This window comes from Aedes aegypti, chromosome 2 (assembly GCF_002204515.2).
Source record: "Aedes aegypti strain LVP_AGWG chromosome 2, AaegL5.0 Primary Assembly, whole genome shotgun sequence".
In the NCBI taxonomy this organism is placed as follows: domain Eukaryota; kingdom Metazoa; phylum Arthropoda; class Insecta; order Diptera; family Culicidae; genus Aedes; species Aedes aegypti.
In genome coordinates, this window is record NC_035108.1 from 337882243 (window position 1) to 337954331 (window position 72089).

Here is a 72089-nt window from a genome sequence, read left to right on the forward strand (position 1 = left end):
GAAGAAGAAACGAACGTTATTTTCGGCAACCAACCTGGCAATGAAATAAGGACTATGATTGGAAACTCGATACCTGGAACCTTGAATGAACCTGGAAGAGTGAGCCGTTTGGTTCGTGAATTGCGAAAAGTTGGCGTGCGCGTGGCTGCTATTCAGGAAGTGCGGTGGCTAAGATCTGGAGAACGTGAATCCATAGCGTAGACCACGTCGCTAACACCGCATTAAAATACAACATCTACCACAGCGGTGGCGATAAAGCTGAACACGGTGTCAGTTTCATAGTGATCAGGAAGCAGATGAAGCGCGTTATTAGGTGGAGGCAGATCAACGAGCGGATCTGTATATTGAGGATTCGGGGCAAGTTCTTCAACTACAGCCTGATCAACGTATATGCACCGACTAACGATAAACCCGATGACGTGAAAGACGCGTTTTACGAATGTCTCGACAAGACCTATGGAAAATGCCCAAAACACGACGTGAAAATTGTCATCGGCGACGCTAATGCGCAGGTCGGAAAAGAGGACTTCTTCCGCCCTATCATTGGTACAGAGAGCTTTCACTCTGTTACCAACGACCATGGCCTACGTTTAGTGAACTTTGCTGCCACCAGGGGGATGGCCATCAGTAGCACCTACATTGTACGCAAGAATATTCGTAAGCACCCAAATAACGAACTTTGCAACCAAATCGACCATGTTCTGGTAGACGGCCGACATTTTTCCGATGCCACCGATGTTAGAACTTTCAGGGGTCCTAATATCGACTCAGACCACTATCTCGTTGTAAGCAAAATTCGAGCGCGATTATCAACCGTTTCGAGTTCTAGGAATCGACAATCGTTACGTTTCAATATCTGACGCGTCAGCGGATGGCGTAGCAGCGGACTACCATCAAAAGCTCGACGAGCGGATTAGCGAAATCAACGAAAGAGTCAACCTCAGCGATCTGTGGGAGTCAATCCACAGAGCCTTGAGCACAGTAGCGCGAGAAGTGGTAGATACTGCTCAACGAAGACTAAGGAACGGTTGGTTTGACGACGAGTGCCAGAGAATGACGAACGAGAAGAACTTGGCTAGAAGCCGGATGCTGGTGTCTGGTACCTGTCAGAGCAGAGAGCGGTACAAGGAAGCAAGGGCAGCCTAAAAACAGGTCCATCTCAGAAAGAAAAAAGATCTTGAAGAGGCAGTAATTGCTCAGACGCAAGAAGCTATTGACTAGAACGACATGCGACGGTTCTACGAATCCGCCAATGGTGTGCGAAGAAAAACAGCGCCATGTGCTTTGACCGTGATGGAAACTTGCTGACAGATAAAACAATGGTGGGCGCCAGGTGGAAAGAATACTTCGAGTCATTGTTAAACGGAGATTACAGGAGTGGGCCCAGCAAACCAGTGATCATATAAGGATGTTTTTGTAAAATTGTATAGATATTCAGTTTGCGTTGTAATTGGATACGATGCAAAACTGAGTTGTATTAAGTTGCTAAAGGAGCATATTTGAAATTGTATCTTAACAAATGTCATTTGACAAAATATGTAACTTCAAATTGTCATTCCTGTTTCGGATAGAGTAAAGAAAATCGCTACACGTCTCGATAGCAGCAACAGCAGCTTCAAAGCTGTAATTAAATTGTAAATTCAGTTCGGGGGCTATCATATAAATCTTGCAACTTACATTTTCGTGTACTCCTCTCTACCGAAACTCTTTAACCGATTCGTAGTTATCGAATAGTGTGTATAACCTAATAAAACTATCAATGAGCCAGTATTCTTTACAAATTCAATAGTTCTGCATGACTTACTTTTAGATCCAAAGTTTCAATCTTTTTATAATTCACTACTAACGGTGCCGTACTATTAGGATTAGCCTATTATTAAGAAATTAAGTAATAGATAATTAATTTGTAGCAATTAAGTAGGATAATAAATTTACCAGAAAGCAAATAATAATAAATTCTTGCTAATCGAACCAAAATTGACTTTCGCTCACTCAAGCTTTAGCATTACATCGCACTTTTCTCATATTTTTGTCCCATCTGACGTCAACCTTTCTCCGTCTACGCCTTCCATCGCCAGCCGTCAATCGGACAGCTGCGGGTGATACGGAACTCACCAAACGTTACTGAACGCTGCTGCCCTGTGGTTCTTTAACATTCCCCCACCCGTGAAGTTCCGGGGAACCTGCATCAACACACGACTTCCGGTTTGCCTGTACGTCCAGTACTGCCAACTTAACAGCAGGCCTCGTTAACAATCCGTCTTTGGTTCGAACTACTGCCCTCCTGGTCTGTCCGTCCTTCCCCTTCATTACTTCAATGATCCGTCCTCGTAGCCATCCGTTTCGTTTGGTATCATCCACTACGAGCACTACATCTCCGGTTTCTAACGGTTTTATCGGGTGGAACCACTTTGTTCGCCTTGTCAAAGTTGGTAAGTACTCCCGCACCCATCGCCTCCAGAACAGATCCACCAAGTATTGTGAGAGTTTCCAGCTGTCCCGCAATGTAGATCCTTCTATTGTTAATGATGACCTCGGTTGAACCACTCCCGTCATCCCGTAGAGAAGGAAATGGTTCGGTGTTAAAACCTCTTGATCTGCGTCATCGAGTGGAACGTAGGTGAGCGGTCGAGAGTTAATGATTGCTTCAGCTTCTAACACCACCGTCTCAAGCACTTCGTCACTTGGATGATGTGGATGATCTGCTATAGCCGCCATTGCAGTTTTGACGGAGCGTACCATACGCTCCCAGCATCCTCCCATGTGAGGTGCAGAGGGTGGATTGAAATGCCACGAAGTCCTTGCATTGGTGAATGTTACCGCACAGTCCTCGTGAAGGGCTTGAATCTGTTCACACAGCAGATTGTTGGCACCCCTGAAACAGGTACCATTGTCGGAGTAGAATGCTGATGGAGATCCTCTTCGACTAACAAAACGACGAATTGCCATCACGCAGGATTGGGTCGACAGACTATATACGATTTCCATGTGTACTGCACGTATAGTGAGGCACGTGAATAACGCAGCCCACCGCTTCACTAAGCTGCGACCCTGTTTGACGAATATAGGGCCGAAATAGTCCACACCAGTATAGCTGAACGCTCGAATGTGCGGAGTTAGTCGTACGGCTGGAAGCGGGGCCATCATGGGTGACCTCGGAATAGCTTTATTAATTTTGCAACGCTGGCATTCTCTGGCAACCCGTTTGATGATTGAACGTAGTTGGGGAATCCTGAAGAGCTGTCGAACTTCGTTGAAAACTGTATTATTGTTACCATGCAGAAAGCGTCGGTGGTAACTATCAACCAGTAGACGAGTCATACCATGGTCTTTCGGCAAAATGACTGGATATTTCGTCTCGAACGAAGCGGTTGGTGCAGCTGAAATTCTGCTGTTCATTCTAATTACACCTGCATCATCCATGAACGGCGACTCTTGATACAGCTTACTGTTCCTTTCCAGATGCATTGCAGGTTCATTCGGATGCTGCATATTATAATTCAGCACGCTATACTCGTCCGGGAAAGCTTGAAACTGTGTCTGTCGCCACAAAAGACTTTCTGCCTGCAACAGGTCGTCACTCGTTAGCTGTCCATTGCTTCTCTGATCGCGAAACTTCTTTGCAGCGCGACAAACGTACGCAGCCGTCCGTAGCAAACGATTCCAATTGGAGAACCTGTTGACATCAATGAGCGGCTGAGGCAATTTCCGATGAAGGTGATAGACTGCACGCAACTCTTCATCCGTGTAGCACTGCTTCTGCGCCTGTTTCGGCCACTCGGATTTGGACTGGTGAAGGAAAGGCTCACCCACGTACCAACGATTGTTCGGTTGAAAGTCTGGACCACTGCCCCATTTTGTGGCAACGTCCGCCACATTTTGCTTTGAAGGAACGTGGTACCATTCGTCGACGTTTGAGCTGTTGAGAATTTCGCCAACTCGAAATGCCACGTATGGATGATAGCGGCGGCTGTCGGATTTAATCCACGCAAGTGCCGTCGTGGAGTCCGTCCAGAAGAATCGCTCCTCAACGTTGAGATTCAGTGCTGTATTAATGGTTTCCATCAAACGACACCCGATTATGCAAGCCTGCAGTTCAAGCCGAGGAATAGAAAGCGGTTTCACTGGGGCCACTTTCGTTTTCGCCGCGACAAGCGCGCAGTGGACAACTCCGTTTTGCACTATACGAAGATACGCTGCACACGCATAAGCTTGCTCGCTTGCGTCGACGAATACGTGTAACTGGATATTTGCACGCATGCTGCTGCCGGTTGTACCAAAGAAACATCGTGGGACTTCCACTTCCCGTAACCGCTCCAGCAAACGTATCCAGTCTTGCCACATTTTATACAGCTCGGGGGAAATTTCTTCGTCCCATTCTGTCCCGCTCCTCCAGATATGTTGCATCAATATCTTGCCGTGGACGACAAAGTGGGCGATGAATCCATAAGGATCGAAAAGTGACATTACCAGTCGTAGCACTTGTCGCTTTGTTGGTAGAGCTCGCTGCGACAGAAACTGTTTAAGATCATCTTTCAGTACCACGTCGAAGGTAAACAAGTCCTCGGTCGGCTTCCATACCATGCCAAGCACACGCTCGACCTTTCCTGAGCCATCTAGATCGAGCGACTTTTTCTGCAGACTGTTTTGTTCTCCTAACTGGTGCAGGACATCGGGAGAGTTCGATATAAAGTTTCGAATTTCGAAACCACCTTGACTGTGTACGTGCTGCACCTCTTTCACTAGCTGCACAGCTTCTTCCACGGAATCTACACTATCGAGGTAATCGTCAACATAGTGAGCTTTGATGATCGCCTCTGCTGCTCTCGGGTACTTCGTTTCAAACTCCCGGGCGTTCTTGTTCTTAACGAACTGAGACGAACAGGGAGAGCACGTTGCGCCAAACGTAGCCACGTCCATCACGTAGATCTGGGGTGTTTCATCTTGGCGCTCACGGAACAAGAATCTTTGGTATTGCTTGTCCTGCGAAATTATTCGAATTTGATGAAACATTTCGCGGATGTCTCCACAAACCGCGACCGACCTCTGTCTGAACCTCAGTAAAACAGCGAACAACGACGTCAGCATGTCCGGTCCTTTCAGCAGCGTGTCATTGAAGGATATACCATGTACCCGCGACGCAGCATCCCAGATTAGGCGGACTTTCTCCGGCTTCTTTGGGTTCGTCACAACCCCTAATGGAAGAAACCAGTAGTGGCCCGATTCAGTGGATTCCAACTCCTTTTGAGTGATTTTGTGCGCGTAACCCTTTGCTTCATAATCACGAATCAGTGCAACTACTTTCTTCCAAAGCTCTTGATCCTTAGCCAGTCGCTTCTCCAGACATTGAAGTCTACGAAAGGCTAGAGGGTAGCTGTCTGGAAAGACTGGATTGTCGTATTTCCAGAGTAATCCAGTTTCAAAACCTCCTTTAATCCTACGGGTGGTTTTCTCCAAGATTGTGCGAGCTCGACTGTCTTCGACGGATTCGATCGGGGTGGCCACCGCAGCTTCCTCCACAGCAAAGTATTGCTTCATCAAGTCATGCAGCTCACGGTTCCCGATTTGTTGCTCCTCTGTGTGGAGATGAATTCGTTCGATGGCAGAATTACCTTCAGCCGTCTGCTTGCCGTAGACGCACCAGCCTAGTCGAGTCTTAACCGCTACTGGCTCGTTTGGTCTGCCTTCTCGCACTTTCAGGGTTGTAAGTAGTTGTGCATGTTCAATCCCGATGATGAGTCTTGGCACAGCGTCGACGTAACTGCGCATTGGAAGACCACGTAAGTGAGGGTACGTCTTCCTTAGTTCCTCGTACTGAAACGTCTGTCCTTGCAATTGAAGTTTCTGCACTGTGCGCACGTTGCTCAATCTGTATTGACTCGTCATTTCGCTGCCCGATATATTAACTGCTACGCGCTGAGACCCCTTTTCCTCCCGCGAGATGTTACTCGTCCATCCTAGCCAGAGCGATTCACTTGGTCCGGCAATGTCTAAATCAGCAGCCAATCCAGCTTCCATGAGCGTTGTTTGACAACCATCGTCGAGAAAAGCATACGTTTCGACCTGCTTTCCATTCATTTCTAGCGTCACAGGCAGGTAACGAAATAAGCAGTAGTTCAGCGTCGTATGGTGATTTTGTACGGTAAACCTAGATCCGTTTGAATCTGTTGTGCTGTTGGACCTCCTTTGGCTAGTCGTGGCCTCTGGAGATGCCTGCGAATGGAGCAGTGCATGATGGCGTAACCGGCAACCTCCGACTCCGCATTCCTTGCCTGAACGGCAGGGCCATTTCCGATGCGGAATCAAGCATAATCTGCATAGACCCTTGGATCGGATTGCTTTCCATCTTCCATCTAGATCTAACGCCTTGAACTGAGGACAATCGGCTGCTACATGTTCCTCATTAGAACAGTAACAACAGGATTTCTTGCTACTATTCACCTCCGGGATTTGGTTTGATTTGCTGAACACAGTCGATGTCGTTGCTTGCTCCTCTCTTGATTCAGCATGTACGTACAGCTTCTGCTTGTCTCTTCCAGCTTGGCTTGGTTTGGACGGTTGCGCCAAAATGTCCATTGGAAGGGTCACGTCCGACGCTGTGTTGACAAGCTCGTTCATGAACTCCCCAAACGTCTCCAGGTTCACATCTGTTTGTGTACGTTTGTACCACGACCACTGCATCTTTAACTGCGATGGAAGCTTCTCCACCAACTCATGAAGTAGCATAGGGTTACGTAGATGATCCAAGAGCTGCGCAACGAACATGTGATCAACCAGGTTTCTTACAGCCATTCCGAACGTGATGACCGACTGGAGATTCTCCGTCCTCGGCGGTGGTACGCTACGAAGCCTTCGCAAGAGTGTGTGGATGAGTACTTCTGGCCTTCCATACAATTTTCGTAGTGTTTCCATCACATGCGGCACCGATTCTGGCATCAACAAACGACTTTTCACCGAATCGAGGGCATGACCTTTCAGACAACGTTGTAGCCTGGCTAAATTCTCGGCATCTGTGAATCCACACGCTGTCGTTGAATTGTAAAAGGAACTAGAGAACAACGGCCAATCCTGTGGATCACCGGAGAAAGTCGGTAACTCGCGTGGCATCACTTGCCTTGCCGCCAACTGCGCACTACTGGGCGAAGGCTGACACATTGCCGCCATTTGTGACGCATTAGACTGTTGCACACCAGACTCCAGTCCTGTTGGACTTGCTGCTATGTTTCCGGAAGATGCTCGCTGACCTGCGTCTAGATGTGCTGTTGATAACGTTGACGATGTCACGTTCGCGTATGGCACGGATACACTTGGCACTACTGTTGCTTCACTGACGACCGGAGTAATCATCGAATTTCGCGGATCTGGTGGTATTACTGACGACGACCAATTGGTAGATACTGTCCCTGACTGCGGACCGTACAGAATTTGACAGGAGGGTGGAACTATTGCACCATACTGTCCCGAAAAAGTCACTTTCGTATCAGCGACTGACGTGGGATTATAATTTTGGTATAAATTGCCTACCCGGGGAATTTGATAGGAAGCATTTAGGGGAAAAGACTGGCCACCCATATGCTTCGTTGCTAAACTAGACTGTGTTGGGTAACTAATCTCAAGATTGTGCTGTCTAATGTTTGCATTGGAGGAAATGGAGCCTAATTGCAGAGATTTGCTAGTCTGAGGGACGACTACATCTAGGGCTTTTACAGTTTTACCTGACTGTGGTGTTGATGTTGAGGTGGGAGCTCCGTTGGGTGGCACTGAAGTAGGCAGAATTCGCTCCGTGGCATGACCTGTTGACGACGATGCAAACTGCTGGGCATTAGATTGTTGAATGATGACTCCGTTATGTGACGAACTGGTCACTACTGTTTGGCCGCCTTGACCATCGTTGAGCCAATTAACAACCTTCTTCCTGCTTGCCCGACTGCTCAGTCCGCTGCTTCTACTCTCGTTGTCATCTTCCAGAATCAGATCCAGCTTTTGCTTCAGAAAGGCTTCATCTTCTTCAGCTCGCTTCCTCCGGATCTCATCCTCTTCTGCCCGCTGCTGGAGCTTTAACGCTCGTTGTTCCTCCAGTTGTTGCAACAGTAGTTCTCTACGGGCTCTACTACTCGTTGAACTTCTCCCCGACTTGTTGGTGTGCTGACTGGCAACTTCCCTGCGTTCTTCCTTGGAGCAATGGCTACACTTCCACGTACTATCCGGGTTTAGACTTGTCTCCGTTTCTCCGACACATCCAGCGTGGAACCAGACATCGCACATGTCGCATCCTAGCATCTGCCCAACTATTCCTCCAGACGAGCATTTTCCACATACTTTTGCCGGCTGCATCATTCCGAAGCTTCGAGTTGCTTACTACGCAACGAATACCAGAAAATCTTTGAAGATTGTTTCGGATAGAGTAAAGAAAATCGCTACACGTCTCGATAGCAGCAACAGCAGCTTCAAAGCTGTAATTAAATTGTAAATTCAGTTCGGGGGCTATCATATAAATCTTGCAACTTACATTTTCGTGTACTCCTCTCTACCGAAACTCTTTAACCGATTCGTAGTTATCGAATAGTGTGTATAACCTAATAAAACTATCAATGAGCCAGTATTCTTTACAAATTCAATAGTTCTGCATGACTTACTTTTAGATCCAAAGTTTCAATCTTTTTATAATTCACTACTAACGGTGCCGTACTATTAGGATTAGCCTATTATTAAGAAATTAAGTAATAGATAATTAATTTGTAGCAATTAAGTAGGATAATAAATTTACCAGAAAGCAAATAATAATAAATTCTTGCTAATCGAACCAAAATTGACTTTCGCTCACTCAAGCTTTAGCATTACATCGCACTTTTCTCATATTTTTGTCCCATCTGACGTCAACCTTTCTCCGTCTACGCCTTCCATCGCCAGCCGTCAATCGGACAGCTGCGGGTGATACGGAACTCACCAAACGTTACTGAACGCTGCTGCCCTGTGGTTCTTTAACAATTCCCTTACGATTTCTACTTTACTTGATTTGGTGATTATTATAATCTTCAATGAGTGATTAGATATATGTTCTTTTGATGTAAATATAAAATCATACAGGGGAAGATTACACGTCGCCGTATGCTTCTCAAAATCAGGCATAAACCGAAAAGAGTTATTTGTGAACAAACTAACATATTGGATAACTAAACGTCACAAACTTACAGAAACACATTAACATCCCTTTGTATACGAATTTCTGATTTTTCCGTAATCACTTCACTTTGTGGGGCACATACTGCACGTAGAAAAAAGAATTGTCCAGTCAATCATATTTGCTGGTAGATCAATCATATTTGACATTGGATTTCAGTCAACCATAAATTAAAATTGATTCAACAATATCTATGCTAGGTTTAACTATTTGGTATGATTGGTTCAACTACACAAAATTATTGAATCAACCATGGATATGATTGACTCCATATTAATATACAATCATGACAATGGTATTATTGTTGATGTTGTGTTGTCAAAACCGGCACGAATCTTCTTTATCGGCATTGCAAAAATGCGACAAAATATAAATAAAAATGGGAGCAGGAATTCAAACCACTATCTTGAGAGTGAGAGCTTACATCTTAACTTACATCTACTCCAACATCGCTTGTTGGTAAACAGCGGTTTTTCGCGGTACACCTCATAACGTTTCAAGGTAAAAATGTGCGGAAAGCTAATTCAACAATAATATAATTGGAATAATCATGTGATGGAAGACAGAAACAAACGCAAAAGCGATTGGGCAAACCATACTGTCAGTTTAGAATCACCGAAAATATGCTTGTAACAATTGTATCCTGGCATGTTAAAGCAACTATCGGAAAAGTTATGTCAATCATGCAAGAATTTTCTGCGTGTGGGGGAGCGACTGAGGTCCCAAATAAGACCGAATTTATTTCCCATTCTCACAGTGCTGTTACAGCTGCATAATGTTATTCGATGAATATGGTCTATCACACAGAAAGTTTCTTCAGCGTTTCACTGGCTTCTTATAAGATCTCTAGTCGTATTAATTCAAAAACTGATGGTCAGAAATTCGCGGCTTGTCGCCCTTTGTTCTCTGCACTTTGCTTTGGTTTGTTTGTAAAAATTAAGGCATACAAACTGGTTGGTTGTAGTAAACGCCAAATCAACTTGTCTGGAGTTGTATTGACCATGATAAATTGTCTATAATGTATGTATTCTAAACCATTTATTTTTACCCAATAAGCTATCACTTTTGTAAACATATTTTTTGGCTGAATAATGAATATAATTGCTAATGCATCATAATCAAATGAGGAAAAATGTGCCGACGCCAAATTCTTTTGAACGTGGGTGGCCCTGCCACCGTTGTAGTATGGATGTAGTATGGAAGTACGAGCAGATGAGCTATGTTGTTAGATTTATATTTGCCGAATTTCCCTGTCATTCAAGAGCGACTAAACGGCGCAGTGGTAGCCTAAATGATTAGCGATCTGAAGATCATTGCAAGGAGGCTTATTCCTACTTATTTAACCCTTTTTATTTTTTGTTTGTTTGTTAAAACAAAGTCACATAAAATGCAAAACATTATTATATACGAAATCACAGAAAGCACTAAACGAACTGCTCCGAAGTTGTATTTGTATTTACTACACTGAATTTTCGGGATTATACGTATATGGCCTCCACTTTAGGGAATCTATGCATTTTAAACAATCTTCTATTTCTTAATAAGTGTTCACTTTCTTGAGTTGAATCTCAGTTATGTGAATAAGTTTGTTGGCTGGGGATAAGTTTGTTGGCAGAACTCAAATCGATGACGATGGACAGGATGTGGAACCTCCAACGCTAGATGAGGTACAGAAAGCTATCAATGGGCTGAAGAACAAAAAGGCTGCTGGGAAGGACGAGCTCCCGGCCGAACATCTCAAACACGGAAGTGAGAGAATAGTGATATGCGATAATGATGTTACCCGCAAGGTGAAAAGTCGTATTGCAACTGTGAGTCGGGCTTTCTACGGGCTCCGTAACCAACTGAAGTCCCGTAGCCTGCAAACGAAAACAAAACTCGCGCTATACAAGACACTGATCCTTCTGGTTGTCCTAAATGGCCATGAATCATGAACATTGAAGATAGTCGTTCGGAGAGCTTTCGGGATTTTTGAACGTAAAGTGTTCGTAGGAATATTCGGCGGTAAACAAGAAAACGGCATCTGGCGGCGTCGCATGAATCACGAGTTGGACCAAGTGTATAAAGAGATGGATATTTTCAAGCGAAAAAAACACGGCAGGCTACGTTGGACTAGTCACGTTGCTCGTATGACAGAAGAACGACAAACAAAAATAATATTCAACAGAGAACCCGGACGAGGCCGCCGACTTCGTGGTAGACCGCGCACACGATGGCTTTTTGCAAATGAGGAGGACTTAAGGGCACTTAACGTTCAGGGCGACTGGAAGCGATTGGCCCAGGACCGAGCGCAGTGGAGACTCATCCATTGGACAGAATATTGGAGATGGATGTTCCGTTAAAGGTTCCTTGAGCACCTTTTGAACAATTCTGAGTCAAACCAAATTTCAATAGAAATCTCTGTTGAATTTTTTGAATCATTGTACCGTAAAGTGCCGTAATCATGTGTGGATACCGAAATAAAAAAAATGAATCTTTCATTTTTTAAAAGTTACAACAAATAATCGTCAAAATGCTCGGAATTAGGTTATGCGTTTACTTAGGGCTCTTTACGGTAGTTAAACTCTCGAATGAAAAAGTAAATTATAGAAATACATTTTAGAAGAATCTTTAGAAGGGGGAATTAGTTTTCACTTAAATTTTGAATATATTGCCACTGTTTGTTCTACCCACGGTTTTGAACGTGGCAATATTTTGGTAATGCCAACTCTTCATCTCCCGTTTAGGTAGATCAATAAAAAGATTCACACAATCAAAATATTGTGCATGTCGAATATTGAAGGGACCCAGAGTGCTAATAATTAAAAGCGCCAAAATAGCGTTTTCTATTACTACGATTTAAGATTTGCATTTTAGTAAAAGAAAGCGCTATTTTCGCGCTCTTAGGTAGAAACGTCTATGAACAAATGTAAATAACATTACATGCTAATTAATCGTATGATTGACTTTCTATTTTTGACATCAATTTTATCTTCATTTGAATCCTCAATTTTCTACAAGAAAATTGTCCATCTATTGAAAAGAAACGACAACGTGCCCACATGTGTCTCGAACCACTTTACTACATAACCACCCATTCGGATGTAACGGAAGGAAACTGTCGTTTAATCCAATGATAGTCAAAGTTTTTCTTCCTTCAAATATCTGCCGCCAGCTCGGTAAAGTAGCAAAGTTTTACCATCGTCCCACCAAATTTTCCTTCCTAATGGGACCGAAGAAGAAAAAACTAACAAGCGATCTCGGCAAAAAAAAAACATACGCTGTCATAGATAAGCAATATCGTTAGGGACGGACAAACTGGAAGCTCCAAGCCGTGGAAAGGAAATTCCGAAACACTTCACCCTCCTGCAGAAACTACGAACCGAAGAGCGGAAAAAATCGAGCTTTCCACTCGAGTGCTAGGGTTTCAATGCTAGTAATGGACCCCTTAGTAGCCGACATTCATTCTACACGCTTTCCCGCAATGATATCTTAGACGCATATACGTTTTGTGGAGCCTAACAACAAATTCAATGTCTTTACTTCATAGTACGTCTATGAAACATACAAAATCATTCGATTTTTCTAGCGAAATATGCATTTGAAAAACTGTTGTCCGAATGCCTATTATGGACCCTCCCGGGGTCCATAATAGGATTGTTTACAAATTTGACGTTGCGTATTATGGACCCTCCATTTGATTCCCATGTAATCCGGCTCGCTGCCGACGAGCCTATTATGGACCCACCTGGAAATGCGTATTATGGACCCTCTTGTGTGGTTTCATTTACAAAACTGTTCAAATGTCTGTATTTATGCGTCTCAAACCAAATATTTTGCCTGAAACTGCTGACTAACAATGTAATCGAAGTTCCCCCGGTGGATTTTCATAGGAATAAAGTTGCTTTGAGAGTTAATTTTACGTTTTTCTGTAGGGGGTCCATAATACGCAAAGGGTCCATAACCGGCATCGACTCCCTATACCACAAGAGAGACCATTATCTCAGTTCGGAGGGAAGTTTGAAGAACAACAACAAAACCTGGTCCAAAAGTGGTAGGCCCTTAACACACATGTGCTCCATTCCGCACAAGGACCGGGTTGGTCGATGATCATCCCTCTGCAAATGACATGGAACGAATGGAGGGTGCGGATGGTGTACTGCCATCATCGTTATATGATCACACATAAAAGTGCAATCAATGACAACGGGTGACCACTTGAGCTAGTCCCCCTTGCCGTTTCATCGAAATTTCATGGTTAAGAGAATGAAGAAGAAAACCATATTCGTGGAAAGAACGCTGCAATGAAGATTAGTTTATGGAACCAGATACCTAAAATACCAAAAGTAAAAAAATTATTTATCACTTGAAGTAAGTATATAAGTTAATTAAGCTAAGTATGCTGTTCCGCTCAAGAAAAGTAAAAAATTCTGCGGAAGAAATGTTCAAGAAATTTTCTACAGTGAGCTCCATTTGATATGGCATTTCTCTTCAACTGCGTACTGCGATCAAAGAAAAATGCTTCTCTTGACCATTTCTTGCAAGAAATTTTCCACGTATCGAGATAGGCTATTACTTTTCTGTTGAATTGCATACTTCGCTTTAAGAATTTTGTAAAAATAATTCTAAAAATGTAATTCTTTACTAAATATTATGACTGCTGAGAACACGGTTAAAATATGCAACAACATTGTGTTAGAATTTGTGCCGGATTTGGGGTTTGGAGGGCCCGGGTCAGATCTCTTGATGGGGGCCCTTGGTACAAAATAAGCGGGTAACACTAAGCATAGTTTAGTGATATAAAAGAAAAATATCCGAAAAACTAAAATAAAAAACCTTAAATTTAAACTTTGAGAATGTTGCGTAAAATAAATCATCTGTAAATTTTGACTAAATCATTCTCAATGAAATTTAAAATAAAAATGTTCCAAATATAATCAAGACTATATGATTCACCAAGACCTGGATTATATTATATATTTTCGTAAAGATTATATTATTATACTTTTTAAATTTTGTTGCTGTGAACTTGAATGACAGTCGTTATTGAAGCAATAAACCAATCAATTAACTATTTTATTTTATTATGAAGAAATTTTACCTTTACCGATACCTTTGCCGATACCTTACCTTTATTATCACAAAAAAGATCCTATCGACTGGATTAAAAAATATGCTTTTAAAAATTCAATTTGATTTTCGTAACGATGAAGGAAAAAAAACGATTGTCTAATGCTTTAATCAGATATTCAACTAATCTTTGCGGACAAGGAGCAGATACTTTCAGAAAAGCACATGAGCTTAATTCTCGGTCAAATAACAATCTCCAGAATTAGCTATATGGGCCTTCCTCAAGGCTCATGTAGACCATATCTCTTGCTTTATATTTTTTATGCTCTCGATATTGACAACAATTTGAAGAACTAAGCACGCTTAGATGACTTGCAGATGATACGCCGGAGAATTTTTTTTCCTGTTTTGGAGCGTCTTGCTGGGTAGTGCTTCGTGAAGCCCAAGCAGGACAGTTCGGTTTTGCGTCGTCAGATAGATTTTGCTAACGGTTTCGCGTGTGTTTTCGTTGCCGGAGATTTTTTTGCTTGTTTTGGAGCGTTTTGCTGGGTAGATATTTGGGAAGGCCCAAGCAACAAACAAACCGTCTGTTTTCGGGACGCCAAGAAGTTTTGCTGTCAGTGTCAGTTCTGTGTTCAGTCGAGAATGGATTACCAACTGGTGAGTTCGTTTCATGCTTATGATAACACATTTTTTCTTGAAAGCGTAACTTTTATGTAATTTAAAAAAAAAAACTTTGTATGGTTCGTCACTATAAGTGTCGGCATTATGCTTTTTCTTATACAATTTCAATATACATATATTTTTCTCTTTTTGACATTATTAAAAATTATCTTTTTAATAGTGCGACATTGTGAATGTTGACGCATTTCCTAAAACTTCTACCATGTTGAGACAAAATGCACAATAATTCTCATATGTAATTTTCAAACAAACTATTAATGGTTCGTCACTACAAGTGTCGGCATTATTCCTGTTTCATATAATTTAAAATATGTACATGTAATTTTCAGTTTTCGTCATTGATAAAAACATCTTTTGAATTGTTCGACATTATAGATGTTGACGTATTTTTTAAAGCTTGTACCAAAAACTTCTCCAGACAAAAATACAAAACTAGCTCTAAATATAAGTCGTATATTTTCCCCTTGTCCATGGATCGCACTCCCAGATCTTTTCCTCCCTCACTAATAAACACCCTTCCCGTGGTGATTGTGGAGATGCAGAGGTATTCGCGGTCTCTAGAAGCAACAATCATTACACCCTAACATTCGTTCCCCATCCCAACTGACTGTAAGGACTTGGCCGGCGACGTTATTGATCAATAATATTAGAAAATTGCACTTCGAGAGTAAGCGTAAACTCCCATCCCTTATTCATTTGGATCGTAGTGCAATTCTTACCAGTTCCGATCAATCACGGAGTAGCAACCATTGACATGTACAGTCAGTCTATGCTATGCTATGCTTTACCACGCGTAATGAATTAATTAATTTAAAAACCATGCGGCAGTGTTGTTCAGACTCATTTCCCCGAAAATAACATTTTCCGAACTACGAAGCCACGAACTACTACAACCATTCTCTATCCTCCTAAGATAGAAAAGCAGATGGTTAAGCTTGAGTACTGCACACAAAATCGATCAATTTTGATCCCAGAGAGCCACAATTCAAGTTTCGGTGAAATGAAATGAGTGAGTGAGTGAGTGCGAATCATTTCACCGAAACTTGAATTGCGGCCCACCGAGATCGAAACTGTCGGATCCCATGTGCAACACTCAAGCCCAACCACCTCCCCCTCCATCTCAGTAATACAATGCACAGTTATAACAGTTCATGGCTTCACAATTTGAATTTCGGGGAAATGAGTCTGGTCAACACTGCCATGCGGTAATCCAATACCAAATAGCTCAATATATGTGTCAACATGAAAAAATCAGTTAAAAATTGCACGGAATTTATTACTAGCTTCTTCTTCTTCTTTCTGGCGTTACGTTCCAACTGGGACAAAGCCTGCTTCTCAGATCCCGAATAGCCTTTTCTCCGAAAAATTTTTGACACTCATAATTGTCATAGCTTTGAAGGTAGTGAACGAACTGGTTATCTGATATGCACCCATCTTTATTTGATCGGCGGTTCTTTCGGGTTTCACCGTTCGCCACATTTTTAGCAATATGTGTTTAGTCGAAAGAGGGCCGGATTTACAAATGTGGGGCCCGGGGCTAGGGTTCTGAGGGGGCGTTTTTCCAGATTTCTTGTCCGATAAAATTGAATGTAAGAGTTTTGGTTATTGGCAAATGAAGTGAGGGTTAGATTCTATCTACCAGAAATTAGTTTTAATCTGCTCTGTGATCAAAATGCTTATAATTACGGGTTGCTATTAGCATTAGCATTAAGAATTTTGCACAAATTCGTAGGTGGTACAGTCCTAGACCACTGTATGAGGGTTGCCTCCTTCCAGTCTGTTACCAAAACCAGAAATTTGGGACTTACGTCTAACTCTAAGTTAAGATTGACGCATCCTCCAATAATCAAGAGCTGCCCTGGCCACGTCCTTGCGAAAGCTGGGGAATTGGAAAGGATGATTGATTGAACATCTACTTAAGAAAGATGCAGAGAACTCTACGAACTCTCATAGGTGTTACGGGATGTTGCGTGCCATAGGATGCGTTCGGTAGACGTTCTGGCCAACAAATGTTTGATATTTACGCATAGTGATCATGCGCTGTTGATCAGATCAAACTCACCAAATTCCTTTTTCGAAATTCCTCCGCAATCCGTCGGTCCTTTAATAATTAACAATAGCGTAAGCCAACAAACTGTAGTTCATAATCCATCCCGAACCGAGCATTCACGAACCACATTCAATTTTGAATCAACACGTTGAACACACACAGGAGATAAAAAAAACGAGTCGTGCGAAACGAATTCAATTGCTGGTGTCATCACAAAGCACTTTTGAGCAAAACTCCTCAAATCATCTTCCGATATAATCTCCGAAAAAGACACTACAATCACTTAAAAAAAAACATTCCACAGAACATATCGCACATGTGGAACAGCAAAATGGCGTTGTTGGCAGAGTTATACAATAGATCAAAGCTCCTGAAATATCTGCAAAACAAAAGTTATAGTTTTATGCTCACTAGTGCCACCTAGCGGATGAATGTCGAATTAAATAAGGTATCATTCGATAGCGTTCCAACACCAGAACAACTTTACTGAAGAGCCCAAGTTTCAAAATCATCCGTATTTTAAGATATACTGTGCGACAGCCCAAAGGTTAAATAAATGATGATGATATGCATTATCCTTGCATCATTTATGTATTTATTTATTTATTTATTTATTTATTTCGTCAACCGACGTAGACTAGTACAATTTACATATACATATTTTGTTTTATTTCTTAATACTAAAATTATGAAATTTATAAAAAAAAATCAAAAAGAATGTGTAGTGTAAGCAATGTTAATTTCATTTTGTTTTATTTTATGTGTTGCGATTTCTAATGGATTTGAAGTATGTTTTTAGATTTTGCCGAGACATGGTAAAGTCAATAGTTTCGCAATGTTGATTGTAAATGGCCATCATTTGATTTAGAGGCCCGTTTTTGGCATTTCTTCGTGTGTGATTGAGAAAGGAGACCATACAATGCTGCAGTATTCCATGATTGAACGGTACCTCATGCAAACCATCGGGGTTCATTTTTAGTTTGAACATCTAGTCACCCTAGAAACGTGTTTCTGGTCACCTCTTTCACTGTTTTGTTTTGATTCTGCGCTCCGTTTTACAGCGTTCCATTTCACTTTACTCCGTTCCAGGAGCTAAATGACGTTTGAACCATTTTTAATCTGAACGATGTGCAAATTAGCGGGGTACAAATTAAAAAGTGTTCAGATTACATGTGGTCAAACCAACGGGGGTACCCGGTATAGAGTTTTAATTGTGTATGGGTCATGAAAGTTGTAGCAGAAGCGTTTTATGAACCCTAGCATGTTATTAGCCCTGTGAATTATTGTATTGTAGTGGTCTACGGAGGAAAGCTTAGAGTCTAAAATTACTCCTAAGTCCCTTAATCTTTCACATTTTTCCACATTTTGATTTCCTAATGAAATTGAAATTCGTGGTGTTGTTCTTTTTCTGCTAAATGATATTAGGTTGCCTTTTTTTTATTCAGTTCCAATAGGCTTTTTTTGCACCATATGTAGAATTTTTCTATTTCATTGCGGAATACATTGATGTCTTCTTCATTTCATATTTCCAGGTAGAGCTTCATGTCATCGGCATAAATTAACACTTTGAGTTTATTGCGAAGGAAGGAAATCGAGAGGGATTCGCGATAAGGGCCTATCTGACAAATCAATAACAATGAGAAAATAACCAATGAAATTCTCATGTGCAATTTTTTATCCCAATTGGAGAAAATATACTCAAACTTTAACCTTTTCACTTTAATACACATTTCATAAACCTACTTTTAAAATCCTCATCAATACCACACACATCTCCTACAATTTCCCTAGCTATTTCGTACTAAAAATATATATTATAAGGTTTCGCCTTAAACGCACTCAAGGATGCCAGTATCGCCCAATGTTATGAGCCTGTAATCGATATTATTTTCAGTGTCGCCTATTACTTTTGCGCCGTGTTTACATCCTGGTTTCAATTAAGCCCGCCATGTACGCCTTGTTTATTTTTTGTTTGCAGTGTCGCCGTTTACTCTTGCCGTGTTTTGATTTAGATTTCAGATGCGCCCATCACTTTGATAAACAAAAACACAGGCATAATCAATAAAGTGTTTGGTTTGGCATGAGGTGAAGTTTCGTCTTCTACAAATTTGCGTTTTTTGAATAGTTCAATTACACAGCGTAACAAAAATGACACTTTCGCGTGTCTCAATTATGTGTTTCTAGTAGATTTTGGGTCGCTGAATCTGATGCCGTTCTCAGAAATGTTCCAGCACGTCACAATTTTTAGCTACAGGTCGCCAAAGTTGTATAAAACACTGGTTTTATTGATTTTCACATGAAATTTAAGGTATGATTTATCAAACTTTTTTGTGATATAATCTACCAAACATGCTAAATAGGACTTGAACTTTCAATTTAGATACAAAACGGTTGAAATTTTACGATAAAATTTAGGTTAAATCGATTTTTTTCAACATGTTTGCAGTCTTCATATAAAATTCTTCGTTTCTCTTATATGGCATAATACAATACTTTTCTGAAACACCAAAAAATAAATTTTACCATCGAAAATATTATGAACTTCGTTGATAATTATTGTCTTATACATAAAGTTTGAATTCTGTGACAAATTGAGCAAACAAATTGCCGTACAAGTTGGAAAACTTGCATGCAAGTTGGCTGAAACAGTCAAATTTGGCATTTTCAACAGTCAATATCTCAAAAACTAGACGTGCCATGATATTTCTGAAAACGGCAATGGACTCAGCAACCCTTAATTTAGTAAATAGCGGTATTTTGGTTCTTGAGACAAAACCGTGTTCCGCAGTGTTATCAATAGGGGAAAAGTTCAAGTGTAGTGAATAGACAATCGAGCTATAATTTCAACGCTATAATTTCTTCAATTGTGTACATTTTGTCATTTTCGCCTGATTCGCGAATCTTTCTAGAAATGTTTTTTACATACATAATAAAAAGAAGAGGTCCCAAATGAGAGCCTTGAGGGACACCCGAAGTGACTTGAATTGGTTTTGATTTGTTTCCTTTGAATTTTATTATTTGTTGGCGGTCAGGTAAATACGATTCAAGCCATTTCAGCAGTCCTGGCTCGATTCCAATTTTTTTAAGTTAAAATAACTTCATAAATTGTCTTAATATATAACCTTCGAAAAAACAAAACGCTTTTATCACTTTGATAAAGATGTTTCCACCTTTCCACAGAACATTTGCACGTGGCATAGCACCATCCGCCGATCCTTGTTTTCACCAGCCGATTTGAAAAAAAAAACGCGTAACGAGGAAAACGTGATTTAAAACGCAGCCGCCCGCGCGCAGCTTGCTACGATCTCCAGCTTATAATTACGGATAGTTATTAGCTGGGAGGGAGAAACCGATACGAAATTTCTGTACGTCATAGTGAGCCGAGATTCTGCTGTCACGAACTGTCACTGTGAGCCCGGATCTTAAACAACGGACAAACATGGAAAAAGCGCGTGTTTGATCAAAACATATTTTTGCATTTCATCAAATGTGACAAAAAATCGATTGATAAGCTATTTATGCCTATTCAAAAGTAATGTCACGATAGCACCTTTTATTCTGATTGAATATAAAGTATTCAAATACGCATAATTTTACTTTTACTAATAAAACAAAAATAAAATGCATAGGAAACTTTGGCCCTTTTATCATGTTTGTCCGAAAAGTTCGAAGGTACACGACCAAAGAAAACTAGCGATTTTCATCAAGTCTGCCTTGATTGTCTTAGGCAAGCTGGAGTTTTCTTGCAGTTTGAAAAATAAATGTGACATATTTCGTGTGTAGTATCGGTGCCTCCCTCCCAGGTTATTAGCATTAAGCATTTCGCACAAATTTGTAGGTGGTACAGTCCTAGACCATTGTATGAGGGTTGCCTCCTTCCCGTCCGTTACCAAAGTCAGAAATTTGGGACTAACCTCGAACTCTTAGACAAGATTGACGCATCCTCGAATAGTCGAGAGCTGTCCTGGCCACGTCCTTTCGAAAGCTGGGGAATGGGAAAGGATGATTGATTGAACACCTACTTAAGAAAGATGCAGAGAACTCTATGACCTCTCATAGGTGTTACGGGATGTTGTGGAATGTTGATTGAAATGGTAGTGCCATAGGATTCGTTCGGTAGATGTTCTGGACCACAAACTTTTAATACTTACGCATTGTGATCATGCGCCGCTGATCAGAACAAATTCACCAAATTCCTTTTTTGAAACTCCTTCGAATTCCGTCGCTCCTCTAGCAATGAATACGGATTAACATTCTGACTTCTGCCATCACAAAAAACTCGCTCTTTTTTCATTTTTACCAAAGATTCGAATTGTTCCACTAGCTATAACTTGAAATCACAGTAATCACTACACAAGAAAACAAAAAAAAACCGGGTGACGTGGTGCCGGTCAAACTACTATGAATCTCGTGAGAACCTGGCCCGCAGAACACCACAAAATTAATATTTTCAAAACTAAAACCAGTGGCGTAGCACCATCAGCCGATTCTCGCTTATAATTTCGGGTAGCTATTGCTAAAAATTAGATTTAAATTTTAATTTGATACAATATATAAAATAAACATGATAGTTGATAAAGTTCATGATTTTTTCTCGGAATCACAATAATGGGATAAGCATACATTTTTTTTCTATCTTAGCCTGAACTAGCTGTTGATCTCGGGACTAACGGCTTCACTTCCATTCCGAAGGAAGTTGTCACTATAACTTCTTACGTCATGAGCGACTGCCGGGAATGGAATTCGATCCCAGGTTCTCGGCGCGATAAGCGTGAGTTCTAACCACTACACTAGGCCCATCTCCCTATAATCATACATGACCGGCACATTTTTAAATCATTCAGATTTCATTATTGAGCCAACTAAATCCCATTCATAAAAATTTGAATATTGTGTTTATTTTTTTTTTAATTTCAGTTGGTTTTGTGTAAATCTTGACTAATGTTTCGAACAACTTTAAATTTATGGAATCACCTCGATGTGAGCACCCCTCCCATAAATGCGGCCCTGGTCGAGGATGACCAAATATATTTTTCTTTTAATTGTTTTTCGTTCTTTCCAGTTCATCTTACTGTCATTGAAAACTTTTCTTTAACCTTTCTGTATTGCATCACTTTTCGGAGAAACGGATCAATCAGGAAGAAGAATCATTCGGGAAACTCGTGTTCGAGAATATGAAAGTCGGGGAAACAACATTCGGATTCAAGTAGCACAATCTCAGAACAGTTATGTCATTATGTCTTGCGGAAAAAAAAATAGAAAATTTCATGGAGTAGCTCAAAACGGATTCACCGGGGAGATTTTTTAATGATTTTTTGAAGTAATTTTTGTAGAAAATTCTTAAAGGAGCTTATGGACACGTTCTTGAAGGTATTTCTGAAGAACCTTTTGGGGAAACTACGGAAGACATCCTACAAGCAATCCTTTCAAATGTTCAATTTTAGTGTTCTGTAATAAATGGACGCTGTCTTACACAAGTGATTTCAATGCTAAAAACCAACTCTAATATATAAAATCAATTGATCACTTTCAATGCGATTATAGTTTGATTTGAAAACAACTCTTCATTAGACTTATGCAAATTTTGAAGTTTTTGCCCCGTTTAATGTCAAATATTATGTAAAACATTCTCCCAAAATTTGAAATGATTTGGAAGAAATTTGGTTGTGCACATGCAATTTGAAGTTAATATGGAAATTACTATGGAAAAGGCAAACCTTTTGTGTTCAGTCTTCTAACTGCTCGTCATAATAGCGAACAAAATCTTCTCATGTGACATCTTCCCAGCAACAACTTTGCCAAAGACCAAATTTTGATAGGACATAAGGATAATTTGTTATTATTGACAACAAAGTTTCAATCATGCTGAGGTGATCACTGAATTACTTTTAGAGCAACACTGCTTTTTTTGCTGTAGAATATAATAGTTTAGGTTACTTTGATGCATGGATCAATTCACGAGTTAAGGAAATTATGGAAATATTAAGTAATTAAATATTGAGAATACCACGTAAAACGCCATAATGTAGGCAATTTCCTACGGAATATCCTAATATCTAAATGATATTAAATTAATTTAACAAAATAAACAAATTGTTTTTTTTTTGACACTTTCAGGCTGACATCATGTTCAAATTGTTGTTTAGAATTTGGAGTTCCTGAATGTCTGTAATAAGGGTGATCAATTTCACCCGAATTTACGGTACGTTCTTTTTCACTGCTGGCTGTACCAATACTCAGAATTGCAACGATTCCTTACTTTCGGTGCGAGGTGTATAGCAACCTCTATTCTTACAATTGATCATTAAGACTTTTCGTACCTAAAACTGATTTTCTGATACTCGAAAAATTATAGGGCTGCTGAAAATTAATCGTCGATCAAACTTTCAATTATAATTGTTCGTCGAGATATTAGTTTTTGGTTTAGAAATATAAAATGACAAACTGTTCCAGAAATATAAAACGAATTACTGCAAGACGAAGCTGAAAAATACTACGATTTTCTTCAGAAAAACTATAGGAGTCACTTGCTTTCATTCATAAGATCTTTCTTTGTGTAAATAGTGCATGTAGATGAATTTGTAGTAGTTGAGAAATCAGCTCTTTGCCTTCATCTGGCTACCTTTCCGGTAATTGATCAGAACAGACACGCTATTCTCATTACCTCACATTTGCTTTATATTTGCATTATTCTACAGTAAGTAGATTCCAATGATTTGAACTCCAGATTATTTCGAATTTTAAATCTTATTGAATTATTAGCTCCAACGTTTCATCCGAGGCAATTGCAGAGGCTTCACTGTTTTATACGCACACTCTCATATTTTATATAAACCTTATTGAACGCGAGACAAAATAGAATGGCAGTTCGATGCTTGTGTTAAGCAGACACTGTTGCATACCTTTAGAATCAAGTAACTTCAAGTAGCAACTAGCAAACACAACATAGCTATAAATCCCTGCCGTAGACTGTTCAAGAACCACACAATTCAAAGTTATCACAGTTATACTGCCGTTATACGCATAATTTTCCCATGTTACTTTTTGTGCATTTTGACTTTTTGTCATCAAACATTTTATTTTTAAGTAAAGTATTAGAAAACACTTACCAAAATTTAACTTTGTTCGGAAACCCAATGAAAACCAAGCCAAGTCAAGTTGTCCCATTGTTGAATTTCCACGCATAACTGTCACACTACACAATTTGCAGCGCTGATCTCGAACAAAATATTCAATACGAAATTTTTAATTGACTGTAGATTGGGAAAATCGTTATGAATATCTTCTTACGTTGGCATTACATCCCGTGTGGAACACAACCTGTTTTTGTATTCGTATTATCGGGGTGCATTCATCATCCATGAAAGTCTGACGTAAAATTTGATTGGAATTTTCAATATCAAAATAGTATTTCTCATTTTTACTTTTTTACTATTTTTTTTTATTTTTAGTATTTCTGCATTTTTACTTTTTGTCATCAAACAGTTTATTTTTACGTATAGTTTTAGAAAACACTTACTAAAAATTTACTTTGTTCGGAAACTCATTGATAAGCAAACCAAGTCAATTTGTCCCATTGTTGAATTTCCACGCATAACTGTCCCACTACTGTATTTCTACGCATAACTGCCACACTATACAATTCGCTGCGCTGATCTCGAACAAAATAGTCAGTAGGCAGTTTTGAATTAGCTGGTGTCTGGAAAAAATCGTTTTGAATACCTTTTTTACGTTGGCTTTACATTCCATGTAGAACACAACCTGTTTTATGTGTTTGTATTATCGGGATACATTCATCATTCATGCGGGCCTGACGTCAGATTTGATTGAAATTTTCAATATCAATATTTTATTTCCCATCCATTTTTCAATGAATTTCAGTTGAATTTTCAGGGTCGATCACAATTTTTTTCTAGTTTTTAGAACCAGGGGCATCGATTAAAAATTTACCGTAATTTCGGATTCATCACGGGGGGTACTGAAATAATCCCACTTGAAGAATCAGTAACCACTTTAATTTCGAGTCCATGGCTTGCGACAAATCAACTTCATGATTTAGCAAACCAAGTCTAAATAAAAATAGTTCGACCGTTTTTGGATGACTTGGCCACATGCTGGGTTGTTCCGAATACCGGTTCATTGGCAGAAGTGGCCATATTATATTGGCGAATCTGAAACCTGGCTTGCGACATATCAATTTTCATGAATTTGCAAATTAAGTCTAAAGGTGGTTCAAATGTATTTGAATGATTTGACCACATGTAGGATTGTTCCGAATTCCCGGTTCCCTGGGGGAAATGGCCTCTAAACCATCGGTTCTGAAACCTAGCTGGCAACATCAAACTACATAAATTCCCAAATCAAGGCTAAATAAGGGTAATTCAAAGGTTCTTGGATAACTTGATAACATGCCAGGTTGTTTTGGATACCCTGTTCTCCAGAGGAGGTGGTCATTATATTGGCGGTTCTGAGACCTATCTTGCGACATATCAAACTTGATGATGTCAAGACGAAGTCAAGGTCAAGTCAAAAGAAGAATAATTTAAGAGGTTTTGGGTGACCTGGCCACAAACTGGGTTATTCCGGATAATTGGTTCTTCGGTACAAGTGGCAAATATGTTGGTGGTTCTAAAGCTTCATTTGCGATGTATCAAATATCATGATTTTGCAAACCAAGTCCAAAGAAATGTCAAATCGTGTGAAGATTTGTGTCGTGAATTTTGAGTTAAATATTTACTTCGCAGAATAACCTTGAATTCACAGATGAGTTCATGTCAAGCCCATGGGCGTAAATAGCCATCAGACTTGAGGGGGGCCACGGCCCCTTCTCATGAGAGATAAAAGTCGTAAATGATTTAGATAACTTAACAATGCTTGTTTCGATAATATTTGTGAACCGATTATAGTGGCGCACTTTCATACAGAGGTAGATCAAAGCCTAAAAATCGTCTAAAACCGACTGATCAACTTTCTTGTATACCAAATGTCACTTTTATGGAAAAATAGTAAAAATTTATTTAAAAATCTATGTTTTCGTTTTATATTGCTAAGATGACGTATTCAACCCAATCTTATAGATCTCGAATAAAATACAAGGATTTATATGCAGACAATAATCAGGATTTACCTCTCCAATTCGATTTGAACTAGATGTTTGCGAAGTTATAAAACAAGAAAAAGATTTAAATGTCTCACCCAAGCGTTTGAAGAAAAAAATGCTTGCTAGTTTGAAAATATGGATAATTGTTGCTCAGCATTTCTGTAGCAAATGATTCATTTCTCTAAACATCTCGAAACCAAAATTTGTACATAGGATTGAATAATACTTTTTTTGTTAGAAACTTTAAATCCTTGAGCTGCTTGGCTACCATCATATTGAAGGATTGAAGTTTTTTTGTATTCAAATAAAACTGTCGTCAGCACATTCGTACGATAACAGTTGTTTGAGATGGAAGGTATTTTGCTCATGGATTTATTAATATCCAATCATAGTAAGGCAGAGCAAAAGTTCGACCTTAGTGGTATAAACAAAAATTTTATAAAAACAATAGCAGTTGAAAATAAATACCATACAGTGAACCTTCAACAAATTTGCTATAATTTCGCTGATTATCTTAAACAAACTTTTGCCCCATCGGTGGGGCTCGACACTTTTACGACAGACATACTTTATATAAACTTATGTTCACAGATAAATACACTCTAATTTATCATCAAAAGTTGCCCAAAGCCCAAAAAACCGTTTTTCGCAAAACTAGGTAAAAATGTGAAATGTTGGTGACTTTTTTCGCACGTTCAGGCAAATTTCGCTAAACTTGAAGATAATATGTGAATTTGGGGTAATTTGTAAATTTCTCTGCTATATTATATGGGTCGAACTTTTGGCCCGCTGATTTGAACTTTTGCCAAACTATGGGCCAAAAATTTATTCCAAGCTATTATGTGGTACTAATACACCTCAAAGCATCCTTATGATGCATAAAATCACCCTTACATAAAAAAATCAAAGAGGATTTTATCCTTATTTATTTCCATGCAATGAAAGTTTGATCAAAAACTATAATGTTTACGTCAAAAACAACAAATAACCATTATTTTTACAAATCTCAATCGATTCTTATGATATTTGAAGTGAAAGTCTCTTACTTGAGCACTATGTCATTTATAAGCTTTGATTTGATTTGAGAAAGAAATCCTAAACATTTGATATCTTATCATTAATCTAGAAACAAGTTTTATCTATTTTTCTTACAAATAACGCAACGTCTTCTAATTACAGAAATTTTACATGAATGCATATATATTTATAACGAAAAAAAAAGCATCTCTGAACCGAATTGATGTGGTGACGGACCTGGTGTAGAACACACGTCGAGAACCTGGGATCGCATCCTATTCTGGAGGTAGTCACTTATGACTCAAAAAGTAATAGTGGCGACTTCATTTGGAAGGGAAGTGAAGCTGTTGGTCTTGTTAACAAAGACAAACAAAAAGAATTGATGTAATGTCCATTTAAACTACGTAAGACGCCTAAAAATTGGCACAAGAAAAAAAAAATAAAATAAAAGGTCATATTTTAAACACTTATAGAAGAATTGAATGCGTGTCTTAAAACAATCTTCAGTATGAATAAGGTTTTACGTTTATTCTACAGAAACAAATAGTAACATGGTCTTATTATCTTTTCAATCTAAAAACTTCGGAAAATTGGTGTCAACATAACATTAAAAAAAATGTTGCGACATCTACGATTTTACACGGTTAGGTATGGTTTTTTGTACGAATCCGCCACTATCTTACTATATGCAAAGGAATTTCAATGTTCACAGCTGTCACATTTGAATGCAACTGCTTCACTGTCGTCTACTTTCTAGCAGTTTATATCTGTTCCCGACGTCTCGGAGTCAAATTTATTGAATATCTCATAAATTTGAATATGAAACATTTAAAAGTTCGCGAAAAATGTATACAAACAAAAGTTCGTTTACTGTACCATTGTTTATTTTCGAGATTTTTTTTTTGTAAAACTTTACCATAACTCTCATACACAAACATTTCCCAGTAACAACGACTCGTTCTAGATAACTGATCACAAAATATCGCAGCTTGTTTTAAAATATGAAAAGACTTTGGTTTTATAATTAATAATATCACTACAAATGGATCAAGCCAGTTCTTCTAATTCTAAAACATGCTTCAATGAATTTCAATATCGGGAAAGGCAAAAAAGAAACAGTACACTTAAATGAATGGTATCGTAATTCGAACGACATCATAAAAGTAAAATTTACAATGAGCAAATATGGGCGAAATTACTAAAAATTCAGGTAAATTGATTGACATTGCATTACTTTAAGAATGTACATGGTCATCCATGCATGGTAAATTCAAGAATACAATGTTTTGAAAAAGCTTACATATATTTTGACATTTTATGGTTTAATCTACCATCTTTGTTGTAAAAATAAGAGGAAATTATTGTTTTCAAAAATGGGTTGTCACTTCTACAACATTTAGAATTTATAATTTACTAACTCCGCAGTAAATTTTTCCAACCGTGTTTGTTTACTGTCCACCATCTTATCTTTCTGTTTTATGTATTTCTAAAGTTGACATGCAGGAAAAAATCAAGTTTCCACCCAAAACAGCATATTCTAAAGCATTTGGACTTGTGAAATAATAAGCAATAATCGGAAACTTGGAAAACCATTCATGGTAAGTCAGTTATTTACAGAAACTGCTTGTTTTACTTATTTTTTTGATGCTGCTCTTTAGATCCAACTGGGAACAAACCGCGTAAAGTTGAACAATTGTTTCCTTACATAACCCATTATTTCCTGCTCCAATGGAGATCTATTATTCCGGTGGTTAGTTTACATCGATCAGTGAATTTAGTTGTCTATTCACTCAATCCTTAAATTTTTGTACTACTTTCAACGGCGAATATTTAGCTTTTCCTGACGTTACATGCGGTTCGAACGAAGTTCTTCTCCAATATACCTATATTCGGAAAACATAAAACGGTTCCCAATACTTTAATGTATTAGCTAGTAGAATAATGTATTCAATTAACGATTCAATTAGGGGGGTCTGTAGCCTTGAGGTTACGCTTTCGCTTCATAAGCGGAAGGTCATGGGTTCCCAGCCCCTCCACAAAAAACTCGTCCAGCCACCAGAAGACGCCTCACGGAGGACTGTGCTTTGGGGAGCAAATCCATCCTCCGTCAGTATCAGATGGTGACTGAGACAAACTGATCCTCTTCGCAGGCAGCTAGCCTCATTAATAGCAGAGCTCTCTCCTACCTGCTCGGTGTGAGAGTAAAAGAGTAGGAGAGAGTGAAACTAGATGTAATAGATTGAAAATAGATCTGTATCGATAAAGAAGCTACAGATCAACTGAGTCCGGCACAGTAGTGGCCACGAGCACAAAGTGCCTATAAAAAAAAAAAAAAAAAAAAAAAAAAAAAAAAAAAAAAAATTATGTTTGTGTAATGTTTTCTCATCTTAAGTGTTAATAAAATGAAAAATATGTTGTTTTAATAATTAAATCAAGAGTTTCAAATAAGTGTTTAGTGTAGACAACAATCTTGACTAAATTCTGTCCTAATGGTAAAAACTACAATAGATCTTGTTATGATAATCATGAGATCCCTTCGGTTGAAAAACGTTGGTGCGAGTCTGCTAATTGTAACCCCTTTTGTAGCGATTTTCACTACAAAGCTGTTTTCAGTGTATGTGACGTTTTAAAATTACATATTGCTATTGCCTGTCAAACAATGATCATCCATAAATTTATATTCAAAATGCATTTAATGCGTCTAGTATCATAAGTGTTTGATCCTAAAATCTAGTTTTAACTGTATTGTCATTTCTTCTCCATTTTTGGGGGGAGGGATGGGCGTACAGGCCCCCCCTGGCCCCTCCCTATTTACGCCAATGGTCAAGCCTTCAGCTGGAAGAGTCGATATATGAATTTATAACATCTTATAAACTCTCTAACTCACTCATCCACTCTTTCTTTCACTAACTCATACATTGTCTCATAATCACACATACAGAAAATTTTGCTTTCCATCCCAAACTGTAAAATCGTTTTTTTTTTCACTTCCCCACACGTGGCTCCGTTTGGCACATGTCACTTGTGCCGTCATTAGGTGCCTTAACAAAGTCTTGAGGATATACGTCCTCTACCTTCGGTACAATCTATGCGTAAGAACGGTCATCTACAGCAGTATGCACATAATTGGTCACTACCATCAGTGGGACTGTTATGCGTAGAAATTCACCAAAACCCCCGTATTTCTAGGCATAACTGTCCCACTTTGAATTTCGTAGCTAAATTTACTTTATTCCCATAATAAATCCTCTTGACTCTAATAAACACGTTATTCTTTATACTGTTGTAAAGATTTTAATTCAATTTACCACACACCTGGACAATACAAGGCCTAAATGTGTTAAAATCTTTAAACGCGTTTTTCTCGATTGCATATTTTGGAACATGGGACAATTATGCATATAACGGCAGTATATATGATGTAACAGTACTCTTCCCCATGTGTCGATCTGAACAATACCCTGGCTATATCTACTGCAACCAAGAAGTAAGATGATAATTTTATCACGTTTAGTAACTGCTGCATGAAATACGGTAAATTCAACTCTACTATTGAAGTAGTGGATATCAGCTGGTGAAACAAGTCCTATAATCTGCACCCGGTTAGTTCTAATTGCAGCACCTGGCCAACGCTGAATAAAATACTTAAATAAGTTTGCGATGCAGGCTTCCTTATTCTTCCTGGCGTTACGTGGCTACTGTGATAGAGACTAATTCGCAGCTTGGTGTTGTAACAGCATTTCCAAAGTTTTTGACTGAGAGCTTTCTTTGCCAATTCACTATTCTGCATTTGTGTATCGCGTGGCACGAATATACTCAATACCTTGGAAAGCTGAGCAAATATCCAACCTGAAAAGATCTTTGACTAGTTGGTTTCGATACACTCTTCTGAATGTGTATGACATAGATGTAAAACTCAATTGATTTTATAGATACACAAACTAGAGCTAATATGTTTTGACCTTAATCTCAGAAATTAAAAATGTGTCGATTTTAATCATAAACTGAATAGATGTTAAAACTTTCAATTCCCTAAGTTATGGTCCAAATACCATTTGCGTTTGTTTTAATAACTCATGTGTTCAACTGTTATAGCGAGCGCTCCAAAAGTGTATTTTGTCTCCACACTAGCATTTCACCGGCTAAAGCTAAGTGTTAGCCGCTTTATTTACGTTTATCACTGAGTCGTACCAAGTCACGTTCTTCACCAGACAACGGTACAAACTTGGTTGTAGTTTTCGCAGTAGTCAACTATTAGCCCCAACGGATGCAGCTTCGCTCAGTCTGCAACAGTATTCCATCATGAAGAGATTGTTTTTTGTACTTTTGCTAGGTGTGCATTTAAAGTTCACTTATGGAGATGCGCCCATGCGGGGCGAACTTATCCAAATACAACAGAGCATACCGCTGGATCGACTGAGGATATTGCTTGCGGAATACATAGTTCAAGATCCTCAGTTCCGTCGATCTATCCAGTACATGCGAAGTGCGGAGTTTGCCGAAGTGTGGAACAGATTTGTAAACAATGTTAAAGTGCGAGCATGGCTACAGTACATTGACGACGCTGGACTACCGGTGAACAAAGTGTTAGGAATATTTACGGATTTCACTGGAACAAACCGAGTTAAGCGATGTAAGAAGGGTTGAACTTCAGAACTGGTCACCACATCTCATGCGTATGCTATACTTTCAATTGCAGTTATCCCAAAACGACAGGGTGGCTTGAGTGCGTTTGTCGATGATGCGCTGAAAATTGTTTCCTCGAGTGATATGATGGGGATGCACGAGGAGAAGAAAAGCACGAATCCCCAGTACAAAGAGTTGATAGATAAGCTGACGGCACCCGAGTTCGGGCAAATGATGAAAGAAATTACTGTGAGTAGTGATTTGTTTGGTTTGTGATAATGGAACACTGATTTTCTGAACATTTGTTTACAGGAGGATCCTGAAGTGATAGAAATACAGGAGCAGGTGGGAAAGCATGGAATCGACCTCAAGAAGCTCATTGATCTATTCAAAACATTTTTCGGATGGAATCAATTGTTTTAAGTAAAATATATAAAGCTTGTGTTGAAAATGTTTTTTTATTGGTATCATTTTAAATATTGCAATAGATGATCTGTGTTAGGCACAATCATCCTAATTTGGTAACACTAAATTAAGCTTTTACTAACATTTTGTTACCAACATATTATATTTCATTTGCCGCACCAGTTCAGATTTTTTTTTGTCTAAAGACATTAATATTTTTAAAAATTTGTTTTTCGATATTTGTTACAATGTTCCAACATTGGATATTCTATGAAACTCGTTAGTACTAAACCAGGGAGGAGACTTCAGAATCATCTTCAAAATATTATTTTGAATCCTCTGCAGAGCTTTCTTTCCGGTATTTCAACAGCTTGTTTTGTTTGAAGGTTTTGAGACAAAGTTTTGATTTACTGTTAATAAGAGGATAAAGACATTTTACATATTTGTTACATTTGGCTTGAATGCCCGCAACATGATTTTTGAAAGTTAAATTTCTACCTAGCATGAGCCCTAGATACTTAAATCCATCTGACCAATTTATTGAAACCCTTCTCATCAAGAAAACATGCCTGCTTGAAGGTTTCAGCTTTTGGTTTATGTTGCAATTTATAAGTTGAGTTTCTGGAGCATTAGCAGAAATCTAGCATTTTTGAAAAAATAAAGAAAAAATATCCAAACTTTTTTGCAATCTGATACAGATGATACTCAGGCTTCGTCCTTTGGCGGAGTGACCTGTGTTATCCGCAAATAAAGATTTTTGACATAATTGAGGTAACTGAGGTAATCTAGGTGTGAAAAAAAATACATAATATTGTCCCCAAAATGCTGCCTTAAGGAACACTAGCCTTTACAGGTAGTCTTTCAGACTTAAAGTTCTAATAATTCTGCCGTTATAGACATTATTGTCCCATGTTCCAAAACATGAAACCGAGATAAACGCAATTAAAGATTTTGGTACATTTATGCTCCATATGGATTAGGGATACGAGAATTTTTGAAAATTTCTTCACAATAGTATGAGGAAATGGGTGTTCTTCCGAGTCAAGAGATAGGTTTTGCGAATTGAATTTTTCTACAAAATTCAAAGTGGGACGGTTATGCCTAGAAATATCAAGTTTTGGGGGAATTTCTTCGCATAAGAGTCCCACTAATTATAGCAGACCGGTTTATGTATATTGCTTTTAACGGTAGCTTTGACGTGAATGTTATATCAAAAGTGGAAGATGTGTATTGTAAAGCCTGTTGAGGGTCTGAACGAAGGCTCATGTGGCATGTAGCAAAGCGGAGTTGTATATAAGTATGCGAATGAATGTGGTTTAAAAGGACGCACATGCGCTTCAATGCAAAGTTGTGGCAAAAGTCGTATGTATGATGAAGAAAAAGTGGGAGGTAGGAAGACAGAAGAAGAGAGAGACAGTTAGCTATTCTGCCCATGTTCGCATAGTCGACATAAGCGCCAATACGATAAAAATACATTTTGTTATTGCTATGCATTCTTCACCTAATGATTAAACTTTAATTGATTGTATATGTATATTACCTTGATCTTAGAAATCATTAAATAGGTAAATTTCTAACCGTTGTGAAGAAAATATGATTTTTTTTTATTGGGTTTTCACCATTATGGTCATTCGCCCAACAGATGTATTCCAGATGTATTCCAGATGTATTCCAGGACGCATACTCTTCAAAAATCTTAATACAATAATTTTGAATAAGCATCGCTTTAAAAAATCTTGAAGTTTGATACCCAAATTAATATGATTCCGGAGTGTTCCGAATTCGCCACCTACTATAGAGTAAACGCCATATTTTCCAGAACCAGTATTACGGAAATGGCCATATATAGAAAGATTTCGATCAAATCTTAATGGATCCGGTGGCATTCAATTTTGAATTGGTTCAAGTTTCAAAGAAAATAGTTAAAATCAATACAAAATTACACTGCACAGAAAACAAGCGACAGAAGAACTGTGATTGAGACATGAACTGGAAAAACCTGGTAAATCTAAGGTGTCCGGTGGATGTATGGCCAATGCAAATTATTGAAACACGATCAAATTTGCTGTCGAGTGCTTCCGGAATTTAATTCTTTTTAAGCAGCTGAATTTTGGCAAAATTTTGCCTATCTTAATTATTTTGTCTATCCCTATACTTAGCACACTACCCAAGCAATCAAAAGTTTGGATTATACTTAACCAGTGAACTCAATAGTTCACTTCCAGTAGATTTTGAGTTACAGTTGCACTTCATCGCTGAATAAGAGAACACAACGGTTACTAACAGAACTTGATTCTCGAGAAAGTAACTATTGTACTTATTAACTACTAGAAAGTTCAGAACAAGTTCGAGTCGAAGTTTTACCCTACCGGTTTGATTCATATTACGGACACTTAAGGCCTCAGTGAAGTATAACCCAGCATTGAGCATACAAAATAAATCATTCTGTATAATGTATGGACACTTTGATTCGAAATCTGGATAGCTCGTGATAATCATTAATGGAACAGTCAAATCATCAATTGAAATCGTCAAATCACTAAAAAGACATCTAAGGTAGTTGAGCATTATAAATTGTCAAATATATTTATGGAAAAAGCTTACTAAAACGAGCCTCAAAATTGAGAACTTTTGAACGGCAAAAATTGAAACATTTCGTGTGAAATGTTACAAAGTAGTGTGTCCGGAATTTGAAGCTGTCCGTAATATAAATCAAAACGGTACATCATTAAATTTATCATTCTATTTAAGCAACTTAAATGAACTTTATTTCAACTCAAGTTCGATTATTTATTTGAAAAGTGAGCTGCTTCAGCAAAACACCCCCTTTTATCTGAACTTTTCGTTGCTCCGGTATGGTGTGAAACAGATAATGTTTCACATGGGATAAAAAAGATTTTACACCCAACCTAAAAACTAAACCTAAAAATCTAGCACTTTCTTTAAAATTGACGCTGAGAAATACATAGTGTGACACAGTGGCGCGGGAAGTGGGTAGGACAGGTAGGACATGTACTACGCACGAAAACAGCTGGGTAGGACAGTCAAAGGGTTGTCCTACCCACGATTCAACAAAACAAAACACTAGTTCAACAGAAACACGATCAACGTCGTAAGGTTTTCCATTGTATTCTCATGCCTAGTAAAGTATGGCATGGTTTGTACATGAGCCCAAAAGTTCTGGCTCGCGAGAAGAGCGATTGAGAATATCTGTAATGAAAATCAGGGGAAACTAACTGTATAATAATTGCTACAAGAAACTTCTTCAACCATTAGAACTTTTGAACTTGTGATTTTTTGCAAATATCCGGGTCTCTTCGGTGCAAAGAAATAAAAATACTCAAATTTACAGAACATATGCTGTTCATCTATTTGTTGTCTAGATATGAATGAGAAAATTAGAACAACCACACTGGTAGTAAAGGCAAGAAGTCTCTACTTTTAACGGAAGGTCTTTAGAGTATCTATTTCAATCAAAGCGGTCTTTAAAGTCTCTCCTTTTTATTATTCTGCTTACATTGAATCCTATTGCAAAAATGTACAGGCACCAAAAAAAACTTTCAGAAACTATAACGTGTTCAATAGGCTCTTCAAGAATTTCGTCTCAGATTTCCCGCGAAAAAGCTTCAAGAATTATCATAGGGATCTAATAAAAAAAAATCAGGCTGTTTTATTTCAAATTCTTCCACAGGACTCTATTCAGAAGTTTTTGTAGAGTTTTCTCCACCCTTTCTCTCAGAAATCCTTTTGACGATTTTCTCAAAGGATGCTTAGAGAAACTTCTCCAGAATTTGCTCCAGGTAATCCTTGAGTACTCCAAAGCTTCTACCTCCATTAATTTCCTTAGGTGTAACTTTGATTTTCCAAAACTCTCCTAGAATTTCTTCCAGATATTTTTCTCTAATATTTCTACCGAATTATCCATTGTTAGTCTTCAAGAAATCCTGCAAGAATTTCTCCACTTGTTCATGTGCATTCCTTCAAGAATTCATCCATGTTTCCATCCTGAAATCCAAAATGCTTTGAGGAGTTCCTTGAACATTTTTTTTCCCTAAGTTCATTTAAGTATTAACACTAGTTTATACTAAAACAATTTTGACAATAATTTCTCCGATTATTCCACAAATATGTTAAGAGTTTCTGTCCAATGGTTTTCCAGAATTTTTTTTAGAAAATCCTGCAGAATACTATTCCGATTCGATTGATTTTTAGCAAATTATTTGGGAAATCTTCAAGAGTCCAGGAGTTATTTCAAAGATCCTTGTTCATTGAGGGTGACTTCAAAACTTACCCCAATATTGACAGAGGTTACTATAAGTTTTTTTTTCAGAAATACCTCACTGATTTATTTTTCAGAAAAATTTCCTCGGCATTTCCCTGGCAAAATTCCTGGAAAAAATCCTGAAAAAAAACTTTCGTTTTGACCTTGAATCTAGGAGGATGTCCCAGCGAAATCGATGGATAAATCACTGGATAAAATCGTGGAGGAGTTATGACTGTCTTGAAAAAATTCTCGACGAATTTTTGGAGGAATTCAAATGATTTCTGAAATATTGTTTAGATACATTACTTTTCTGTTCCAAAATTCAGGTTATTACAGAAGTGTCTGTTTTGATGCTATGAAGAGTCAAACTCTTATCTCCCGGCTCTTATTAGATTTCATTTTGTTTTCTTGGTTCATGTTTGGTTTCTTTTCGGTCTCTTTTTGATTCCTTTTATATCTCTTTTTGGCAAGAGGTCTTCTATTTTCTATTTTTAAGACACTTAGTTGCGACCAGCCCAACGTAAAGCATTCTTAGTCTTGTGGTAAATGCTGGCATGGAATTGAGGTGTAGAAGCAAAGGAATGTCAGGGATAAAAACCCAGTTTTGAAGTTTTTTCAGCAATTAGTTTTACAGCACGAGTCGTAAGTTTATCCAACGAGGCTTGCCGCTGTAAAAATCGAGTCTTGCAACGAGTTACGTACACCTTTTTTGTATTTTGGTAAAGGTCCACTTAAGGGTATCAGAAATCATATTGGGATGCATTCACCATTATTGGCGGGATAAAAAAACAGCCTATTACGATGAGAAATAAAAAAAAACAAACCGGTCTTCCAAGAATTATGCTATTTTTTAGTAGAGCGAAAAAGTCACCTGAAAATAGCGTTAGAACGCTTGGAAACAGAAAAAATTCCTCATCTCAACTCAACTCAAAACGGCCGAAATGTCACTTACACCGCTTCGTGTTTGAGCTCTTCAAATATAATAGCTTTCAATTTCCAGCCCAGGGTTTAAATTTTTCTTAGTTTTAGGTACTGCAAAAAAATTGCTAACGTTTGTCCTACCCATGGTTCCGAACGTGGATGCGCCTCTGGTGTGACAGATATGCATAGAAATTGAGTAGCGAGACAGTTATGCATAGAAATTCAACAGTGGGACAAATTGACTTGGTTTGCTTTTCATAGAGTCTTCACATACAGTATTTTTTATAAAATTGTTGGTTTTTTAAAAACAACTTACTTTAAGTTTAGATTACCTCTTATTCTAACACTGAATACATTTTTGGACATACCTATTTCCGTGTGCGTTTGAAACGCAAATATCAAATGCGGGAACACCAAACGCGGTAAGATTTTTCATAAGGAAGGCGAAGTCAAAAATTTGTTTTTTTTTGCTAGGTTGGCGGTGATATTGAGCGTGGTTGCTAAGTATCCTTTGATTAGTTTGTGTTACCGCGTGTAAAGCTCAGTTGAACATGATTTGCGTCTAAAACGCATACAGCAATATTAAAATCAAACTCGTTACAAACATCATTGAACGAACGCAAACACATATGAAAACAGTTACTGTATCCAAAATTAGATCTACCTATGAAAAGGAATTACTAATAACACTGAATTACGAACACGTCTGGAAGGTACATTCCACGGAATCAATTCTAACAGATCAGGGCAGTCTATATTGTTTGTGGTAATGTCAAAAATGAATAATCTCTGCGATCTAATGAGCCTTGCAGAGAGAGATTCTTAGTTTATTAACTTAAGTCTTTCCGGATAGCTAGGTAAGTTTATCGGATCATTCTAAGGAAGATGCCTCATTCCTTGTTGTGCGCTTGAACAAGTTAGTTCAGTTTTTTGCAGTCGGCAGCTTTTTTTGGTTTTTTTTATTTCTTCCACCGCCCGTGTGGTTTTTACCTGAGAGAGACTCGCGAAGAGGAAAAATATCAACGTCATATGCAGCCCAGATTCCCCTCTCACGAAACGTCAAATGAAGCCCACCGATTTTATGGCTGAAAAAGAGAAAAGTATTGTGTTCAAAGTAAACTGTTATTAAAAACCTCAGGCGGCGGAGCAGTTTTTTCCAAAGTTGCTGATAAATCTAAGCAGAAGATTAATTATTTCTAATGTCTGCTATGTTTGCTGGCATGAAATTTCACTCAAACGGCTTTTTATGATTCGATGTGATGCAAACTCAATCATTTTTTGCTGAGAGGTTCATGTGAAGATTTCAACAGTATGCGCATAATTGGTATAAACACAAAGTGGAAGAAGAAAAAACTCAGCAATCACAGAAAAAGAAGACCGTCTTCGCGAGTCTCGTCTCAGGTTTTTACCAATTGTGCCTCTAGTGCTTAAAACCGCGCGCATCGAAGGAAGCGAACCAGGTTGGCAAGGGTCAACGGGTATCGTTCCACCGATAATTGTTCCCCCCTAGCTGCTGTGCCGTCATCAAACGGGAACGGATAAGTAGCAATTTTTCTATACCTATCCATACTCTATTGAATTGCCTTCGCATCTCCCGAACAAACAGTGTTGAGTTCAAGGTTGTTTTTTGCTTCTCCTCTGTCTCTCACCCGGTGCAAATTTGTTTGCAGGGTTAGGGGAAGGGTGTACAAAATAGTCCACTGACTGATTTTTTTTCTTTTCAAAAGTTTTTTTTTATTTTTATTATATTTTTGCCTTTATAGGGGAGGTGTGTACAAAATAGTCCACTAACTATGATTAATATTTTCCAATCGCTTTAATTTTTTTTTTGTTTTTTTTCTCTACATTTTTTATTATTATTATTATTGTCGGTTCGGTTGCGGTTGGTTTTTTCCCCGCATGGACGAATCGGATGGAGGCGATACGCCTCCTAAAGATCTCGTTGCTCGAACGTGGTTTTATCAACCGTCTTCGGCTGGGCCTTGGGTTGTCTATTTCCGGCGCAAAAATAAGATTTTGAATGTGCTCTCGATCTCTAGAGAGCTGACGCGTAAATATCCTGGGACCGTTATTCACCAAGTGAAGCAATCCAAGCTGCGTGTAACTGCACCTAGTTACAAAGCAGCGAATGAAATTGCTCAGCATGAGGCTTTTACTGTGGAATATTATGTGTATATTTTGGCCAGAGAGGTTGTTTCGTGTAACTTTTCCTGGTTCCGTTCTCCCTAAATTTGTTTGCATTGATAGTGTTTTTTACCCAGTGCGCCTTTACGTGCCGAAGGTATTCAATTGTACCAACTGCAAACAGCTTGGTCATAGTGCTAGCTTTTGCGACAACAAGCCCCGTTGTGGTAAATGCAACCAAGCTCACTTGGAAGATGATTGCACACAGGAAGCTGAAAAATGCAGCTACTGTAGTGAGGATCTTCATGACTTGCAGAAATGCCCGGCATACAAAAGGCGCATTCGAAATGAGAGTCGCTCCATTGTGAAGCGCTCCAAGAAGACGTATGCGGAAATGGTGAAAGCTTTAAATCTGCCTGCAAAAGAGTCTTCATCAGCCATCCCAGTTGGTAACTCTTTTCAAGAGTTGTCTTCCGACGAAGCGAACGACGACGAAACTGATGGGGGAGATTCTTCGGAGGTACACGCACCCGGAAAACGAAAGACTCCATCTTCTCCGGGACTGCGCCGTAAGGTATTGAAATCTTCCCTCAGAAGTTTGCGTAATTCCAAAGGAGGTGGGGCAAATTTGAAACTCCCGAAGAAACAGGTCTTTGATGCTTCCGTTCCGTGTTGCAACAAAGATCTGCCGCCCCCGCCTCCACCGATTAAATATACTTCGAAAAGAAGCTCTAGACAAGATAGCAAGAAAAAAGCTACTGAAGTCCCTTGCTCTTCCTCGAAAACCCCCCGGGCCAAGCGAGGACTGATAACTTTTACACGGCCCTTGTGGATCGCATATGTGATGCCCTCGGAGTTTCAGACTCATTCAGAGGCATACTCGACCTTTTTCTCCCCGCAATAGAAGAGTATCTCAGGGAATTGACTATCTCGTGGCCCCTCCTTGCTTCGATCATATCTTTCGATGGATAATTCATCGAGTGAGGTACAAGAAATGATCACTGTGTTACAGTGGAACTGTCATAGTCTAAAACCTAAATTAGACACATTTAAGTTTTTGCTTCAAAATTCCGATTGTGATATATTTGCACTCTGTGAAACATGGCTTTCTTCTGAAGATGATCTTAACTTCTACGATTTTAACATTATACGCCAGGATCGAGATGATAATTACGGGGGTGTGCTTTTAGGGATCAAAAAGTGCCATTCTGTTTATATTCCTCCAAGAGTTTCAATAAACCGCCATCATCTCTGGAATGCAGTCTCCATGCTCTCATCCCCAGTTTTAATACTGGGTGATATGAACTCACATGGTGCTGGATGGGGCGAATCTTATGACGATTATAGAGCGGCTATTTTCTATGACTTATGCGACGATTTCAACTTGAACATTTTGAACACAGGTGAAGTGACACGTATTTCATCCGACGGCAAAGAAAGCCGCATTGACCTATCTTTGGGTTCAAGTTCACTATCATTCGATTGCACGTGGAAGGTGATTGATGATCCCCATGGTAGTGATCATTTGCCCATAATAACGTCTATCAGAAATAATTGTGAAAGGTCAGAACAGTCAATTCAGGTTCCTTACGACCTCACTAGGAATATCGATTGGCAAAAATTTGCATCAGCGGTAACTTTTGGTATCGAAACATTCAATACACTCCCACCGTTGGATGAGTATCGATTCCTAACAGAATTGATTTATAAAAGTGCATTAGAATCCCAAAAGCAACGAGTTCCAAGTGCATCCTTCAAAAGACGACCAGCCACACCTGGTTGGGATGATGAATGCACTCAGTTGTATCGAGAAAAATCTAATGCCTTTAAAGCTTTTCGTAGATATGGTACCTCAGAACTTTATTTAGAGTACTCGAAGCTCGAAAGAAAGCTGAAGAATCTAATCAAAGCGAAGAAGCGTAGCTATTGGCGGCGTTTCGTTGATGGCCTCTCGCGAGAAACTTCAATGTCGACGCTTTGGAGAGTGGCTCGCAACATGCGAAACCGCTCATCCTCAAATGAGAGTGACGAATATTCCAACCGATGGATATTCAACTTCGCAAAAAAGGTCTGTCCTGACTCAGTTCCAGCTCATCCGCCATTCTGGGGAACCCAGAGAGACAATGCGTTGGTCAGACCATTCACTATGCTGGAATTTTCTATGGCTCTTCTTTCATCAAACAACTCCTCTCCGGGACGCGATATGATCAAGTTCAATCTTCTTAAAAATCTCCCTGATATCGCTAAAAGACGGTTGCTTGACCTGTTCAACTTATTCATGGAGCACAACATTGTTCCACCTGAATGGAGACAGGTCAAAGTAATAGCTATTCAAAAGCCTGGGAAACCAGCGTCTGATCATAATTCGTACCGCCCGATCGCTATGTTATCATGTTTAAGGAAATTGTTAGAAAAAATGATCCTATCCCGACTCGATCACTGGGTCGAATCAAACAACATGCTTTCCAGTACACAATTTGGCTTTCGCCAGGGCAAAGGAACAAACGATTGTCTAGCGTTGCTTTCATCAGATATTCAACTAGCCTTTGCGGACAAGGAGCAATTGGCTTCGGTTTTCTTGGATATTAAGAGCGCTTTTGATTCAGTTTCCATAGAAATATTGTCAGCAAACTTGCACAATAGTGGACTACCTGGAATATTGAATAATTTCTTGTACAATCTGTTGTCAGAAAAACACATGAGCTTCACTCTCGGTCAACTGACAACTTCCAGAATTAGCTATATGGGCCTTCCCCAAGGCTCATGTCTGAGTCCCTTGCTTTATAATTTTTATGTTAAAGATATTGACAACTGTTTGGAAGAACCATGCACGCTAAGACAACTTGCAGATGATGCTGTGGTTTCTATGAAGGGCCCACGAGCTGCCGTTTAAACGTTGACAAACGGGCAATCTGTACATCATCGGTGGATCAGGTTGCAGGAAGTTCGAAAACAACAACAACTTAGGAATTACTAGATGCACCGACAACAACTGAGGAGTTACCAGAAGTACGAAGTGCAGATAGTCTTGCCACGGTACTATCAGCGACATCTGTTTCAACAAATCAATCAGAAGATGAGTGCATCCAGAAGGTCAACATCGAACGCTTCAACGAAGGGATAGCTGGAATAAAAGTGACTCCGATTAAATGGACGAAGATGGGTTACGTCAATTATCCCGAGAAAAAATACCGTGAAATCAACGAAGCTGTACGAAGAAACCTCTTCAAATTAGGACCTGAGGATGTGGAAAATACAGACTACGATGAGGTAATTATGAATATGAAGGAAAGGTTCTCGAATCTAGCCACGACAAGGAAAGAAAAATTATTGATTTTGTCGATGCTGCCAAGCTCGTGGTCTATTCAAGACGCCATTGATGAGTTCAAAACCAATAGAAATACAGCAAAAGAGGCAAAACAATTCAAAAATAACTGTCTTGCAACCAAAAATGCTAGGTCGAGTACTTCATTAACAGACGAGACAAAAGAAAAAATAATTCAATATTTTGAAGACGATGAAGTAAGTAGAGCTATGCCTGGCCAAAAAGATTATGTATCTGTAAAAAAAGATGGAAAGCGTCAAGCAATCCAAAAACGATTAATGATGACTACTTTGGAAGAAGCGTATACACGCTTCAAGGAAATTAACGTAAATATTAAGGTAGGTTTTTCCTCATTTGCAAGCCTTCGTCCAAGGCAATGCAAGCTTCTATCCAATTCAGGAACACATAATGTTTGTGTGTGCACAACACACGAAAATATTAACCTAATCTTACATAGTTTGAAAAGAATCAATTTATCAAAGGATATTAAAATGTTAACTGGTAGTCTTTTGTGTGAAAATACAACATCAAATTGCTATCTACGATCTTGTTCAGATTGTCCAGATTCTTCATCATTGGAAAATACTTTATTCGCTGAGTTTGAAGAAAATTATATTGATCAGTTATCATTTGAGCAATGGGTGACCACGGATAGGTGTGACCTAGAAACTATTGTAAAACCTGTAGATGAGTTTGTGTCATTTTTTTGCTTGAAATTAGAAAGTTTAATTCCTCACGACTTTATTAAAACAGAGCAATCCCGCTTTTTAAAAAATACGAAAAATACATTACAAGATGGTGAATTTTTAGTCATTTGTGATTTTTCTGAAAACTATAGCTTTGTATTGCAAGATGAAGTGCAGTCCCATCACTGGAACGTACAACAAGCTACAATTCATCCATTCGTTATTTATTTCAATGGAAGTACGCAAATTGAACATTTTAGTTTTATTGTAATTTCCGAAGATTTAAGACACGACTCAGTATCTGTAAATTTGTTCATTGCCAAAATGATTAACTTTTTACGCGTTGATAAGGATAAAGAAATCAGAAAGATATATTTCATGTCTGATGGAGCAGCATCGCAGTACAAAAACCGTAAGAATTTTTCGAGCCTATGTCAATTTAAATCAAAGTACGGAATTGATGCAGAATGGCATTTCTTTGCTACGTCACATGGCAAAGGTCCTTGTGATGCTATTGGAGGAACCATAAAGCGCATGGCCACAAGAGCAAGTTTAGCCAAAGAACGTGAGCATCCAATTAAAACTGCAAAAGAACTATTTGATTGGGCGAATCGCAGAAAAGAAGAAGATTTAACAAAATTATCATTTTGTTTTACTACTACTGAAGAGTACGAATTAACGGCATCAGAGCTCAGCGAGCAATATAATAACGCGAAAACGATCCAAGGAACCCAAAAATTTCACTGTTTCATTCCATTGTCAGAAAATAAAATTAAAGCAAAACTATACTCGAACTGTACTGATAATGATGCAAAAGTGTTCGATATTGTAAAAAAATTGAATAACAATAAATAAATAAATAAGTATTAATAAAATGTTTTCATGATCTCATAGCGCATACCCAAATCCAAAACTTTTAAAGTTTATATATAACATTTAGAAACTCATCGATCATACTCTAAAAAAAAATATCCTGGTAAAAAAAAAAATTATTTTCGTGTAATCTGTTAATTCATTTTAATTTATACATATATACATATACATATAATATTTATACATATACATAATATTTAAACATATAATATACATAATACTAATGAATACATGAAAACGACTTGTTGTTTCACGCAAGGCCCTTAACAATAAAATCAGCAACAAACTGCGGTTCCCGTAATAATTTACACCGAAAAATTTTTTTTTTCTACTAAATGTGAAAATTGTGACATGTTTGAAATGTCATCACTTTTTTGTTTATTGGTTTACCATCACCAAATGTTTATGGTAGATAGCTAATATAATGGACCGTTTTCCTTCAAAAAATTACGTTGGTATTCCGATAGGGTTTTGAGATATTTGAGTTTTTGTGTCAAAAATTATGTTTTTTAATGCAAAAAAAATTTTTTTTACTGTGTGTATTTTTTTTGGAATCTTTATTTAGTTGACTAACTTTGTTTCTTTAGTTGTCTAACAATCGAACGAACCGTTTTTGCTGTGCAGCTTTTTGAATATTTTTGAACCATTTTCACATACACCCTTTTGAAAAGTTAGTCGTGACTCAACTTGAAGATTTGATATCGGAAAATGACGATTTAGATGGAACTGGAAAACTGTGCAAAGTTTCAGCTCAATAGAAAAAAATGAATTAAAAAATTTACCAAATTTTGGTGCTGTTGCTTGGAATCACTCAGCAGCAAAATGCCACCTGATTAAATTGGAACGAATTCAATATCGTTGTTTGCGTATCGCCTTAGGGTGTATGCACTCGACACATAATGCGAGCCTAGAGGTTCTGGCAGGGGTTTTACCGCTACAGAACCGATTCTGGGAGCTCTCGCTAAGAATACTTATTAAGTGTGGAGTGAGCAACACACTCGTCATCGAAAACTTCGAAGAATTGCTCAAACTGAATACTCAGTCAAAATTCATGCGAGTTTATCTCTACTACATGTCATCTGACATTAGCCTTCCATGTTATAACCCTCCACGTGTACGCTTCACCAATGACAGTTCCTCTGTTGAATATGATCTGTCCATGAAACAAGCTATTCATGGAATTCCAGATCAACTTCGATGTATAACTATTCCACGTATTTTCAACGCAAAGTTCCAGAATGTCGATTCCTACAGGAGATATTTCACTGACGGGTCACGTATAAATGGATCCACTGGCTTCGGTGTCTTCAATGAAAATTCTTCCGCCTTCCGAAAACTTCAAGAACCTTGCACGGTTTATGTTGCTGAGCTGGCAGCAATCAACTTCGCTTTGGGGATGATTTCTAACATGCCCGCAGACCACTTCTTCATCTTCTCGGATAGTCTCAGTTCTATTGAGGCACTCCGATCGATGAAACCTGTTAAGCATGCATCTTACTTTCTTACAAAAATAAGAGAGCAGATGTGTGCACTGGTCGAAAGATCATATAAGATTACCTTTGTATGGGTCCCCTCACATTGCTTAATTTATGGCAATGAGAAGGCGGACTCTCTCGCAAAGGTGGGCGCTGAGGAAGGTGAGATTTATGATAGACGAATTTCACACGATGAATTTTTTCATTTAGTACGTCAAAATTCTCTTCACGGTTGGCAAAGCGATTGGCTAAATGACCAACTGGGACGGTGGTTACATTCCATAATTCCTAGAGTTTCCTTGCGAGCCTGGTGAAAAGGTTTGGACATAAGTCGAGATTTCATTCGCGTGATGTCAAGACTTATGTCCAACCATTACTCGCTAGATGCACATCTACACAGAATTAACCTCGCGCTGAGCAATATTTGTAACAGGTGTGGTTCCGGTTATGATGGCATCGATCACGTAGTTTGGCAGTGCTCGGATATGGACGCCTCCAGAGCGCAACTTTTGGATACCCTTGCGGCCCGAGGTAGACAACCCTATGTTCCAGTTAGAGATGTGTTGGGAACCCGCGATCTTATTTATATGGTCGCAATTTACGATTTCCTTTGCTTGTGTTATATAAAAGTTTAATTCTCTTGTGTTCTCTTCCCCAGTTTTTTTTTGTGTTTTGTCCCCTTTGTGTTGGATTGAGGATCCTGGCCATCCGGCAGTCGAATGCCGGCAAGAAATCGCTACCAACGCCATGAAACGAAAATCAAGATGCCACGTTATACCTCCCGGATGAGCTGCTGAGAACCCTGATCCCAATCCCTACCATGTCCTTCCTTAAAAAAATGTGACCACTAACCTCGAGTTGCCACGAGTACCCTGGCCCCATCCCATATTAATGTTGAACTGAAAAAGCCAATTAATTGTATGTAATAAAAATACAAAAAAATTAATTTCGGCTCCGTAAAGCGTTAAACGCATTTGAGCCTCAAATAAACGAAATAGATAAAAAAAAGGAAGATGATTCAAAGAAAACCGTAGAAACCTTTTTTGGATACGTTCAATTGCCAGATTATGCTTTACATAGAATGGCGACCAAACCGGTGAAGCATATTTAAGAATGCTGCGTACAAGGGAACAGAATAACATCTTAAGACAACAAATATCGGTAAAATCGGAAGCATGGCGACGAATGAAACCAAGCACGGTAAATGCTTTGGCTTATGTGCTCGTTAAATCTCAATTTTGAGTCAATCGTAACTCCCAGATCACAGATTGAGTCAACCGTTTCCAAAAAATCTAGTCCCATGTTATATTGATGGAGCGAAATGCTATTGGATCGTGAGAAGGAAATCACCTTGCACTTTTTACCGTTTACGCGCATGCCATTACCATCGCACCATTATCATCACAGTCGATTTATGTCTTCTTGTAGTTCGACATAGTGTTTTGGTACCGAGGTAATACCGACCATGTTTTGGCACCAAAATACCGGTACTGGAAAACATTGAGTACCGGTATTTTCGGTACTGATGAAAAAATCAGTAATCGTTTGAATCAATCAATTTACTTACAATAAATTGTAAGTAAGTTTGGTTAAGTTCGTTGATGGCGAATTTCTCAGGTCGTTCAAAGAACGTATTAAATTAAGGCTTATTCCGATTATTATCTTTTCATCACTAAGGTTACCTACATACATAAAAACTTTTGAAGCACGCTCACTGTTTTCATCTTCTTCCGTTAAAAACATGTTTTGGAACATTAAAAAAGAGGGAGAAGTCATTAAACGGCAATGGTTCATAAGATGCTATGGTTACCAACAGGATTAACAAATTATCGAATACAAATGAAGATACTGATGGTGATAATCAAGTTTTCTAGACCACAAGGCACAAATATAAAGGAAGGATTTTGAAAAGTGCTTCAATTATGACCCAAAGATTAACAGAAATTGTTTGGATTGATTCGTGTATTACGAGTATGTTCAAAACGAAATATTTATAAATATATATAAATGGAAAGCAAGTGATTACATGAAAAAGTCAATAAATTATTCATTTTGAACGATTTTCTGCACCACTTTTGGAATAAAACGGTCAACTGTGGATGGTTAGAGGACAGATTTTAATGAATGTGGTCCATCACATCAGACAAAACATAAGTTTCAACACATATTGTTAAACATTACATGAGTTCGGGTTTAGGTACTGGTTCGTGAGCCGATTCGTGGTTTCGGTTTGAACACGAAGACAGGGTTCGAAGCGAGTACGAAAACACCAGTACCCAACGTGTTTGATGTTCGTTTGGGAAGACTGCAATAAATTAAAAAGTCTGGATCTCTTTTGAGTTTAGAGCTAGGTTTAAAATAAGTTACAATAATAACTACTATATGTATAGGTGAGATGCACACTGTTCATCCACTCAGCGTTGAACGTGCAAAATGTCCCCCGTTTTGGAGAAATCGTCATAGGTGAAAAGCCACTACAAAAAGATAATGTTTATAATGCCTACCTCGGGTTCATATCCATCGTTCGTTCGTTAAAACGACGTTTTAATTCCGCTTTCGGAAGATATGAATTAGAAGTGGGATTCTATGTAAAACATTATTTTATTTCATTTCTTTCGAAAAATATTCACCATGTATTCAACATTTTGTTTAATTATCACGTGTAATACTAAACCGAAAGCATTCCCGTTTTAATACTTTCCCATCCAAAAAATCCGGAAACAAGATCGAAGAACCCATCCACATCAACTCCGTAGTTACGCAGTTTCTGGAGGAACGACTGCACTTCCTTAGAGTTCTGTAAAATGAAAATTTCTTTGGAATTATTTGTCCCGAATTGTCGGCAGGTCGTTGTTAACTTACGTGGTACAAATCAACGAACTTGGTGTAATCAAGAGTGCGCAGCTTCTCGAAGAATGCCTGAAACTCTGGGCTGGTTTGCAGCTTATCTTCGAACAGAGATTCAAATTCCTTCAATGGCAGCAGAGCAAGGACTTCGTCTACGAATCCGTTCAAATTTCGGGCATTCACTGAAAATTAAAAAAAAACATGTTTTATCCGGATTACAGTCAGGATAGTACCGTAACTTACGGCTTCTGACGGTAGGCTTAACATGGTGTAGTCCAAGGAAATCTGCAACTGTGTTCAATGTATCATACACAGCCAGATCGGCCTCCTCGAGGTAGTTCAGGACGTCCTTGACATCTTCCAAGGCGAAGAACTGATCCCAAACGGCGGAGAATTCAGCTCCCTGAAGGTATCCGAAGAACTCTTGGAACTCCTTGTCGGTCACGAGGTAACGAATTGCTACACCGACCAATTTGTCGACTGGGACCAAGTCGGCAAAATCCTCGAAGTCATCCTTCAGGGCGCGTGTGTCTGCTGGGACGGCTGAGGCGGTAGCGATTGCTACCAAAGTAGCAAGTACACCCGAGCAGAAGAAAATAACTACTGAATACCAAATTGAGGTATTCCATACCAGATAATTTCCAATACTTAATACCTAAATGAGGTATGAATTAGCCCTGCATAAGAGGTAAAATACCTCAAATAATATCTCAAGCATATTCTACGAACACCAAACTGATAACTAGATCAGGTATTGTAATACCTCAATAATACTTGATGGATTTTCATATAAAAATGAAATTTTTCAATTGTAGTTCAATACCTCCAGCAAACCTCAATAGCTGTTTAATACCTCAATGAAGTATTTTTAATTGTTTTAAAGATTTTTTTCAATACCATTACAATACCAAATTGAGGTATTGACAACTGAAAAATACCTAATTTTGGTATGATACCAAAAAATGGTATGCATAAGTTATTGGGGAGTTATTTGTTCCTGCTCGGGCAAAGATGGACTTCATGGTTCTTTGATCGATTGTGATGTATCTGATGCTTGATAGAACTGATAACTGATGATAGGATGAGCGATGTGCGTTTGTATTTATAGTTCGAAAAGAAACCGATAAGAAATCAAGTGTCTAGCCTACAGTTCTTTCACAATCGGTCGCTATGAGTTCACGTTTGGTGATATGGTAAGTGGATACTTGCAAGAGCAAAATATATTTGCTCCCAGTTGTATCGTTTCGATTGCTGTCTTATCAACAGGAAAAGTGAAACAGCATGTAACCAACGTCTTATCGGGCTCTCACTGTATTTGATTTCCTCTAATAATCTAATTAGCATATAAATTGATGTTCCAACAACTTCATTTTGCATTCGATATATCCCACCTTCTAGCATTCGTTCGTACATAATGTCCTTTTTCTTAGGCGATAGATTCTACTTCTTCGATTCGTAGGTCTCGAACCTGCACCATTCTGCCGTTTGGTGCCTTGAAGATTGATTTCGGATTTGGTCTTTACATGTAACGTTCGCAATACCACCATGGTGGTCTTTCTGTCGTCTATGTTGGCGGAATTTAAATAAGGGCGTTATTGGCTGTGGCGAGTCGGATAAAAAATAACACCGTCGCTGCAGCGGTAGGATTTTAAATGGAGTCATTACCAGCCGAAATTGGCTCCATGGGAAATAAATAAATGGCTTTAAATAAATTTTTCGCCCATGATTTCTTTTTCTGGATTCTAAGTGGACAAACATAGGGGGGTGTAGGATTCACTTTTTGTAGCATGTTGCAAGTGAAGTATTTCGGCGGAGGTGGCTACAGGGATAGCTCGATTTATTATACATTAAGTAAAACCCGTAAACGAATTCATACAGGCCTAAATTTTAAAATAAACAAACACATTGTGGTAAGATAGTATGATAATAAATCGTCAATTTTTTCACATCAAAACTCGTGATGCGAAAAATAACAAGAATAGCTGTTATTCAATCAATTTCTAATGCAGTTGTATGCAATAACCTTGTGAATGTAATGTTCTACAGTCAGATCTCCTATTAGACGCCACCAACACTACGTCCATCACGATTTTTTAGCTGTCTACATGGTTTTAAGCGGGCACGGTAAATGGATGGACATGGCGTACCATTGCACAGTGGTCCAGGAAGCAATTTTACGCGGAAGATGCGTTGATATGGTTGTATGACATATGCCAGAAAGCCGTTAGCCAGAATCAATTTGCCAGAATGGATCATTTGCCAGAAAACCATTTGCCAGAATGGACCATTCCCCAGAAAGACCATTTCCCAGAAAAAAAAATGTTACATTACTTTGCTTTGCGTACCAATATTTAGGTGCGTAAAACCCTTCGAATTATTAAGATTTTCAGCGGACGATACATAATTATATGCAAAATAATTGTTACGTAAGTTTTTTAGCTTTTTGTTTCATAAAATGTTCTAAACTAATAATGATATTATAGACTTATTATATAGATAACTGTAGGGGTAAACGCGCAGCTATTCAGCAAGACCAAGCTGACGGACGTGAGTTCGAATCCCACCGGGTGAAGATTTTATCGGATTGGAAATTTTCTCGATTTCCCAGAGCATAGAGTATCTTTATATCTGCAATACGTTATACACATGCAAAAAAGGTCATTTGTCAATAAAAGCTCTCAGTTAATAACTGTGGAGGTGCTCGTAAGAACACAAAGCTGAGGTTCGGCTCTGTCATATCATAATTGCGACGAGAATGATGACATCTAAAATGATATTATAATTTATATTTTGCTGTGTACGATGTGTTGCGCGATAGAAAATTTGTATGGAAATTCATAAGAGAAAACCTGATTTTTGTATTTTTAAAGCGTATTTTGAATTGAAGTGCAATTTTTCTTTGCGCTTATCACAAAATACGCTGAAGTGTATCTTGAAATTATTATAGTTACAATTGTTATTAAAGGGACGGTAAATGGCTGGGCATGGCGTACCATTGGTACCACGCGTACCTGCAGCAATAAAATGGTCCCCTTTGTGTGGCCTTTAGCCTCTTGCCCAGCAATTCCTAGTCCTAACTCCTCGCGATACTGGCCGGTGTACGAGTAACCTTAGATCAGGTAACCTAACCGACTCCAGTGGGAACTCTTGTCGTATGCTGACGTCTGTAGTCCATGTTAGAAGCGGCTCACAACAGCGTCTGTTCCCCATGTTAGGGGCGGCTGATCATCGTCCGAGTGCCAGAAAAGGACTTTACGTTCAACGCGCCGTCATCGTAATCATCGTCATCATTGAAGGTTTAAAAGCAGTTTTTCTGTTCGAAAGCAAAAATTATTCGATGAAAATGTGTTCACAGTATTTCGATTGGAGAATAGAATACAGTGAACACATTTTCCTATAAATTTTTTTGATTTTGAACGAAAAAACTGGTATTGAAAATTCTGAAATCAATGACGGATCCTGCCCCCTTAAGCTAAATTGCGCACTATGGCCCTCTGAACATTTAGGGTTTTTTTTTAATTTCTTTATTAGTATCATTCCAAACATTACATTCATTTCTTATATCTAGGTGTTCTGTGTTATTAGACAACACTATCATCCTAATTTGGTAAAACAAATTTAAGATTTTATTAACATTTTGTTAACAACATATAACATTTCATTTGCCGTAGCAGTTCAGATTTTTTACAGGTGAGTTGATTTCACCTGCTTATAAGAGAAAAAAAAACGCTTTAAATATACTTAACCTAACTTAACCTAAACATATAACGCATTAATCGTGGCAATAGAAGATTGTAACGATTTTTGCCTGAATTCAGGGGGAATGATCCTCCGGAAATCTAGAGGGTTGGTGTCTGGCCTTGCAAGCCAGCCGCAAAAACATCAAGCAACGAATAATCAACGAGAGAATACGAACCGGGATAAAAAGCCATGACCACAGCGACGTAGAGGAACTAGTGATTGGAAGCTCGGTACGTGGAACTGTAAATATCTCAACTTCATCGGGAGCACACGCATACTCGCCGACGTGCTGAAGGATCGCAGATTCGGCATCGTAGCGTTGCAGGAAGTGTGTTGGAAGGGATCAATGGTGCGAACGTTTAGAGGTAACTATACCATCTACCAGAGCTGCGGCACACGAGCTGCAAACAGCCCAAGTAACAATTGCACAGCAATTTGGCATTCGTGTGGATTTATTAATGTTTTTTGACAGGTACGTGAATGCTATGATAGCTAGAGGAGACATTTAACGTTGCTAGAAGGTGATATCTCGATAATTCAGCTCTTAGTTGTTTTCAAAACCTTTCAGAGACAAACTATAAAGTTAAAATTTTGTAGCTACAAAACCAGCTTTATTGCAGCATATAATAGGGTAACCGTCCTATTATGGAGGACTTAAGCACGGTGTTGAAATTTAAATCGTATTTCAGTGTCCAAAACCTAAATATTATAATATTTTACAATGCAAAGTGTTAAAACTATCCTTTATCGAGAGTATAGTAAAGTAAAAAAGTAAATTTTGGAATCAAACATACATTTTTTTAACATAAATCTGAAGCTCTTCCGCTGTCCTATTATTGCGGTATCTCGTCCTATTATTGCGGTAGTGCCGTCCTATTATTGCTGTATACAAGAAATCATAGATTTTATTACATTCAGTATACATGCAATGTCACACAATGTTCTAGCATTAAAACTATGCTCCCTCCAGGTTAATGACACTGCACGGTACTGTCAGTTTGTGTGACTTTGGACATATCTATAAAGAAAACTAATTCATTACTTTACGTCACGATCCGAAAACAAATCAACAGAATCGAATGATTTTCTGGTGGTTTCGTCTCTTCTTCCGTCGTAGCTGGACAATGTTAATGTAAATAGACAAGGTTCTTCCATCTGAGACCAGACTAGTCGCTATATAAGAAATGTATTTGTTGACTCAAGTATAACCACAATTAAAAATATTTTTTCACTAGTTTTCACCAATCCAATGCAATTTTTAAAGATTGCTTCCTTGCGATCATATTTTATCTTAGTTTTTCATCGCATATTTGGCATATGTTACGAATTTCAATCAGTTTACGTGATTTTTCGGTAAAACATCGATTTTATTTACAATATATTTGTAAATAAGAGCAACTATAGGGTAAAAATGAACATAAACCTTTTGTTTGACTAAATAAATGTATGAATAACTCAAAATTATGTCCCTTATTAGTATCCTTATAATATAATTAATGTTTCCAGCAATAACATTTAAAATGACTATTGAAATATCGATTTTTTGAATGAGATTTACAGATACCGCAATAATACGCAAAAAGCTATTTTCATTGTCCTATTATTGCGGTATATGCTTTTCCTCAAAAATATAAAACTTTTATTCAAAATTCAATATCTATCATGTAACTACATCCATACTGAACTGATATACCCGCTACAAACAATTGTTTTGGTTCTACACTTAAAAATTTAAGCTTATGAAAACCCGCCCGTAGATAGAGAGACTGGTTAAAAATATAGGCTTTTCTTGATGCATCATTTAAAACTGTTCTTCCAACGATCAAAATCGTTTAATTTTCAAAGCTTTTATCTGGTACAGCTTGGGAATACTATAGGCTTTCATCATCATCGATAATATCCATAGGAAATAGAGTTTTCGATTTATAATGAGGGTTTAACTCTTATACCGCAATAATAGGGAATACCGCAATAATGGGCAAATTACCCTACCACATTTAAACTGCATATGAAGGCTGAATGATACTTATTTGTGACGGCTATTATAAAAGATTGATATAATACATAAAAGCTGCTTTTAAACTGATTGACTTGAACTTGAATCTTGATAACTTACCTTATTTATACGTATTGAATCAGTATTTGGGCTTTTCAGATGCATTGCGAACACTTATTACTTTCGAAAAACGACAAACTAATGTCCATTTTCATTGTTTCTGCGTATATTCTTCATAATAGCATACCCAAACGGCAAACTTTGTTGAATGCTGCTTGGTTACCATGAAAAGCGAAAAAAAGCTGCATCATCTTCAATCAGCATTTGTTATGGCAATTTTACATCCGCAAATGTCGAATCATAACAGTGTGCTCTTATTTGTGTATTTATGATGACAAAACAGCATTTGTCGATGACAATCAATCAATTATAGTTCCGCCATATTAATTTCACTCAGGTTGCCACAATTTCACTTTTTCAAATCATATTATCTCCATGAAGTCGCGCATTTCATGCTATGGTGTGATGAATAAACTGACTGAATGTAATTTAAAGCTCAATCACTGCCGATAAAACCAAGAAATGTTGAATATGTTTTATTCTTCACCTTGCCATGTATTTTAGCAAATGCTAAATAACTGAAAATATGCCACTTTCAGAGGAGACAACGGCAAATTTACTTCTTTTCCATCATATTTCACAATAAATCTTACTCGGCACTAAAGATTTGAGCACTATATCCAAATAAATCACTTTAAATAAAAAGCACTACGAAATAAATTATCACAGCCGTGTTTTCAATCTTATTTTGTTCTGTTTACGTTGTAATATATCAGGCAAGACGTTATAATAAATTCATTTTCAAGATGATGCGACATTCATCTAGAACAGGTGGCCTCAAAATAGCTATCATAAATGCTATTTTGCTTTATTCGTGTGACATAATTATACAATTTATAGCCTCTTTCAGAGTGGGCCAACTAGTAATGTTCTAATCTACAAGAGGTTTTGGGGGATGCAGTGAAGGCAACAGCGCCTTGACCGTGGTTTTATGGGCGTTTATTTATAGCACCCTGGAAGTAATTCGTAAAACTAAAATTGTTACTTGGGAGCTTTTATAGTGATGGGTGATATGCAGAGGCGCGTGATCGGGTGGTGGCCGATCAATGAGAGAATGTGCAATTTGAGGCTCAAACGCCAATTTTTTAACTTCAGCATAATGAACGTGCACAGCCCTCACTCCGGAAGCACTGGTGATGATAAAGACGCTTTTTACGCGCAGCTCGAACGCGAGTACTGTAACTGCCCAAGCCACGACGTCAAAATCATCATAGGAGATCTAAACGCTCAGGTTGGCCAGGAGGAGGAATTCAGACCGACTATTGGAAAGTTCAACTTAGGCAAAGAAAGCTCTCAGTTAATAACTGTGGAAGTGCTCTTAAAACACTACGCTGAGTAGCCGGCTCTGCCCCAGTGGGGACTTTAATGCCAAGAAGAAGATTGGAAAGTTCAGCGCCCACCGGCTGACGAACGAAAACGGCTTACGAATATTTGATTTCGCCGCCTCCTAGAATATGGTCATTCGAAGCACCTACTTCCAGCACAGCCACCGATACACCTGGAGATCACCACAGCAGACAGAATTACAAATCGACCACGTTCTGACCGATGGACGGCACTTCTCCGACATTATCGACATCAGGGCCTATCGTGGCGCTAACATCGACTCTGACAACTTTCTGGTGATGGTGAAACTGCGCCCAGTTAACAACGTATGGTACCGACGGCCGCTCCGTTGTGATCTAGGAGCGGCTTAAGCAACCGGATGTCGCAACTGCGTACGCGCAGCACCTCGTGGCTGCATTACCGGAAGAGGGTGAGCTCTTGAGGACTGCTGGAGAACAGTAAAAGCAGCCATCAACCATGTAGCTGTGAGCAACGTCGGGTACGTGGGACGGAGCCGACAGAACGGTTGGTTCGGTGAGGAATGTAGGCAGATTCTGGACGAGAAAAATGCAGCGTGGGCGCTCATGCTGCAGCAAAGGAACCTGAACGTGGAACGTTTTCGATGGGAATGGCAACAGCTGGCCCTGCTTCTTTCGGGAGAAAGAACGCCGACTGGAAGAGACGGAGTGCGAGGAGATGGAACAGCTGGGCCGGTCTCAAGAAACACGTAAGTTCTATCAGAAGCTCAACGCATCCCCCAACGGCTTTGTGCCACGAGCCGAGATGTGAAGGGATAAGGATGGGAGAATTTTGACGGACGAGCGTGAGGTGATAGAAAGGTGGTAGCAGCACTGCGACGAACACCTGAATGGCGCTGAGAGCACAGGCAATGAAGTACGGGACAACAGGAGGAAATACCTTCGCCAGTACTGCGGGCGATGTAAACCAATCAGCCCCTACTTTGAGGGAAGTTAAGAATGCCATTCACCAGCTAAAGAACAATAAAGCTGCTGGTAACCCAGACAACCATAAATCGCATAAAAGTTCACGTAGTAACTCATTAATTCACGCAAATTACATCAAAGCCGCAAAGCACGGTGGATAAAATCGTCTGATTGATTAGTTTTCTCGCATAAAACGCTTTTTTCTATGCTCATTTGTACATTTTGTTTCGTCTCGTATACTCGCTTTCATTACCAAACTTGCCATTTTCGCATTCGTATATCGTGTGGCAGGTACGATTATACTATATGCCCAGGGAAGTCAAGGAAATTTCCATTACAAAAAGATCCTGGACTGACCGGGAATCGAACCCAGACACCTTCAGCATGGCTTTGCTTTGTAGCCGTGGACTCTAACCACTCGGCTAGGGAAGGCCTCTTATACACTCGCATTTTATGCTATTATTCATCACATAATATATGCACGTATATCGCCTCCACTTTTGTACTTAGAAGGCCTTTTCGCGACATCATATAAGTGAAATTTTGCACATGCAAAGCCTACAAATGATTTCGTTATATGTACATTTTGGTTATCTGGGAAGGATGGCATCGGAGCTGAACTCATAAAGATGGGCCCGGAGAGGCTGGCTATCTGTCTGCATCGGCTGTGAACGTTTCAGGCGAACACTCCAGTTGGTTTGGATCCCGCCGGGACCTACGACAAGGTGATGGGCTCTCGTGCCTGTTGTTCAGTATTGCGCTTGAAGGTGTTATGCGGAGAGCCGGGCTACGATTTTTACGAGATCCAGTCAATTTGTTTGCTTCGCGGATGATATGGACATTGTCGGCCGAACATTTGAAAAGGTGGCAGACCTGTACACCCGCCTGAAACGTGAGGCAGTAAAAGTTGGACTGGTGATAAATGTGACCAAGACAATGTATATGCTAGCTGGTGAGGCCGAGCGCGACAGGGCTCACCTAGGATGCAGTGTTACGATAGACGGGAATACGTTCAAGGTGGTCGACGAGTTCGTCTACCTTGGATCATTGCTGACGGCTAACAATAACGTTAGCCGTGAAATATGGAGGCACATCATCAGTGGAAGTCGGACCTACTATGGCCTCCACAAGAAGCTGCGGTCAAAGAAGATTCACACCCGCATTAAATGTACCATGTACAAAACGCTCATAAGGCCGGTAGTCCTCTACGGGCATGAAACGCGGACGATGCTCGAGAAGTACCTGCAAGCACTTGAAGTCTTCAAACGTCGGATGCTTAGGACGATCTTTGGCGGTGTGCAGGAAAACGGTGTGTGGCGGCGAAGGATGAATCACGAGCTCGCCCAACTCTACGGCGAACCCAGTATCCAGAAGGTGGCCAAAGCTGGAAGGATACGATGGGCAGGGCATGTTGGAAAAATGCCGGACAGCAACCCTGCAAAGATGGTGTACGCTTCGTATCCGGTTGGTACAAGAAGGCGTTGGGTGCAGCGAGCTAGATGGGCGGATCAAGTGCGCATCGATTTGGCTAGCGTGGGGTAGAACCGATGGAGAGATGCGGCCACAAACCGAGTATTATGGCGTGAAATTGTTGAATTATTGTAATCTGTTTAGATGTTAACTAAATAAATGAAATGAACATCAAGTCAATGAACTAATAAAAAATTTGGCTGTATTCCTTGTTGATTGATTCTGTGGACACCTGAATCTATTTTTTCAATGATTCCTAAAATACTTTGTAGTTAGAAATCGATTACTTCCTGTTGTTGTCACATCCCATGCAGTCGAATGCTTTGCGCTTGAGTACCTTTTAAGCAGCCACGTTTCCGTTTGCATAACCATTTTCCGACCACGTGTAGCAGAAGCTACGACTTCCTTTGGCGTAAAGTTTATTTGTCTGTTACCAAAACCAAGGAAAAAACGAGCAAAAAAATCCTGCATAGAAAACGAACCAACCCACTACGGACCAATGCTATTTTGAATTATTCGCCCCCGAAATGAGTTGGGCCACAGTCAGATTGCGCCACAAAGGACCACGCAAAAAAATAGCAACAAACCTCCACCGAGTGAGCAATAATTTAAAATCCTCTTAGTAAAGTGACTATTTTAAAAAGTGTCATTTGAGGTTTGCTTGCCATCATTCTTACCCTGCTTTGAATTCGGTTGGTCGTCCTCCAGGGGGGAAGGTGCTTTACATTTTTTGCCACTTTCTCGCTCGAATGTCTCCATTTGCAAAAGTCACTTGAGATTCTCGAGCGCTGCAAACTGGACTGGATGCCATTCGTTCCGCTTCGGCTGCGCTTTTCCACTTGATGCCGGGTGAAACAGAGGACTCGAAATACAAAAAAAAAAGGGAATAAAGGAAAAATCAACGCCAAAATTGACTTTCTTTCCAAGTCAATTACTCTTCTTAACCGCGTTGATTGTACTGACTGACTGAGTGTGGGCTAGAATGGATCACCCCGAGAACAACGGAGAATGGTTCATACCTCTTCATGTATCTTACACTGGCAGGACCATGGGCATAACCAGGATTGTTATCCAGGGGGACGGGGAGGTGCGAGCGACGCTAAAATAACTCAAACAGTTAATTTCTTGTAAGAGTTTGGCCTTTATATTTAACTTCAGAGGCCGCGATTTTAGTAAGTGACGACATTGTGAATATATTGTTTACATGGGTATTCAATGTTACCCCATATAAGGTTAATCAATTTTTTTTCAAAGATGATTGAAACTTTTTGAGAAAAATAGAGTATGAAGACACGAGCGATGGGTACTTGTTTTAAAGATATAAAATTTGCAACAGTTGCATTGTCAAATGATATTTTTAATCTATATAAATAAAAATGGAGTGGTGTTTGTATGTCACGAAATGGCTTCCAAACGGGTCAACCGATTTGAATGATTATTTTTCCGTTTTGTTCGTCAAGTGTTCCGACGTGTTTGTGTGTGTAAAAATCCCAGGATATTCACCGGGAAAGTCGGAAAAACGAGCGTGAATGAAACTGTCATTTTGTATGGGGCGATCCAAAGCATTTTTCAACAGCCTACTTGATGGCAAGACGAAGTTTGCCGGGCTCACTAGTAATAAATAAAAATGGAGTGGTGTTTGTATGTCACGAAATGGCTTCCGAACGGGTCAACCGATTTGAATGATTATTTTTCCGTTTTGTTCGTCAAGTGTTCCGACGTGTTTGTGTGTATAAAAATCCCAGGATAATCACCGGGAAAGTCGAAAAAACGAGCGTGAACGGAACTGTCATTTTGTATGGGACGATCCATAGCGTTTTTCAACAGCCTACTTGATGGCAAGACGAAGTTTGCCGGGCCCACTAGTTTTTAATAAATATCTGATCAATTTTACCGCGGATTAAGGTTCTTAAAGATTTTAATTTATTAATTTTCATCATTTGAATAGTAAAACCTGACAAAGCATCAGATGAACATTTAAGCATCTGTAACATTTCCTACAACATCTTTGGAAAAATTCCTGCTTGAATATTTCGAGGAATTCGATGAAAAATCATAAGACGTTTTCCTAGGGAAGTTATTATTTCCTGAACAAATTAATGCGATACGCATTGGATATAATGTTTAAGGATTTTCGAGAAACTTTTTGAGAAGTTCCTAATAGATATTCCTTTCGACAAACTCCTGCACCTCCTGGTTACGCTCATGGTCAGGACTCAAGACTCCGAACACCCGAACTCGAAGTGAGAATCAAACGGCGAAGTAAATGGATTTCCTCATTGCATTTGATAGGTTTGGATTTTTTTTTCAATGCACGAAGCGACAACATGGGGAGTTGGCCATAATGGTGGGGAAGCTAATTTGGGCGAAACGGATTTGATTGGCAGGCAGGCAGGCAGGCAAGGAAGCAGCAGCAAATGAGGACCGGGAAGGGATCCAGGACGGACACGATCTAAGGGACCATGAATGAAGACGACGGAAATCGAAAGGCGTTAACTCTATTCCCCGCGGAGGGGATGCTGATTTTCGCCGTAGACGTCTCGTCACGTTCCTTCATTCTATACATGTCGGGATTTTGTGATTTTGGGGGTGGTATTTCCAGTCATTTGCCAGAAGTGAAAAATGAGCATATCAATAAGTGTCAATTTTGGGGCGGATTGTGGGAATGGAGAATACTGAATATTGAGATGAATGGATTGATTTCCTGGTTTGGCGTTAATACAAATGTTACATTTGGAATGGGAGTGAATAGTTGGAAACGACGTGGTTTATTTGGGAAAGTGTGGGAGATATTTTGTTATCTGAATCTGAGAATAAGGGCAAAGTAAACTACAAAATACACTTGATTCGCCTCCACTTTTGTACGTACAAGGCCTTTTCGCGACATTTTATATGTGAAACTTTGCAATTATAAGCATCGAACAATGTTAAAGATGATTTTGTTATACGCACATTCTGGTTATCTGGGTACTTTTCATGCCCGAACTACCGGTCTTATAAGCGTTTTGTACATGGTACATCTGGTGCAGGAGTGAAACTCTATTGACCGCAGCCTCTTCTGGAGCCCGTAACCATTACTGACGTTGTTTTCAGTCGTCAGCAATCCATGGTAGATGAACTGATTTACCATCTAGAAGTTATCTCCGTTGGCACGGTGAATGCTTGGCATGGCGTACTATTGGTACCTCATGTACCTGGAGGATTAAAATAGACCCCTTTGTGCAGTCCTTAGCCTTCTGCCCAGCGACTCCTATCCCTATCACCTTGCGAGTTCGAGTAACCTTAGGGTAACCAACCCCGCTGGGAACTTTGGTCGTATGCTGACAGGGAAGGGGGGTTGGCTTTTGCTTTTACTTCTGCAAACCTGGAGCGTCTGTACTCCATGCTAGGAGCGGCTCACTACAGCGTCTGTTCTTCATGTCAGGGGCGGCTGATCTTCTTCCGAGTGCCAGAGAAGGACTCTAAGCTAAACTGTGCACTATGGCTCTCCGAACATTTAGGGGGAATGTTCCTCAGGAAATCTAGGCAAACAACGAGTAATCAACGAGAGAATACGACCAGGACAATCGGCCAAGACCACAGCGACGTAAAGGACTCAAGTAACCACAAGCATTATAACATTGCACGTATTCTACTGCATATCAACAACATTGATGCAACATTGCTTTTATTTAGCAAATTTCAAGAGCTGTCAAGCAATAAAGCATTAATCCTGCATTGCAAATGCATTGATGCACTAATATCACTTTATGAATTGCACTGCTGCCCTTTTAATACTTTATAAATTGCTTGATTGCTTTATCGACGTTCTTGCATTAGTTCAACTGTAAAAGTGCCCATTTCCACTTTAAGACTACTTTAATGGTAGTCTTACGGCAATGCAGCTGCATTATATATGCAATGATATAATGCTCCATGGTTACTTGGGGAACTAGTGATTGGAAGCTCGGTACGTAAATCTCTCAACTTCATCGGGGGCAGACGCATACTAGCCGACGTTCCAAAGGACCGCAGATTCGGCATCTTAGCGTTGCAGGAAGTGTGTTGGAAGGGGTCAATGGTGCGAACGTTTAGAGGTAACCATACCATCTACCAGAGCTGCGGCAACACACACGAGCTGGGAACAGCTTTTATAGTGATATGCAGAGGCGCGTGATCGGGTGGTGGCCGATCAATGCGAGAATGTGCAAGTTGAGACTCAAAGGCCGGTTCTTCAACTTCAGCCTGCACAGCCCTCTCTCCGGAAGCACTGATAGTATACCGTAGACTGACTGTACATGTCAATAGTTGCTACTCCGTGATTGATCGGAACTGGTTAGAATTGCACTAGGATCCAAATGAATATGGGATGGGAGTTTCCGCTTACTCTCGAAGTGCAATTTTAGTAGATCTAATATTATTGATCAATAACGGTGCCGGCCAAGTCCTTACAATCAGTTGGGATGGGGAAGAAATGTTAGGGTGTAATGATTGTTGCTTCTAGAGACCGAGAATAATCTGCATCTCCACAATCACCACGGGAAGGGTGTTTATAAGAGACAGAGGGAAAGATCTGGGAGTCACCTTTGGTCGATGATGCGATCCATGGACAAGGGGGAAAAATACGACTTATACTTAAAGCTAGTTTTGAATTTTTGTCTTGAGAAGTTTTTGGTAAGGACTGTAAATAAAAGTGGACACCTTGGACATGCTGTATCTTTTTAATTTATCAATGAAATTTCAATCGGTTTTCTGCACATCGTTCGACTAGTATTGTACAATGTTGTGATAGTAATTTTTGTTCTAAAATAATTAAATTTCACACGAATATGGAACAACGATTGAAACGGTCGATTTTTGGAGGTTATCAAAATCAATTATTGTTAGAAATTGGCTGGAAAATTCGACAATATATTTTTTTTTATTTTCAAAAAAGGCTTGTTCTTCCAAAGAATCATCAATCAGAAGTCTGATGGAAAAAATCAAGTTATTTTTGGAGCAACGGTTTTACAGATATAATAAAATCATTTTCCCCCTTTATTTTGTAGAGAAAAATATTTTAAATTTGAAGGGAATTGATATGAGTACAATTTTTTGGCTAAAAGTAAGTCCTGGGGGAAGTGCTAATATAGTATTAATATGAAAAATAACTTACTCCTCCGTAGAGTTACTTATTTAGTCCCCGCGTCACATTTAAAGCACAATAGAAACACAATTGTTTTATTCTTAGAAGTCCTTTTCAAGTACATTGACAATCATCAAAATTGGCAACACTGCTATAATATAATCGATTTTATTTTCCACATATTATTTTCATAATATGTTATTCTGAGATTACCAATTGGAATATTCGGAGAAAACCGTTCACTATTTGCTGTAAATCGATAAATCTGTGTACATGATTTTAAAAGTATGATACTTTTTAGTAAACCTACCATAAACAGTAAAATTTATACTCAAGACTTTTGTTTAAACTCACGATTTAGCTCTCGTTTATACAAATATAGTTTCTTTAGTAATTCAAACTAGTTTTGAACACGCTTTTTACTTTTCTCATTTGATGGTAGTGAAAGAATGGTGTATCAGCAAATTTGGCCATAAATGGGTAAATCACTAAAGTTATCTAATGTCAGAGAATTGTGGAATATAATTGATTTTTTTAAAGCTATACCTTTAGTAGAATAATAAAGGATATAAACATATAATTTGTTCAAAAAATTAGGACTTTTGTTTTGCGAAAAATAATGTTAAACTTTGACGAACAGCTTTTCTTAAGAGTTTTTGGAAAAACTGTATAGCTCTTCAACCAAAAGCATTTTCTAAGATCTTATATTTTCATAGCATTGTAGAATAATAGTTGAACGATGCACAGAAAACCGATTACGATTTTATCAAGAAATGAAAAAGTGTCCACTTTATAAAGGACTGAGAAGATTTAAAAAATACGTCAACATCTGCAGTATCGAACCATTCAAAAGTTTTTTTTTAATGGCGAAAACAGAAAAATATATGTACATATTTTAGATTATATGAAAAAGGAATTATGCCGGCACTTGTAGTACCGGGCCATACATAGTTTGTTTGAAAATTACATATGAGTATTACTGTGCATTTTTGTCTCGCGATGAAAATTTTTTGGTAGAAGGTAGTTTTTTTTTTAAATACATCAACATTCATAAAGTCGAACAATTTAAAAGATATTTTTATTAATGTCAAAATGAGACGGTGTCCCGTAACCGAACCGTTGCTTTTCGCTTTTTTTTTGGGCTGCTCAAGCCACGACGTCAAATCATCATTGAAGAATTAAACGCTCAGGTTGGCCAGGAGTATGAATTCAGACCGACTATTGGAAAGTTTAGCGCCAACCGGCTGACGAACGACTAATTGATTTCACCGCCTCCAAGAATATGGCCTTTCGTAGCACCTACTTTCAGCACAGCCTTCCATACCGATACACTGGGAGATCACCACAGCACACATAATCACAAATCGACCACGTTCTGATGGATGGACGGCACTTCTCCGACATTATCGACGTCAGGACCTATCGTGGCGCTAACATCGGCTCCGACCTGGAAGGGAAGCACAGAAACTACACACGAAATATTGAACAACACTTTTCCAAATTGCAAGATAACTTCCGCTCACCAACGACAATCAAGGCAGGCTTAGGAAAATCGCTAGTTTTCTTTTGATGTGTACCTGCGATCTTTCTGGACAAACTTGGAAAAAGGCCATTGTTTTATGTGCATTTAATTTTAATTTTGATTGGAAAAGAGTAAAAAGATGTTTCAGTACTTTATATTCGATCAAATTAAAAGGTGTTTTTGTGGCATTGCTTTTGGGTGTGCAGGAATTGATTTTCAACCGATTGTTGTCAACTTTGTTGAAATGCAAAAATATGTTTTGATCAATTACGCGCTTTTTTCATATTTGTCCATTTTTCAAGATCTGGGCTCACAGTTACAGTTCGTGACAGCAGAATCTCGGCTCACTATGACATACATAAATTTTGTATCGGTTTCTCCCTCCCAGGCTCCGACCAATATCTAGTGATGGTTGAACTGCGCCCAAAACTGTCCGTCGTTAACAACGTACGGTACCGACGGCCGCCCCGGTATGGCCTAGGGCGGCTTAAGCAACCGGATGTCGCAGCTGCGTACGCGCAGCACCTCGATGCTGCATTACCGGAATAGGGTGAGCTGGATGAAGCCCCTCTTGAGGACTGCTGGAGGACAGTGAAAGCAGCCATCAACAATCCAGTTGAGAGCAACGACGGGTATGTAGGACAGAGTCGACGGAACGATTGGTTCGACGAGGAATGTAGGCAGATTCTGGAGGAGAAGAATGCAGCGCGGGCGCAAGGGACCCGACAGAACGTGGAACGTTATAGACGGAAACGGCAACAGCAGACCCACCTCTTTTTTTTTTTTTTTTGTTTTTTACAAGGGAGAAATCTGCAAACAGATCCCCTGAGAAGATAACTCAGGGAATGCGGGGATGACGCACCAACGACGACCCGCTAAAACCAGCCTATGCACTGTGCATGAGCAATTCATTTAGAATTGCTCAAGTGGTGAACAGTGCATCGACATGACCCTTGGACTCAGACCCTCATCTCCCCGGAACCACCTTACGGTATTTCTTCGGGAAGGGACCAGTGCATATAGCACAACACGTGTAGCAGAAGTAGCCTAGGCAAACTGCTTCTCCTAGCCGACTTAAACAATGTTACAAGGGACCAGCCTCGGCAGGGCTAATCCTCTGCAGCCAACTCTTGGTCGGCGCGCCATAGACGCTGCAATTCTAACATAATGTGAGTGACAGCCGTAGTGACTGCATTCCAGCACTCGTCATCCGCACACATTCTCTCTATAATATTGTCGGGGGACGTGTCCCCTCCGCATGTAGTGAGCATGCGACCTCTCACAACAATGAAACGGGGGCAATCGAACACGACATGCTCCGCTGTTTCCTCTACACCAGCACAATTGGGGCACGCAGGAGATTCTGAGTGCCCGAACCTATGCAGGTACTGTCTATAGCAACCATGTCCTGACAGAAACTGCGTCAGGTGGAAGTTCACTTCCCCATGGCTTCTACCATACCAATCTGACACATTTGGTATTAGTCGATGGGTCCATCTACCCTTAGTGGAGTTATCCCATTCCTGCTGCCAGCTTCTGAGCGTTTCCTCTTTACACGTGTCGCGGACTCGTCTGGTACCCCTTTGGTTGAAGCATTGAACATCTTCCTTGATGATGAGCCCGATGGGCGTCATCCCGGCTATGATGCACACGGCCTCTTTAGATACCGTCCGGTATGCATTTGCACTCTTAAGCACATTATCCTGTACGTGCTTTCCAACCGCTTTAGGTTTCTGTTCGTTCTAAGCGCTTTTGACCAGATTGGTCCTCCATACCTTAGTATGGATAGCGCCACGCTTGCCAGCAGCTTGCGTTTGCTGGCAATTACAGCAGAGCTGTTAGACATCATCCTCGAAAGCGCCGCTATAGCCGTAGATGCCCTTTTACAGGCATATTCAACGTGGCTAGCGAAGCTCAGCTTGTCATCGATCATTACCCCAAGATGCCTAAGGGATCGCTTGGACTCTATGGTGCAATCACCTACCGAGATAAGGGCCCGTTGCTCGGACTTGCGGTTGTTGACCACCACCACCTCAGTCTTGTGACGGGCCAGTCCTAGTTTCCTAGACTTCATCCATTCCTCAACCAGGGAAATAGAGTGCGCTGCTGTCAACTCTACTTCCTCCATCGATTCACCATAGACCACTAGGGTGATATCGTCGGCGAAGCCAACAATCTTAACACCCGTCGGAAGGGGCAGCCTCAGTACGTCATCGTACATCGCATTCCATAACAGCGGGCCCAGGATTGAACCTTGAGGTACTCCCGCGGTAATTCGAACGCTTTTCTGCCCCTCCTCTGTGTCATACAGTAGAATCCTACCATCAAAATAGCTTTCTAGAAGCTTACACAACTTCTCCGGTACCTTGAAGCGGTGAAATGCGTGTGCTATTGCTTCCCAGCTTGCGCTGTTGAACGCATTCTTCACATCCAGAGTGACAACCGCGCAGTAACGGATGCCGCTCCTTTTATGCTCGATTGCCACCTCAGCTGTTTGAACGACCGACTGGATGGCGTCCAGAGTAGATTTACCTTTTCTAAATCCAAACTGGTTGTTGGACAGGCCGTCCGCACCCACCTCTTTCGGGAGAAAAACGCCACCAGGAGGAGATGGAGTGCGAGGAGATGGAACAGCTGTGCCGGTCTCAAGAAACATGTAAGTTCTATCAGAAGTTCAACGCATCCCACAATGACTTCGTGTCGCGAACCCAGATGTGCAGGGATAAGGATGGGAGCATTTTGATGGACGAGCGTGAGGTGATCGAAATGTGGAAGCAGCACTTCGACGAACACCTGAATGGCGCTGAGAGCAAAGGCAATGAAGGACGGTACAACGGAGGAAATGCCTTTCGTCAGTTCTGCGGGCGATGGAAACCATCCCTTCGAGGGAGGTTAAGGATGCTACTCACCAGCTCAAGAACAATAAAGCTGCTGGTAAGTATGGTATCGGAGCTGAATTCATAAAGCCCGGAGAGGCTGGCCATTTGTCTGCACCGGCTGATAGGCACAATCTGGGAAACAGAACAGCTACCGGGGGAGTGGAAGCAAGGGATAATATGTCCCATCTACAAAGACTTGCAGTTTGAAAAAACGTTTTTTTTTATATTTCGTGTGTCCTCAAAGGCCAGGATCACTAGTAGTAGTATATAAATTCCAACGAATTCAACTCATACCAAAGACGTTTCAATTAGTGTATAACTTGTTTCGCTGGAAAACGCAAAATGATTTCCTCACTCATCAAAATTTAAACGGCAGAAGACAAACATCATAAGCAACACATGTGCTACGTTGATTTTCTTTTTCGGCAATGACCCGTTTCTTGTTTCCGTCTCACAAACACTTACCCCCCCAAAAAACGGACACTTTCCATGAACTGAGCAAACTTTTTTGCTCTCGTTTGGTCGGTGACTAGCTCGGACACTCACACGGAGCGGAAATACCCATTTATCGCAAATTACTTATTGCATTTACGACCTCCTCTACCGAAAAATCCCAACTCTGGTATCTTTACTTTCGTTCGCTACATAGATTTGTGTAAATGACTTTTGAAACTTTCGAGCAATAGAAAGGAGGGACTATCGTACAAAGTTGGGAATGGAACGTTTTAAATGATTTCAAATTATTGTCCCCAACCAAGTGGCGACGAACGAGCAAATGTCCAGCAGATGGTCGTCTTCTTGTCTTGGCACGAACTGCGGAAGGTTGCTTTCCGGGAGGGTGCAAATCACAAAACAATGATACCCCCTATCCGGAAGAAAGGAGAGAAAAGTTTCATCCTCACGAATTGTTGCAGATATATACATTGTGGGTATCTTTTTACCATGGTCCAATTGTTGTATCCTAACTCCGGCAACGGCTGCTGGATCTCGGGTGCTGACTTTTGGTCTTGTTACGCGAGGAAATGTCACCCGGAAGTGGGAAATAAATGTTACTGTCTTCCGGAACCGGGTGTCGTCTGGGATGTTTTGCGGAGTTTTGAAGGGGTTGGGTACACCCAATATAAATTCAAACTCAGGTGCTTGAAATTTAAGGAACTTGGAGAAGATGTTTCAAATTCATGTAATCGCATCTTGCAACATTATAAAAATCCTCTACCGTGTTTAAAAATGGGAAAACGTTTCCTTCTCTCATCCAACTAATTTAACAACCACTGGGTACGTAGGTATAATTTTTCTTCCTATCATTATCGGTCCACACAATAGCGTCAATTTCCAGAGAAAGAAGTGCGGAAAACCGGATACTGATTTCTTTTCCGTGTCATTTTTCTTTCTAAGCACACCGTCAAGTGCCTAACGATACTCATTTTTTCTTCCACTGCAGCAGCTGGTTGGTTTCGTTCCAGTTGCCTTCATCGTCTTTACTATTCGTACCAATACTCCATACTAAGGGTATGCGATATGCATTTTTTATGGCGATATTGAACGAAACGATACGCTGAATTTTACGCTCCTAATGACTGAACGAAACTAAATATGAAAATGTTTCGTGGCACTCGAAAAAAAAAAAAAAACATAATATAGTGCGGGATTTTTGGAACGAAACATCATTTTCAATTTTGTTTTGCGTAGTATTTTTTTCAATCGTAGTATTTCAATTTGCATTCTTTTTTCCCACAATATGGCCTGCGATATCAATGAAGTGAAACTCACAAACCTTCAACACAATCTTACCTTACCGCTGAGCCAAAAAAGACTCAGTAACGTTGTCTTTTGTAAAATAATGTTTTGTTAAAAAACAATTAGCTTTCATAAATCAGCTGAATGAAAACTCATTATCTGACCTTTTCATTTAGTACTGAAATACAATTCTTGGCCAACTTTCCATAAACTTAGGCAAGGCAAACACTGTTGGCCATTAAAAGGAAAATAAAAAACATAAATGAATATAGATTGTTTTGAATGAATCACGTAATTTGATGGTTTCGCTGTCGTAAACACATAAAGAATGGGTAATCGTCATCCTAATCGCCAGACCTAAGTTCTCAAAATATCGTACCGTTTTGATTCATATTACAATGAATTATAACTTATCGGAAAGCACATAAAATGAGTAAGAAAAGTTAAGATACAATTTTGTTATTATGAAACGATCTCACCATAATAAATCTTCGAGACATCTCACCAGTTGATAATCCATCCTCGTCTGAACAACGCGAACCGGACTCCTCTCAACGAATACGCAAAGCAAAAAAAACACTCTGGTAACGCGCGAAAACAAACACGGCAGCTTGGGCCTTCGTTACGCACTACATGCAGAGAAGATTCGATACAGGAAATAGAAAAAAAAACTACACAGTCTCGATTTTCTATTAATAAGTGGATAAAAACATTTGGCTTGAATGCCTTCAATGTAATTTTCGGAAGTTAAATTTGTATCAAGCAAGTCCAATTTATTGGAACCCCTATCATCGTAACACGTTTCGAATGGTGTTTGTCGAAATCATCCGGAATATCACATAGCCCTACTCCCCACTGTTGTGGTGGGTGGGATACTGGAGCTATTCTTTGGGGCTTTGGACCCTCAATGTATAGTTCTCGGTAGCTGCAACAGTGTGGGAGATGTGTGTATGCATATCGAAATGCCACGTAACGTGAGTTGAATGTGTAACCTTTCCGTGCAACCAGTATAACGAGCTCAACGCGTGTTCTTGGAACGCATCACCGAGCCGGGGATCAATAGCGCAGTTCGAGGTGGGAGAAACTCTGTTGAAACAGATGGGGTAGAAAAAGTGACGACCATTTTTTCCCTCCGAGCTCGATGATACGCGGTAGACATCCTGGACTGAGACAATCCATATTGGTACATGTTCGAGGCAGTCTATCTCTACGTGAAGACGTGTGGAAATCTAACCGCGATGGTACCTCGAATGGGGCAATATCGTGTTATGGTACGAGGAATCCCTTTTGATTTGCAAATTTTCTTCAGATTTCTCACACCTTGTGCCTGTTGGCTCACAGTATCGAAAATTGAGGCAATCGACGTTATCGTGATTCTCGCATTTGCGCCCCATAATGGCGTCATTTTTGCACAGCAGGATATTGATCGATTAAATGGTTGTGAATGAAATTTAACGAGAAGTCTGAAAACACGTTTTAGTAGCTATAAGTGTGTGTTGTAAGACATACAGTTTTGTTTTATGTATATGATACTATCCATTGTTTCCTTGTCGAGCTCAGCAGAAAAGAGTAGTAGCAGTTCAGATTTTTTACAGATGAGTTGGTTTCACCAACTTATAAGAGAAAAAAGCGCTTTCAATTAACTTAACTTAACTTAATTTAACCTAAATATATAACTAGAGTTACATATTTCTCAGGAGCACATAAATGTACTGACGAACCTCCAATCTAACCGTCTCTCAGCTCATCAGAATCCTATTGTGCTGCGCGCTATCGGTATCCAAGTTGTGAAACAACTGCTTAATAACGAAGAGCTTGTACAACTATTTTCGCCTCATTATTCAGGTCTCTAGATGGCCTACATGATATACTCGAAGACTCGCGATCCAAGAGTTACAATTTCGATCCTCGTTGAAAACTTTTGTAATTACAGTCGACTCTCCACATCTCGATGTTCTACATCTCGATATCTCTCTCCCTATGTCGATAACTTTTTCGGTCCCTTCATTCTGCATACATATCTCGATATCCTCCTTATCGCGATATCTTCCTATCTTGATATCTCCCTATCTCGATGTGATTTTTGTTCTCAATTTTCTCTCCGTATGTCGATATGCCCATTATCAAAGGTTACTAGACTAGATTATAGAGATACAAAATAATTTATGACGTCTGTTTGTTTTTAATTTTCCTGGTAACGGAGTGATTTTCGATCTAGTATTCGTTAAAAATATGTTCTATATCTCGATCTCTCCCTATCTCGATGATCCCTTCGGTATCGAGATGTGAAGAGGTGACTGTACTTCAATTATTGCGCTGCAGTTTAAACAGCACATGTGACGGAGCGCATTAGACTACAATGAGACACATCACAAGAAAAATGAGGCGCACCAAAAAAGGTCTCACAATGTACAGCGCGCCCATGCGCTTGCAAGCTCCTGCACCTAAGGCTGCAGCACGTGCACAGTAACTCTATACATATATAACACGTTTATCGTGGCAATAGAAGATTCCGATTTTCTGTTGTTGTTGGATGTTGAGACATTTTATATATTAATTACATTTGGCTCGAATGCTCTCAATGTGATTTTTGAAAGTTAAATTTTTCTCTCATGAGCCCTGG

The 72089-nt window shown here is 39.4% G+C and overlaps 2 protein-coding genes and 1 long non-coding RNA gene across 3 annotated transcripts; 1 reads left to right on the forward strand and 2 right to left on the reverse strand.

Moving 5' to 3' along the window:
* Positions 1-31208: 31208 nt before the first annotated feature.
* On the forward strand, positions 31209-32158 carry LOC5578246 (protein G12). Its single transcript, XM_001663722.2, has 3 exons — positions 31209-31714; positions 31781-31956; positions 32020-32158. The coding sequence occupies exons 1-3, from the start codon at positions 31384-31386 to the stop codon at positions 32128-32130; spliced, it is 618 nt and encodes a 205-aa protein (XP_001663772.2). The 5' UTR covers positions 31209-31383; the 3' UTR covers positions 32131-32158.
* A 6091-nt stretch (positions 32159-38249) lies between these two features.
* On the reverse strand, positions 38250-38800 carry LOC110675841. Its single transcript, XR_002499838.1, has 2 exons — positions 38707-38800; positions 38250-38287 (listed from the first exon to the last, which is right to left on the reverse strand). It is a non-coding gene; the product is annotated as an uncharacterized LOC110675841 (long non-coding RNA).
* A 9615-nt stretch (positions 38801-48415) lies between these two features.
* LOC5573345 (protein G12) lies at positions 48416-49782 on the reverse strand. Its single transcript, XM_021846068.1, has 4 exons — positions 49636-49782; positions 48871-49208; positions 48643-48809; positions 48416-48577 (listed from the first exon to the last, which is right to left on the reverse strand). Exons 1-4 carry the CDS (start codon positions 49647-49649, stop codon positions 48449-48451), a joined length of 648 nt encoding a protein of 215 aa, XP_021701760.1. The 5' UTR covers positions 49650-49782; the 3' UTR covers positions 48416-48448.
* Between the last annotated feature and the right edge of the window lie 22307 nt (positions 49783-72089).

Excerpts from the sequence above, each read along its gene's own strand:
- LOC5578246 (XM_001663722.2), top strand. The coding sequence starts at position 31,384 with ATGAAGAGATTGTTTTTTGTACTTTTGCTAGGTGTGCATTTAAAGTTC. Across the intron at positions 31,715-31,780 it reads AACAAACCGAGTTAAGCGAT|TTATCCCAAAACGACAGGGT; the intron begins GTAAGAAGGGTT and ends TTTCAATTGCAG. Across the intron at positions 31,957-32,019 it reads AAATGATGAAAGAAATTACT|GAGGATCCTGAAGTGATAGA; the intron begins GTGAGTAGTGAT and ends ATTTGTTTACAG.
- LOC5573345 (XM_021846068.1), bottom strand. Across the intron at positions 48,810-48,870 it reads TAAGCCTACCGTCAGAAGCC|TGAATGCCCGAAATTTGAAC; the intron begins GTAAGTTACGGT and ends TTTAATTTTCAG. Across the intron at positions 48,578-48,642 it reads AGTTCGTTGATTTGTACCAC|AACTCTAAGGAAGTGCAGTC; the intron begins GTAAGTTAACAA and ends TTCATTTTACAG.